Source organism: Thunnus albacares, chromosome 12 (genome assembly GCF_914725855.1).
Source record: "Thunnus albacares chromosome 12, fThuAlb1.1, whole genome shotgun sequence".
Taxonomy (NCBI): Eukaryota; Metazoa; Chordata; class Actinopteri; order Scombriformes; family Scombridae; genus Thunnus; species Thunnus albacares.
This window is the reverse complement of record NC_058117.1, coordinates 2,899,854-2,971,942: the sequence shown is the minus strand read 5'-3', so window position 1 is coordinate 2,971,942 and position 72,089 is coordinate 2,899,854. Positions and strand designations below refer to the sequence as shown.

Sequence of the window (72,089 nt, the reverse complement as noted above, 5' to 3'; positions counted from 1 at the left end):
ACCACAGTCTGTTTTTACCAGACCCTCACCTTCATTTAGAGTATTAGCATGGACAAATCCATCAACAATTAATCATCACATGAAGTCTTTATGAAGCTAAAAAAAAAAAAAGAATTATGACTTTTTAGAGTTGTAAGAATTTATTTGGCTCAAGAATAAACAAATAGATTAACTGGATGAACAATATTCATATTTCCTATGTATGACTTCAGTGTAACAACCACCTCTTAGACAGCAGTGGAATCAGTGCATGTCATGCTTCCTGCTGATCTGTGTCTACAATGACTCCTGAGTGGTCGAGGCTGGTACAGCAGACTGTAAACCAGGTTGATGTGGATCATCTGGCCTTCTGGATCAAAGCTGTGGCATCCTAAACCCTGATAACACTCATTTTATTACCATGGCCCTCTGAACTTTTGGGATAGAGCTGTAGCCTTTGGCCTCTTTCTGTATCTGAAATAGGATCTCATGTCTACTAGCAAATAAGTGTTATTATCAGGTCACACAAATGATATGTCTGCTAATACAGCACTGCTTCTCACTGATGTATTCAACAACTACACACAAAGTTAATTATTTTACTTATTGACACAAGAGAAGACTGGATATATTAAAAAGATCTTAGAAATAACGTTTCAACATCATCAATGGCAGAGCAACACATTATAGTCATACAGTAACGTCAACTACTGATCCATCTGGAGATACAACTAGGGGCAATTTTTCTCAGAAGCATGTTTTAATGGTTAGCCTAGCATTGCTTACATTATTTAATCAAACATGGTAATGCAGAGCAACAGTATGTAATACAGCCGAGTGATTGGTTTGCCTTCAGCTTGAAAGTTCTTGCTAGCTTTGGTAACGCTAGCAGACATTTGCTAACAGAAAGCTACATTATTGTTCTATTCTGGTTACATAAAGCAGCCTTCCTTAACTTTAAAATATGCATTTAGACAACTGTGTTGTCTTACAATAACAGTGAACTAACTACAAGCTAAATGTTAAATGTTTATCATTAATATCTACAGCATCCACAAGTACCATAAACCCACCTGGGTGTCAGGAGAGCCCGCACCATTGTCCATCTTAAAAATTAAGACCTGTAGGGGGGGTGAACCCAACGGAACAATCTGCCCTCTGATTGGACAGACTGACTCTGAGTTTGACCAATCAGATTCAGACATAAAAACAGGGTCAAATTCGTACTCCTAACTTGTAGTTTGTAGCTTGTAAATTCAGGTAGGAACAGGTAACAGGTAGGAAATCTGTGTGTCCGTCTATCAGACTCTGTGAAATCTCACAATTGAAAAAATTCCTGCACAAATTTTAATTTGACATGTACAAAATATTTCTGCAGCTACAAAAACTTTTTACACATGTGCAAATTATATGTGTGCACAAACCTTTTTCACACAAATTATTTCTACAGCTGCAAAACTTTGTTACACATTCACAAACCATTTCACAAGCTCAAAATATTAATGATCATTATTTGATTCCATGACTATATGTAGAAAGACAGAGCTGGCAGCTGTCTGTGTGGACGCTGCAAACATGCGAGACGCAGCAGTTCACACACGTAGTGCTGAGGTTCATGCAGGCTGTGTGCCCCAGGTCAACAGAAACATGACTCCAAATGAATGTTGCTCTGTAACTGCTGAATGTGTTACAGTTTACTATCACATTCACTGTAACAACTTTATAATATCATAATATGTCAGTGTTGTGGTTACAGCTTTTTTTGCTGCCTCCAAGTGGCCAAAAGAGTCCCTACACTATTATTATATTGATATTATATGAGAACAATACCATAAACTCACTGGTGAGTACAAAGGAAATTCTACACTACTATAACATGTAATATGATATAATATAAAGGTATAGCAGTTCATAGGTTTGATAAAGCCACTGGGTAAAAAAATATTTTGACATATAGCATCTGAACTTACCTTAGTAAGTGCATATTTAAATAGATTGCATTTGCATTGACTGGTAACAATACTGGGGAAACTTCAAAGAGGGAGCCAAATGGAATTTTATCGAAATAATCTTATGTCAACGTGACACTTTGTCTAAATTGCCGGTTTTTACACACACACAACACATTGCTCTCCTGCTATACTGACAGTGAACACCAGAGCAAGACAGACTTGTTTGTGTTTTGCATTTGACTGATGTGCTGTGAGCATTTCCTTTTCTTTGCTGTAAAAAACATCTATCCGTCTTGTACTGTATGTGTCTTTTTGCTTTCTGACTAGATCTTGCTAACCTGAATCTTGATAGCCTTTCCAGCATCAGAGCCCTCTTGTTTCTTTATCATTTCCAGATGAATCAGATTCATGGGCGTCTTTCACAGCAGGCAGGTAGAGCCAATAACACTAATGATGTTGCAATGCACCTAATAATGTTATTAGTTACACTTGTGCTTGACATGTACCGCTGTGAAAAAGCTCTATTCACTCCACCCCGGCCATTTTCATGACAATGTAAATTCATTATACATTAACAGACACTACTAGTACCTATAGGAATATTAGAATATATACATATTGTATATTACAGGGCATACAATACAGAATTCAATACAAGGATTCAAGTGAAATCGTAATGAAAGTGGTGTTTTGGAATAAAACTGTATTTTTCAAATCTAACAGTTGAAAGGCCACCAAAGGTTAGTTTATTCCTCAGCTGTATGATGTCTTTTGAAGCTCAGGAGGAGCTTGTTCAATTCTGACAAAATAACCCTAATGATGTCATAGTGAAGTCATCGGGGTTTTCACAGCTAGGACATGGAAACTTAATGTCTTTAACAAAAAGCCAGGATTACAAACTGGGGATGTGGAGTTTGAAAGATTAATGAAAAGACTATCAAGTTGCATTATTGGAAGTGTAGGATTTAGGGTTTTTTGGAGTTTGAACCATACTAGAGACCAAAAGGCCTCTGTTTCATCAACATCAAATGTGTCTCTTATGATTCCCCCGAGTATCCTTCAAACAATGTTTCCCCCGGCTTGATGCTTGGCACACAAAGTTTATCAAGTGAGACCCTTAAGACAGGTTACTAATGGTGGGTAAAATTACATGTTTTCATCAACAGTATGGTGACTGAATTGAGACCTTTATTTATCTGAAATGTTATCTTTGCTTATGAAAAAGTTTGACATCAGTGACTATTTTTAGTCAGTTAACTCCATCTTTACAGATCCTACTGCTGCAGGTGTCAAACTTATGTAAATTAACCTTTTTGTGCTGGAAATAAACATTAAGGTTTACTCTCCTCCAACTAGACCTCTGTGGTAGCTTATAGTTATTCTGAATTACATTAGTGAAAGAGAAAAGTATAGACAGTTTCCTTACATAACATGGCCAGGAAAAGTACAATACTGATACAAACTGATACATATCTACAAGCTTTTTATTTCATAGATGGCTATTAGATATCTTGTGGCATAAAATAGCCACACAACAGTCTACTTCACAGAAAATGGCAGGAAAGAGTTTGATTGCTGAAACAATCCTGACCCTGATCCTTAATGTCTAGAGTTGGTGGCATGATATCCAGCTCACTGTCTAGTGCCACTTCAGACTGCACAACCTCTCCAGTTATGGATTCACTACTCTCTTTCATTTCAGCTCTTTAACAACTGTCAGTGCCCCTGTGGCCTGAACACCCTCAGAATCAGTTCTCAGACGGTTCCTGCAGTTTGATGTTGATACTGCATTAACTGCACTGGTGAAAGGGTTTGTGTTGTTGTTGTGGTGGTTGTTAGGGTATTTTCTCTTTGTGTCTTTGTCTGGATGTTCATCTTTCCAAAGATAACAGCCTGCAGAGAGTTAGCACACAGCTATGAGTCTGCTGCTCTCCTAATGGATTGTACAGGTATCTGCTTATGCTATTGACAAAAAAATCCTGAGCACACATCCGATGGAAGAACAACACTGACTTGCAAATTCATAAGATTTCATGAGGGAATGAACAAATTTGTAAGTCAGATGTAGGATTTGCTTATTTCTCAACTTACATTTTCTTTTGAACAAATACAAGAGAGAAAACATCTGTGAATGAGGATGATTGCTTAGTTAAATCTTTATTAAATCCTGAGGGGCAGTTGTATTGAAAGCCATTGTACAGGGAACAAAAAATATCATCAGCAATATTGAACAAAGACAGGAAAAAAATTCTGTTGGAAAATAGATGGACAAGATCTTTGAATATATCACTTTAATAATTGAATATTTGTAGAAAAAAGTTTTGTAGAATTTGAGCATGGAAGTTCATTCTTGACCTTTCGGGGGAGTATATGTAACAAAATAACATAAGATCAAAGGTCTACTTGCTAGCAGCTTCATTCAGCTTTCATCCTCGGTTTTCATTTGCAGGATGAAAAGTGACATATGCTTGAATGCTCAGAAAGCTATTAAGTGGAACTTTTGAGCTTAGATGACTTTGTTACATATTTATGCTTCATTCACGTCATTTAATTCAGGCCATAATTATGAGCAGCCGAGTCAGAAAAACCGTTTAAGTCAGCCTCCTAGTTGTAATTGAAAGTAGGAGATATCAAGAATTTTTCACTTGGTGAAAAGAACTACAGGAGCAACAACAGCAGACTGCTGGCACTATGGCTGCAATGTCTTCTTCACTGACAGTTTCATCTAAGTAAAATCCAATATTAATGCTACAGTAATAATACATACGCTTGAGCTAATTAAAAAGGAGCTTTACACTGTCTGTCTGTTTGTTTGTGCTTTCACTGCCACAAATACTTAATACAAGAAAAACAGCTAATTCATGTCCATACTAAGCCAGGTAAATTGGTATAAACTGATTGTTTTTCTAGATAAAAACTGACCTTTTCCAAAAGTGTTTGGTGGGAAAACTGAGCTTTTGCATGGGGCTGTGTGGCAGTAAAGTTAAAGACTCTTGTTGCCTCAACCCTTCTATGTGAGTGTTCATTTTAAATGTCAGTATAGTCGAAAACACAGCACAACTTTTGTTATTAACCTGGATTTCTGCTGATTTTGTAAGACGACATGCGATTATACAACAATGATTTAATCACTGCAGTGCAGCAGCTTGAATATGACTTCTGGTTAACACCATTTATGAGACGTGATTAAATCACTATCTCACCGAGAAGAGTAACAGACTGTCTGTAGCTGCCCGGCACAGGTGGGGCTGTGTGGCAGCAAAGTTCAGAAGACAACTTTCTGTCATCTAATTTTCATGATCTCTCATTTTCAATGTAGATGTAGCTGATGATACAATGCAGCTGTTGTCGTTAACTTGTATTTATGTTGATTTTGTCACCAAGTTGTGAATATAACATCGAGAATTGGTCCAACTGTCCAACTGCTCACTAAATGTTGGCTTTGATGCAGTCATTGTTGTTCGCTAACTTAAAGAATGTGAAGAAGAAGAGATTTAGGCATCATATGTTGTTATGTAAGGTGTTTTACTGTGGGCAGAGCTCTCAACTGAAATGACTTGAAAAAAGTGTGGATGCAACCAAAAAGGCATTTTCAAAGTTAGATGCTGAAGTGTAAATGCTTTCTAAGGCTATTTAAATGGTGTGACTCAAGCACTCGGGTACTTTCTTGGAATAATGCGTGAAAACTCCAAAGTCAGAGTAACATAATACTTTCCTGTCCTTCCTGGTTTACTGACATTGAATGAGGAATAGTAGAATCTGGAGTATAATTGCTTAAGTGCTCTTTTTTGCACAACATTTTTTGTATTTACCATTTCTACCTTAAAAGTACATTAATCACAAGGTACACATCCGCTCTCACGAGGACCATTATGTGCGTGTACATCTGTGAAGAAATAGACTTTTCAGGACAAAACGGTACATCTGTTGCTCTAGTTTTGAGTGTATACTGAGTGTGTAAAGGAAGACCAACTAAAACTACAGTCTGAAATGATGGTAAGCCTCCTGTAAAACTGTCTAATACTTACATTCTTCTAACTCTTCCTGATGATGCAGTTGGCACTAATTACAAAAAAACTAACAAATCACAGAAAGAAACAATACTCTGGGTCACACCAGTCATATGTGTTATCTAAATTTTGATTAGAGTTCTATTTCTGCCATGCAGTCTTGCCAGTTGTCTCACTTGCTCTCTGAATAATGACATGGTTTGGCTCAACCACTGACATCACTTACTGCCGCATGACAAGCTCTGCCTCTGAGAAATATTCATAACCCTAAAACAACACTGATTCAAAGCAGTGCCTTCAGCATGATTTTTGCCATCATCACAGCCAAAAATGCTCAATTTTTTTGATGGATTTTGTAAATCATTTGCTTTTTCTTTGTATTTTCTTTCTGTGTTCTTTTCAGATGTTAATTTAAGGGCTTTGGTAAAAATACATGTATAATATAATAACATATAATTTTTTTCCAAACCAAATTCTCTTTTACTCATGTCTTTCCTTTGACTTTATATGCATTTACGCTGCTTCTAAAATTTGCGTTGTGTTCTGCTGAACACATAGTGAGAGTCTTGACAGCTGGGGATGGGGACTTACTACATTTGGTGTCCACACACTATATGTGGACACGTTTCATACATGTTCTCCAGAAATTGAAATGATGACTTACTTTTTTCTTGTATTTAGCAGAAGAAGTCTGTCTGTCTAATACACATCTACTAAATGGTCAATTGTCTTCTTCTGAGACTTCCTGTCCAGATGGAAGACAGACAACACTGGGTATACCACAGACCCAACAAACAATAAAATGGGATTTGATCTGTTTTCATATCTGAAAGGCTTATCTGAAAATAGTTATTATTATTATTTATTAGTTAATGCCAAATTGAAGGAAAAGCAGGAGCAAACCTACAGAGCAAGAACTTCAGGTTTGAGGAAAACAACCATGTTTTTTTGCCTTGTAAAGCCAACTATGTGTCTTTTTAAATTCTGTTTCTGTTAAAGCCACTGGAAACCCAAATCTACAACAGCCTTCTAACTGTGTCCTTTATGGTCTTATGTAAATAATAGTGAGCATCTAAAAAGTATTAGAGATTAGTTTCAATCCAAATTTGAAATATTATTTTGCTAATATAGTAATGTATTACTAAAATACGTTTTTGTAAACCTTCCTGATATTGGGTTTGAATTGGGCAGGGTTATGCTCGGACATTTATTATGAAAATTCCACAATAAATTCCACAAACCAATTATAAATGACGCAACGTGCTGATGTAAGCGTATTGTCTCATTTCCCGTTGCCGGAGTTTCTGTGTCATTGGTAGCATTTCTGCATCTCAACCCAGTTAATTTAGCTATATTCTTCATTACTGCAGGTAATTACCCGCTGTACATTTAAATGTACACTAGTTCTGCTCAAGCACTCTTAGCTCTCTCCCTCCTGTAGTGACTTTCTTGCTAATCACACAGTTGTTTACACACTTTTCAGATCGGCTAGTTACTTTAGCTTAGCAGTTAGCGATGGCGTCCCTCTCCTGCTCTCTCTTGCTTGGTGTGTCTTATGTTCAGCTACTCCTCTGCCTCATTTAGTGATATTGGTAATGTAAGAAATGTAGTATATTTTCTGTGTTGGAGGTGAGGCTCAATGAGTTCCGCACCATGGAAACCCAGTCATTAGCTACTGTTGTTAGCCAGCCCCAGCAGTCAATCAAAATGTGATCTGCCATGCCTACACAGTTTTGAGAAATGGTCTAAACAACAAAATTAGCTGTTTTTTTTAACTAGGTTTTCTAAAAGTTAATGTTTATTTTCACTCAGATTTGTATGGATGCTTAATCAGACATTCAACTTTCATGTCATATATGCATTTTTACTATTTCAAGCAAAATTTTCAGAGGCTTTAGAATATTATAAAGCAATGTCAGGCTTTGAGTGGCTTTAAAATTTAATCATGTCACATGTTTTTGTGAGTTAAAGCCAGCCACCTACAGTGGCTGCAAGTATCACAGGACGTAAACATTTTACATAAGATGCATTGAAAATGGCTATTGTTTCTTTCACTAATTCAGTCCGTCTGTGAATATTTGAGAGGATTCTCTCAGGCTTAGCGCAGGAATCTCTAATCCGCCTTAAATCAGTTACACCATATTGGCTGGCTGGCTCTGGCAGTGCTGTTTACTGTGGCTTGCCAAGACAAAGTGAAAAACTGGAGCTATGACTGCATAAGGATCTTGGGATTGAGGCAGGAAAATTTGCTGTTCAATTGAGCTCTTTCAGTGGATATATGAACATGGGGGTGGGCATTTTCCACAGCATGATGGCACACTTTCAGTAAATCTTTTCCTTAAAAATTAAATTGAGAATTGTGACACTGTTGGTATCCATTGATACCCATTCATTCTTTGTTTTTTTCATTTTATTCAGTCAGGAAAGTTGTTGAAGAACATCTTCTCCTCTGTGGGGACCACTATGTTCTGCAAGGTGGTGGTCATGTGACAGACGGCAACAGCTGAAGGCATCCTAAGACTACTTTTTGGTAGCCTTGCTAACTAGGCTTATGTTACTAACCGTGCACTCACACCCAAGATTCATAAGTGACAAAAACAGCCAGCAGTCATTCATTTCCAATGAAAGCTGGTGATCAAAGGCTTCAGATGCCTTGGTAGCAGCAAGCTGTGTAATGCCAGTGCCAGTGCCGACCAGTTGAAGTTGACCAGAATTTAACTTTATGCAAATTGGCAGCGACGCTGCTGAAGCAGCAACCAATTGCAGATCGGGATTTGATTTTCTTTCCACAGCAACTGCTGTACTAAAGTTCCTGGCAAACATCATGTCTCAACAGGCTTTACACGCCCACATTACAACACCCCCTGACCTAAACCTTCATAAAGATAACTCCCAATACAGAAAGAAAGAAAGGAAGAAAGAAAGAAAGAAAGAAAGTAAAAAAAATGGAAGAAATCTCAGAAGGGCAATAGAATAAACCTTAAATAATAATTGTAGAAATTGGCTTATATTAGGCCTAATACATATTAGAAACTGAATAGCCATAGGAATATGCTATTCTTTAATAATGTATGTATAGACAGCCTTTTATTATTATTATTACTAATGTATTAATATTAGGCTACTTCTACAATTATTGTTCTAGATGTATTCTATAAGTAGCCTATAATGCTTTATTCCATAGGCTACTGGGTCAACAACGTGATTTTTATTTTTATTTTTTAAATGATAGAAATATAGACTAGATACATTTTTCTTACTAAATACTACATAGTGGAAGCAAGAAAAATAGTAAATTTTATCATCCTTGTCAAGTTCACGGCCGGCCTGCCAAATAGCTCTACTACAAACTTGAACCCTGCCAGCGTCTGCTAGAGGGCTGGCAGCAAGCAGCCAGCGAGCAGAGCGCCTGCTGCTGCTCATGAAGCTCTTGGTGTGAGTGCCCAGTTAAAAGGAAATCAAAGCCAGTGGAGAAGCTTGCTAGCACTAGTGCTTGCTTGGCTACCTCCATCGGTCATGTGACTCCCATTGTACAAGTTATAATGGAGAGACTGACCAAGTAGTGCTGCCATATGGCCTCTACTTATTATTCATTTGCCAAGGAAGGGGTCATCTGTAACTTAAGGGACAACATGAGATAGCAGTAAGAGAGTTAGGTGACCAATCAAAATATTAATATTTATTTTTTTTGTTAAGCTTGCACTATTTGTTTATTGGTTAAAAAGTATAAAAAGTCAGAGTCAGACCACATCTTTGTCTTCTGCAGAGCAGAGACGAGCCCCCGCCACTGCCAAGAGGTTCTCGTCTTATGCAGCAAACAGCACCAGCGGGGGCACTGTGGCCTGTTTGTAGTGTTTGATTCCTCCCTCTTGGTACCCCCTTCATCGGGCCCCCGCCACCGAAAACAGCAAGCCAGCCACAAATGTCTGTCCCTGACTGACTGACTGACTCAATGAGTGATGAAGTTACACCATTGGTTGGTGAATGTCACGTGACTTATGTGTTTTTGTTTTTAATGTAGCTAGGCAGTAAAATGGAGAGAAAGTACAATTTGAGTGTCTGCAAGGATCGAGAGAATTAGAAAAGTTGAACTCCTTACATCTTCTTTTTGTGTCCTTTCAACACAACCGCGATGATGATGGAAAGGATAATAAAGCTAACATTACTCCTAGCACTACTAGCCTGACTGTGGTTAATAACGAGGCTAGCATCAACCAAAGCATAGCTTCCAAACCCTTTGCCATGAAAAGCACATATTTTGTTCTATGGAGGATGGTGAAATACACAAATGGACTACACTAAACTACCACAGGCTGAGAAGGGTTTACTGCCATTATAGTTTGGTGTGCAGGCCGGAGATGAGGAGGGGTGGGGGTGGGGGGTTTGTATGAGGTAGTAGGCTTATCTTGGACTTTCAGCTACTTGTCCTGACAGCTCTGATGGAGCTCAGGATTCATCCATAAACATATAACGTGTATAAATGTATAAACCTGAATCTGTGTGTAACAGCTGACCTGTAGATGTGTAGCAGAACATAGAACATTAATTACCATCAGATCCTGATCGATCCAGTGTAAATAAAGTTACTGCTGCTGTGCTGCATGTGTAAATGCACACAGCCTCTTTCTCAGTTTAGAGACGCACTTATTGTTTCAGCTGCTGTGTGATGCTGCAGCCAGCTGTGGGTAACAAACAGAACATCAGTACTGATGTTTCTGCAAAATCCAGGATGCATTCAGTGACACCTAAACAACAGAAGATTCAGACATTGAGAGAAGAAGATTCAGACATTAATCTAACACATTTCAGACCTGCCTGAGTCACATTAATAGCTGTAGCCTATTTTGATGGACATTTCAGTAGATTATGTTATAGATGCGAAATACTAGAAAAGTAAAAGAAGCAAAACTTATGAAAGTTGGTTTGTGATTGTGGACACCTGTGTGTGTGCACACCTCTGTTAATTAAAAACACAGAATTTGAGGCTTTTGTGCTCTCTGCAGTTCTCATTATGGACCAACCTGTGTGCTGAAATGTGGAGAAAAGCCTGAAACACTGGAAACCTCTCTGCTCACTCAAACAGACACAAAACAAAAGCAAATTGCACTCTTTACTTTACGGGTGTGTTTGTGCCGGCATATCATTAATGCAAAATCTTTTGTGAATAGGACCTTAAAACAGGGCAGATTACTGGTGCAAATTCATGGCAATTCATGGCAATATATGGTGCTATTAGTGAGCGCAAGCCATTCTTTGTGGATTTGGACCTTAGTCTTTATTAACTTACATTTTGGTTATGAAGAAATCAGTCAGACTATTAATCTGTTGTTTAACTCCATGCTTACTGTATCTTGACACCCGTCTGTGTCACTGCCTGTGTCCACTTTGTATTTGAATAGGCCTTGCAGTGTTGTAGACCGCCGTGTCTATTTTATGTTTAAGTTATTCCTGTGTAAGAAAGACATGGTACTGAGACAGATGCTGTCTATCAGCAGTGGTGCTGAACCATTTGTCAACCGATGCACATAGAGTGCTGCACGCTGTCCTCAGTGAAACATTTGAATGCGACTGGCAACCTGTTTTCTTTTTTTGTTCTTCAGAACAAGCTTGTCTGACAAAGTGGCTTCACTGTATGTTTTCTTAGACATAGGCTCGCTTGGCTCAATAAGTGACAATTTGTGATTATGGATAGGTTATATCAGCTATTTTACAGGTGTGAATTTTTAAATGACTTTACATGAAGTACTTGAGAATGCTTTGTGCTGAGAGTCTAGCTCCACCCCCGCCTAGTGTCTTTTATTCACTGTAGAAATTCATAATGTAAAATTGATGCCGGCAGATACACTCGCCAACATGTGAATAAAGGGAGTACTGGCATTTATTTTTTTTCCATTTCAAGCACTGCCTGACAGTGTTTCCCTGTTGAGCTGTGGTGGAAGTATAGTAACAAAAAGAGGGATTTTGGCACTAAAAAGACTGTGACGTTGAAAGATATCTACTTGATTTGAGTCATTTGGACGCTGAAGCTTCATATTAGCTTCAGATAAATTTTTAAATACATTTTTGCACAGAAGGAGGACTGTGGATTTTGTCCTCCATCACTTACATTGTAAGTGCATTATGAAGGGATCTTATAATGGTCAGTATGAATAGGACTTCACAGGAAAATTGTGAACTTGTGTTTTAATGTGTTGCCTATCTACACATCCAGCGGCCTTTAAGGCAACATTAGCATTCATTTTTAGTTGCATTTGTGTCCATCTGATAAAATAAGCGGTCAAAATACCTTGACTTTTTTGGGCCACTTAGGGGCAACAAAACAAGCTGTAAACACAACACTGACATATTATCACCTTATAAAGTTGTTATGGTGAATGTGTTTTACAAACTAAATATGTAACGGTTACACTTTCAGCAATGACAGGGCAACATTAGTATTCATTTGGAATCATGGTTCTGGCCGCTTATGGTAGGTACGAGCTGATGGAAAGCAAAACAGAACAAAAAGAAGAGTGAATATTGTGAGAGTTCCATTATGTTCACCAGCTAGTCGGTAGATTTGTCTGTATAATTTTTGGTGCTGAGCAGGTAGTGTACAGTGGGTTTATCTGAGATTTTGGAAACGGCAGCCTGCAGTGGCTGGACATTAGGTTGGTGAGAGCACTGACTGGACTAAAACAACAAACAACGAGCTGAAAGACACTAAAAAGCTCCGTAGCGCTGAGACAGTACAACTGCAGAGTTGGGTGATAATCCTCTATGGGTCACTCTGAGCGACACAATTCACATGACACGTGGTCATTTGATCCATTATTTTTATTATTTTATAAAAATATTGATTGATGCAGCTTTAATAATATATTCACACTTTACAGATGTCATTTATACCTGGCTGAGATCCAATCACAGTGTGAGCCAGATCACCTCAAGATGTGGTCTTGTATGATCTGAAATCATACCAATTGCTTATCCAGATAAGATATCTGACTACGAGCCACATATTAATACCAGATGGAAATGGGGTCATAATCTCTGCACTGATATTTCCACCACAGGGCCCTCTTAATATTGTTACATGCTCTATGGAGCTTTCATTGTGCTGTTCAAGATGGACTAAAGGCAGCAAGACTTCTTGCAATCAAATGACCAACAAGTATTCTTTTCTATTTCTCTCTCTTTTTTTCCAGGTTATTTTTGGCTCACCCACAGAATGTCAAATGCAAATTTGATGCTGATTTTCTGCTTCATTTAAATTATGGACATATCTAATTGCATACTACTTAATAAATATGTATCTGTATGACACTCTAGTCTAGTCTAGACTTTAAAACATTGTTGTGCACATATATTGAGATCATCTTTCTCACACTCACTGCTCATGCTGTTTATAGGCAGGAGTCACTTTACAGTCATCCATCTTTGTTTTCATACTGGACACACACAGTCACCTTGTGATCGAGAGTTTGATATTCAGGGACTGCTCCAAAGTCCTTAACAATAACAAAAGAATATCAGAATGTCTGTACAAACCGAACCACTCAAGCATTATTCACACTGCATACTCCAGCTTTCAGATTTGTGCTCATACATCATTCACCCTTGTATTCTGGGGAACAATATTGCTAAATTAACTCCCTCATTGCCACCTTTGGCTTCTTCATTGGCCAGGAGTCCTACTCCTGCAGGCTTGACTCTGACACTGGGATGGTTGCATGTCATGTTGGCATTCAGGTGCAGTAACTGTCAAAATAAACAAGAAGTCACTTTGAGAAAAGAAAAGAAAAAATATAGCTGCAAGCAGTAATGAATGGGGTCCACGTACAAAGAGCAGTTTTTTTTTGTCACGGTTGAACCTCTAAACATTTGAGATGTTTGATGCCCTGTCAAAGGAATTTAATGCAAAGATAGCTTTTAGTTTTATTGGCATTATTTTAATTAATTTTAATTGAATTAATAAAGTTGAAAGGCAAGCTAACTTGTTTTGTTATGGCAGATAAAGCATATTTTCAAAGTTAAATGTTTACATTTAGATGTTATTCGATATATTCTTTTATCACAAAATATATTCTAAACCAAACCATGTTTGCACAGTTAAATATTACGTTTCGTTGTTATATTTTTTATGTTAATAAACTGAAGTGAACTGAGACTCTGAAGTTCAAGTCATTCAGTCATTATCAGTCATTATCAGTATACTCTTCAAACTGGCAGCATTATCAGTTTATATATCATGATAAATATCAATATTGATCAATATGGAAAAAATGATTGTGATCATATTTTTTGCCATATCACCCAGCCCTAGTATACAGTGTCTCGCAGTGGAGTAAGTGATTTTAAAAACTTCACGAAGCTTTCAGATTTGTTGAAATGGTTCTGCTTTTGAAGCATTTGTGTGATTTCATAAAAGATGTGAGAAATGGTTGGACAGAGATATTGATTTCCTTTTTATTCAGGTTAGAATGAATCCAGTAAAGAATGAAATATAAATAATTTACCAGAAAGCACAGACATGTTGTGCTGTAGGTCCACATAGCACTTAACTTCTCAGAATAATTTGGTTATTGGGTGAGACTGATGATAAGAATCAACACAATTTATCACTTGGTAGAAGTGGCAACATGAGAAGTAGATGAATTGGTTGCTTACTGTCATGGGCAGAATATCTACTAAATTCATTTTTTGAATAAATGCTTAACAATAATCTTAGAGGTTACAGTTAACTACAACTGAAAATGGCAATGCTAACATGCTGAGTGTTGCCGGTATAATGTTTACGATGGTCACCATCTTAGTTGAGCATGCTAACATTTGCTAATTAGCACTAAAGACCATGGTTGCTGCATCCGTGTACATGGGCTTGCATGCAGACAGTGGACATGCTTCTATACATACTACAATCAGGGGTTTTCAGATGCATGTGCATTCCACGCATGTGCCCTAGAAAACAAGGTAGCTATCTCACGACAGCAAGATTATTGTATTTGGCAGACAAGAAAAATCGCAAAATGGAAAATGGTGTGTGTGACCACTTTATGAGAACAGGACCATAGATGGGGAATACACAAAACAAGCATTGAGATGGTTTTTCTAGTGCATGTGCAGTTGGCACACTTGCAGTGCAGACAATCCGCGCTGCCACAAATTCTTGGTTGCATGCAGGCCCTTGCAGATAAAGGCAAATGACAAAATTGACGTCACACAGACCAACGCTGCCATGTAGACCCACGCAGATGTGGAAACTATGAATGAACTTAAACTGTGTGAGTGTGAGTGTGATCAAGGAGTTCCTGCAAAAGAGAGCCTGGCTCTCAGTGAAACTTCCCTGAATAAATAAAGGTCAAAAAACACAAGTACATCTGAGGGAATATCATTAGTTCTGAAGGTATTTGATCACAAATTGATGTATTGGACAAATTGGAACTTCAGATCAGCAAAGTCATTAGGATTCATTTTATGACCACAGATGTCTGTACAGAACTTCATGGTAAATGATCCAGTAGTTGTTGAGATATATCACTCTAGATCAAAGTGGTGGACCAACTGACTAACATTGCCGTCCCAAATTTGTTCGTACAAAGTGTCAGTGTCGTGTTTATACCTGAGAAAAATGTATTTCTTGCCTTATTTTTTTTTCCTGGCTGTATGAAGTGGGCATGATTTTCTGATTGTCACTTTTGAAATGTTACATGCTAACCCCTGCACATTTCTCAATGCAGCCCCTCCAATTGGGAAGTGTGTAGGGAGATGGGGTTTCAGTTGCTGACAATTTGACAATTCAACAAGCACTTTGCTGGTAGCATACTAATGCATTAAAGCCCTGCCGCTACTGTGGTTAAAAATGACCCTTTTCAAAGGGACAGAGAAACTCAGAACTACCTCCCTTCTACAGCTAACGATCACTTAAATGAAACGGGCAAATGATAAGTTCATTGATACAAATGGACAAGTGTAGCATATCAGAAAAGGATGTGACAGTTTAAGTCAGCTTGAGTCATGTGAATAATAAGCAGAACTTGAGACTCTGAGGCTCTGACAGCTTGGTGGTAATGTTTTAAATACCTAAAGCTGCCTGCGGATGACGTGGTGTGTGAGCTGTGTGCAGTTAGTGATGTGGCCTGATTCATTGACGAGCTGAGAATATGTAAGTTTAATATCTTCTTGCAGGGATTTACGAGGGCCTTGTAAAGAGAGTAAGATGTCAACGTAAAGACTGATTTTATGTCGAATACTGGCAGTTTGAATTCCTTTGAAGCCATTCGACGAGTACTTTCAACTCGTCTGTTGAAAGTACAGAAAATACAGCAGCCAGGTTTTTGATGACGACTGCAACCTGGGAAGGATTCACCAGCACCAGCATGTTGCTGATAAATGTGCTGGGTGGTGGGGGAGTGGGGGGGCTACTCAAATCCTGCTTAGGTTCCCAAAAAGGCTTGTCGCAGCCCTGTGACAGGATATTTATGTTGAAAATGTTGGACTGTGATACTGAGACTTTCATCATGTCCCCAGTCTGCCTGTCAGCATCAGTCACCACCCTGAGATCCTGCTCAGGCTGCAGCTTAGTCAATGCCAGTCTCTAAACAAGCACGACCAGACCCCCGCTGTTCATGTCCACAGTCACAACGATGCATACAGTACATGCTATTATCCATGCAGTCAACGTGCACACACTGGCATTCAATATGTACACATGAATAAAAACAGACAGTACATAGATACACAAAATGCATCCACCCCTATTCATACACACAACAGACACACACACACACGCTTGTCAGTTCATCAGCTTAGCCAGTGACAAGTGGGCCTGCCAGTCTGTCTGTCTCTGTCAGCCTGACAAACTGTGTGTGTGCGTGCGTGTGTGTGTGTGTGTGAATGTGTGTGTGTTTGGGGGGGGGGCTGAGTGTGTCTGAGCTGCTCTCTATGGAGCTTGCTGAGCACAGCTAATCACTGAGTGGTGCATCTTGGAGCCTTCTGATATCCTGTGAGATTCCCAACAAACACACACACACACACACACACACACAGTGTCCAGGGGAGCTGAACTGCCTGAGGCCACGGGAGAAGAAGAAGAAGAAGAAGAAGAAAGAAACTCCTTTGTATTGTGCTTCTAACCCCCATCTCTATTTCTCCTGAGAGAAAACAGTTTAAATACAGGAGTGTTTACACACAGATGGTTGAATGATACAACAGGATTAATTTAATGTCTAACACTTTGAACTGTTTTCTCAATGGAGATGCATGCTAGTTTGGGGTTTGATGGAAAATAATGTCTTTGCAGCTTTCCATTTCCACCATATTTAAATGGTAATAATGTTTTTGCAGTATTAACTTCCCTTTATAACTTAAAGATCCCCTGCAGACATGTATTAAGACATTCAAAAATACTCTGCTTGGAACAATATAGTGTGTGTGATATGGTTTTTCCACAAAAAAAGTATAATTGCCATGTTAAAATCTTTAAAATTACACCTACTCCTTCTCCTTCATCAAAAAAAAAAAAAAAAATCTAGAATCTCTAAATATGTAAATATATTTCATGTCAGAAATGTAACTGTTGGACACAAGATGTCTCCTACTTCACTATTAAGTTCATTCTCAGTTTTTGTGCACTGGAGGCTTCAAGTTTCCTCATCACACCTGTGTAAATTGAATATTGTCACAAATCCTGCTCCTTAAGATGAATGTGAAAACAATCTTCTGGTGTCAAACTCCTGCACGGGGGGACTTTATATTACATGCTAATTTTGCAACTGTTTTTGATAAGTAATATTTCATTCCCCCTCATGCACATCTGGTCTCAACACGGGTCTTTAGCCCGAGGGTAGTAAACATTAGTCATACATTGTTTCATCCAGTTAAAACCCCTTTCACTCAGCAGTGCAGTGACCCGGGATAACCCATGTTAGCTGTTGGTCTGAATAGCTCAATAAGACCTGGCTTTGTGACCCTGCACCTGACCGGGGTTTAATGAGGCTCTGACACTGCTGTAGTATCAAAGGGTGAACACATGCTTCTGTAATAACTATAAGTTCATCAAAAGGTTATTAAAGAATTACTGTAAGACTACAGGAGATATTGTTGGTGACATGTAGCTCTCTCTGCCACAAATTCCACTACTTAAAGCAAGACTTTAGAACATCTAAATTAAAAAATTACATGTACTTTTTCTTGAAATGAATGAATAAAATTAAAAAAAAATCATAAACAATAAACATCTCCACCACCAGATTCTGGGATTTTGCTGGTACTTGGTCTGGTATGACGAGTAGCTTGTAGTGTATAATGTTAGCTACTTTAGATATTGCAGGGAAACTGACATTAACAAGACCATAATGTACAACTTAGCAAATTTTAGACATATTAGAAACTGTCTCTCTTTGGACGCAGCCAAGATATTTATGCATGCTATGATTCTTTCCCATACGTCTTATTGCATCACATGTTGGGGTCAGGCTGAAGAAACAGCCATAAAACCTCTTGAGTCCTTATACAAACAAACACTAAAAACTCTGGACAAAAAGCCAATGCATTTCCATCACTGTAGGGTACTGGAGAAATACAATTTACTGAGCTTTGAGAATTTTAGGTTATTCTCAAATTTGTGCCTAGTTTATAAAATTTTAAATGGTTTGGCCCCTCCTCCACTACGTGACTTTGTGTATACATGCTCAGTAAGTTCTATTAGATCCTCCAGAATATCTTTTATACAAGATTGTACCAGACCATTTCGTTACACTGCATTTGGACAGTCAGCTTTCTCTGTGAAAGCCACAACTCAGTGGAATGCCCTACCTGATGATATGAAGAACTGCAGTTCTATCAATGGATTCAAGACCAGACTGAAACATGTACTAAAGACCAATCAGCTGTGTGACCATTGAGTCAGTGCTAAGTCAATGCAATGATGTGTGTAGATGTGAATAGACTCATATTCGCTCCAGATGGCACGAAATAAAGCAAACATGCATCCACAAGAGAAATGTCCCACCCTGAACAAAACGTTTGTGCTTCTTCCTGTCAGATGAGTTCTGTCAAAGTCTGAGCTGTCAGTAAATCACACCGTACCTCAGTAGGAGACATTTTTGTTGTTTCCTGCTTGTGGTTCCATTCCACTTTCTCTCAGTGAGGACACCTTGGCCTTTTCATTTTGACATGTCACATGTTATGGTAATAGAAGTATAGGATTGCTGTAAATGAGACTTGTGCTGACTGTCATAACCTTACTATTTCTTCATGCAGATGGCTCATGCAAACTAGTATCGATAGGTGAAAAAACATTTTATTTGCAACCTCAATAAAATGCAAATGATAATACGTGTTAGGTGACTATTCCTCCTTGCAGGTATTACCAAGATGACAATGCACCTCAACATGTTTCATGCAAACTGTACAAAACAGAAGTGGGATGAGTGTGAGGTATGAGAATGGGGTTATGCCATTCAAATCTCTAGAGACTCGTTGTTGTATATGATGTAAAACAAGAGAAAAAAATAATACAAATTATTTTCTATTTAGATACTTATATTAGCTGGTGTAGTTACATCACATCTTTTGTAGCCTGTCAGTACATCTTGAATATATATTCTAGGTGAGCTCCATATGCCATTTCCATTTTCCCATCTCTGCACACCAGTCAGGCATCCAGAAACACACCCACCCTGATCCTTAAGCTCTGGTAATAACTCTGAGCCATCAAAACAGGCTCTCAGCTGGAGTATAATAGCCCCTCTCTTCTTCCCATTTTACAGTATTTCCTCTGTCCATCTCAGCTGTAGGTGGGTGGATGGGTGGGGGGTTCAGAGATGGAGATTAGAGACCCCCCTCTGACTCCACAGATGGACGCTGCCATCCCTCTGCCATTAAATTCCTCTCAGATCACACACTACTCTTTTTGTCCATAAAGCAGAGCTGTAAACCAGTCCGGGGGTGGCTAGTAGTGGAGCCATATTACAGCTGGAATCCAGTGAAAAAATACATGTTGGTGAATACGTGCTATTTTAAATTTAGAATTTAATGAAGACAATTCATTTTTGATAGATTGGTATTCTTGGATCCTACTATTTTAGTACAAAGTACTCACTTTGTGTTTCTCTGAACAGTGTTGTTTGGAGTGATCAGCACTCACAGAGAGCCATGTAGGTTTGCTGCTGGGACAAAACACCATCAACAAACCTACTCGCAACACCATGACAAAGATACCCAATCAATCTGGCTATGAGTCAAGCTACAAAAGTATGATTCACAGCCAGTCTAGAGAGGGGGAATAATTACAGAAAATAATAAATCTTTCAATTCACATATAACATGTGAGTATTATGCTAGACTTAACCTATCCTTCAAAGCAAACCACGATAATGTAAATTTCACTATGCAGCGGCTACTGTGGTCACAAGAGGTAATTAGAGGATAATGGGGAATGATAAAATGTAGCATAATGGTAGAACAAGTAGAGAAGAGTTGTTAAGTCAATAAATTGATCTGGAGATGGACAATTATATAGTAATATCTATAAATACCTAAAGTGTGAAAACATTAGCTAACATCAGCTAAAGCTACTGAGTTAGCCTGTAACAGTAAAACCACTGACCATACAGAACTGAGCAAGTGTTTTATTGCTTAGGAATTCAACTTTTCATTAACTTTTCAAAGTGACCTAATTGTACATTCCTGGGTATCCTAACTACAGGTGCTTTTAATATTTAATTTGTCTTATGTTGTGTTCTTTGTCTAAATAGCCACTAGCTAACTGCTGAATGTTTTTGCAATTCAACCTTTAGTTTTGAAAAACAGATTTTGAAATATGTAATATAATTTTTGATGTAACATTTTATAAATTGGGGATATGTTGAAACTGGAGATGTCTGCACCCTGTCCACACATTACAGTTATAGCAACATGACAGAAATAACATATTCACAAAGAAGCACCCGCTGTGTGGCCCCCAGTCTTTTATTGCATCATCAGGAAATTCTATTACATGTTATTGCTATTACAGTTACTTACATTTTGACCAATAATTAAATTATCCGGTATTTAATAGTTTTGGCATTGAATGACTGTTCAGTATCTGGGTTTCAGCCATTAATCTTTCAGCCCTGCCAGGCACAGATTACCTCTGAAAATTTTTTCCAAGAGAGGCCACACTGCAAGTCACTCATGGGGCATTTCTCAAAGAAAAAATAGAAAAAAAACAAAGACAGAAAATCCAGTCATGCTTTTCATCAAACATGATGCTGGCTGACACCATTTCCAAGACTGCCAAGTAATATTATTCCCAAGTTAATGGGGAATTTTCACAGTGGCAATGAGTAGAATCCTCTCTCTTTGTCTGCCTTGTCTATCTTTGGAAAATCCTCTGACCTGGACAAGTGTGACACGAGATTTGATTCATTACATGGAATAGAAAATGAATAGATCCCTGAAATTCCTGAGAATAGAGGAAGCATGAGAATATGTATATGACCGGTGTGTCGTTAAGAGTCTAGTGGGGCCCTTCAGGTGTACAACCTTAAGTGTGTGTATGTAGAGAGGGGGTTAATCCCCTATTCAGACCCCAGTATTAACCCCCTACCTTCTTTTCTCTTTTCCTCCAGCCGTCTTTTCCTTCCTCCCTCTATCTCCAGAGCTTTCCCCTCTTTCTCCCCCCTCTGTGATGCCCTCCAGTCGTCCCTCTCCCCAGTTGCCTTTCCCTCCTACCGCCTCCTTCGCTCCTTTTACCCCATTCTTTCCATTCTTTTGTCATTGTTTCATTAGACTGACAGGGGAGGGACAGCAATTTACAGACAGGAATGCTTCCTCTGTACTTTTTTCACACCTAACAGCAAAGCTCAGCAGACAAGAGAAACAATGAAGTTAATAGAAGGGTTACAAGGCAGAGGTTTCTTGGCTTCAGTGCTTACAAAAAACTTTTACACATAGTAAAAAGTGAAAAGTCATCATCCTACTATGACATACAACCAACACCAGGTCCAGTAAATGGGCAAAGAAATGTATTCAAAATGAGTCTGATTGATTTAAATCCACTTTCTGGTCACTTTGACATTCTCATCCACACTGATAGGGTTAGACAGTGTTAAAGCCCTTTCACACTAATCCGGGGAAGTCCAGTGATTCATCATCACTTGATTCCTGCCAGTTCAAGCACATATGCAATTCTTTAATCCATCCCATTAGTGACCCTAGCTGTATCGCCATTCCATACGACTTACTTATTAGGTATATGACTAAGTAGTGTTCAATGTCCTGTAAGCAATGCAATGCACAAATGACTTAAAAGAGCTACTCACAGTCTGCAAAGCACAACGGTGCTTTGAGCCAAATGCTAACATTAGCATACTTGCAATGAATGCTCATTTTTAGCAGGTATAATATTTATCATGGTCACATCATCTTAGTTGGGTAATTTGCTCATTAGCACTACACACAAAGAACAGCTGAGGTTGAAATTGACTGAGACAAAATTTTTCTGTTTTATAATCAAGGTCATTTCATTTTAAAAAGGTAGTTTTGCAGGTACTTGGTCATAAAAAATGTCGATATGTGGCAATTTTTAAATTATTCAAAATATTATTAACATGAAGAATTGGGACACGACCTCTGTCTTAATCACATTAGAATCACAACTGCACAGTGTGCTGTCCACCTTGTACTGATACTTCCCTGTCGTGCACTGCTATGGTGTCACCGCATGCCACACAATCACAGAACAGAAGGTGGCCGAGGCTTTTTATTAATTCTATTTATAAGCTTTTTTAATATAAAAGTTAAAAACAGGGCAAATACCACTAGGCATCAACCCAATAAACAAGTCAGTCAACAATGTACAGAATGGTTATAGTTGTAGATTTATTGGATATTTCTGTTTTTTCCCAAAGAATCAAGGAAAAGCCTTAATATTTTAAGGAATGCAGTATGTGTCCCTGCTAGGACTAAATGTGAGTAAATGTCTCCAGACAAAGACTAAGGGAATGGATTGCGCCTGCTAAAAGCACCCTGAATTACATAGCATTTGCACCCGCAATCTGCCCAATTTTAAGGTCCTATTCACAAAAGATTTTGCATTAATGATATGCCGGCACAAACACACCCGTAAAGTTTTGCAGCTGAGTGCAATTTGCTCTTGTTTTGTGTCTGTTTGAGTGAGCAGAGAGGTTTCCAGTGTTTCAGGCTTTTCTCCACATTTCAGCACACAGGTTGGTCCATAATGAGAACTGCAGAGAGCACAAAAGCCTCAAATTCTGTGTTTTTAATTAACAGAGGTGTGCACACACACAGGTGTCCACAATCACAAACCAACTTTCATAAGTTTTGCTTCTTTTACTTTTCTAGTGTTTCGCATCTATAACATAATCTACTGAAATGTCCATCAAAATGGGCTACAGCTATTAATGTGACTCAGGCAGGTCTGAAATGTGTTAGATTAATGTCTGAATCTCACAAAAATATTATTCAGGTGTCAGAGAATGTATCAAAAACATCAGTACTGATGTTCTGTTTGTTACCCACAGCTGGCTGCAGCATCACACAGCAGCTGAAACAATAAGTGCGTCTCTAAACTGAGAAAGAGGCTGTGTGCATTTACGCACGTGGTACAGCAGCAGCAACTTCATTAACATCAGATCGGTCAGGATCTGATGTTAATTAATGTTCTGTGTTTTGCTACACATCTACAGATCAGCTGTTACATCTACAGATTTCAGGTTTATACAGTGGAATTCTTTGTAGTAAAGCAGCACTTATGGATGAATCGTGAGCTCCATCAGAGCTGTCAGGATATTTTTATTTTTAAGTAGCTGAAAGTCTGAGATAAGCCTGCCACCCCATACTCACCTGATCCCCCCAATGTATGACTGAAGATTTTGCCCTTGATATCATTCAATATCAATTTATCAATTTGATATCATTCAAGCCTCAAGTAGATGTGAAGAGAGAGAAAGAGAGAGAGAGAGTGAGTGTGCTCACAGTTAACACCACTCTCTGAGGACGCTAATATCTATACCCTAACTGTATGAGGCAATTAGTCTTTGTGAATTATACTGTTCTTGCACTGAGGCTTATTTGCACAGAAAGGGGCCAATTATGCATCAAATGTATGATTATTACCTTATTACCATTCATGCAAATGGCACATGCCCACCATGACATTATTTGCTTGGCAGCGCAGGTTGCTTTGTGAACTACGTGCTATCTTTTTGTCTCATTTGCACATGTTTAGCGGACGCAAAAGCTACATAATCCTTTTGTGGATTTGGCCCTAAGTGTCTTCTCTCTACCTTCAACTTCAAAGATGATTTTATTGTCACATCCGTAGCTTGGAGAACATCCTAAAAAAAACCCCTTTCTGCTACATTTTTTTAGTCATCTGTCACGCACGTCTGACGGAGCAGTACGCTTCTATGTTAACCAATAAAACTGTCTACACCACCACACGCAAGTAACGACAACCTGAAGAGTCTTCAAGTCTATTTTCCTTTGTTATACATGTGTAACTACAGTCATTGTGTATTAGGCTCTACGGTTGACCTACGCACAGACGGAGCACTCGCTGCTGCTGCTGCTGCTATGCTAATGTGCTGCTCACGCTACGCTTTCTGTGTAGACAAGATGTTAGGCTGCCAATTCAGCAGCAGCTTTTACATTTCGATGTAATCATCTTGTTTACATGGAATTGCTTTTGATTGTGCTCACTTTCAATGTTTCACTTTTGATTTATTTCTGTAATTGAATTTGTGGGTTTAATTATTATTTTCAACCTTTGTTTCTTTTATCTTCTCAAAGTGTTAGTTTTTCTTTATTTAGCTGTAAAGCACTTTGTAAACTCTGCTCTTAGTTGTAAATTAAGTAGATTTTTAAAGATTAGATTATTCAATTTCTTTATCATAATTGTTTTTCTATGTATCATTTTCATACATTATTATTGTCATTAGTATTATTGTTATTATAATTATTATTATTATTAGTACTACTACTACTAGTAGTGGTGGTTCAACACAGTAACTGATGATTTTCTACTATTCTTTTGTTGCTTTTCTATTTTGGCATGTATCTAAGGCTTCTCATTTCTCAGACAGACCTAGACCCAACCAACACTGACTCAAGTGACATCACTTGAGGCAATTTATCAGATTTCACACAGCTCCGTCTGCAGACACAAAGGACTTTATGCTACTTTTTTACACATATGCAGTAGTGCTCCCCAACACCTGGAAACACACTGATGTGTAAAATCAGTGGAGTTCCCTTTTAATGAAGGACCACATTATATATGTCTGTATTGATTTTGATATTTTCTGTGTATGTTCATTGATTGAAGAGACAAACTGCACTGTGCTGCTGCTGTGTATTTTCTCAGCTTTACTCTCTCTTGAATCAGACATCTTGATCTCAGTGAGATGACCTAATTCAAATGAAATATATCCCATGTCCCATGACTGTGAGATGTGATTAAAGGCTCTGAAAAAGCTAATCCATGGATCTCACTCATGTCAAGGTCAAGGATGAACTTCTTGAAACGTCTCAGAAGAAATACAGGTTATAAAACTGTTAACACTAATGTTTTAACATGATTGTCTGTGAAAAGCAGCTGCGTTGCTGTGTCTACCAGCTAGCTAGTTGTCACAGCTCATTTGTTAAATACATTTACATTTAATGATGATAATGGTAATGATGATGATTATTGTTGTTATTTGAAGATGTTAAGTCATGGGCGCGTGTGCAAATAGTTTGAGCAGTCATAAAACTCTCCTATCAGTCCAAACCACCTGGATGTGCTTCCATCCTCCTGCTCTGCCAATCACCTTGAACCATGACCATTTCCTTTTCCTGTACCCAACATCCTGTCTGCTTGGATTTATTACCACACCCTGTCACTCATCCTTCCTGAAAACAGTGTTCTCTCAAAACAACACAGGACTGTTTGTCTCAGTACTAAAGACTTACTTCTTACTAAAGTGGAGGGTTTTTACGGTAATGTGTGCCTCGCCTAAGCGGTAAATACCTACGATGTTTGTCATACTCATACTCATACTTCTGCACACTGCCAGTACAGTAGAATGTTGATGAAAGCTGCTATGAAAAATATTCCTCTATGACCGTTTTCCACAATGTCGATGGAATACTGAAGAGATGAAACAAAAATGGACTAAATCTTCATATAATAGCATTCACAAAAAAGTTGACTTCAGTGGAATTTGAAAATAAAAACTTTGATAAAACTTAAATATACTGTATTTTAGAGATGTGTTATGTTTGATGTGATGTATGTGTGTTAAATGACAAAAAGGGAGAATCCAAATTCATACTTTCTTTATGTGGCCAATTATTTGTACCTGTTCTTTAGACCAAAATCAGTCAGATGGATTCTAACCTGGTAGCAGTTTGTTCAAGTTGTACTAAAACTAGACTAGTAAGTCAAGTGTTTTTATCTACTAAAAGTAAGCTAGATGTTTACTGTTTTCTTTGACTGAGAGAGGGCTAAAATGGTGAGTTTCGTAGATACGAAGTTGACTAAAAAGAAAGATAAGGTCAACCACATACTGTATGTCAAAAGGCTGAGGTATGCTAGTTAATGCAAGGTGTAAATGCACACAGTATGCATTGTGATTGGAATGCAATCAGATGAGCTAGACCACATCTGGAGGTGGTCTCAGCCAGGTGTTAATGCAGTATGTACAGCCTGACCACAATCATGAGAAGAAAATCCACCCAGTTGGTTGAAAGGTCACTTAACTCCATCTCTTCCTGCTATCTTAAGCAAGCCCGGCAAAAGCTACAAGTAATAGTGGCTGTAGCAAACAAGTCATAATAGTAATAGCTAGCAAGCCTCGCAATAAAGGAATGATGTCTGTCCACGGCATTGCTTCCCCTCTCCTGGGATGCGCCATGTTTGTTGACAAGTCTGCCCGTCCAGCTAATTTGCATATGGAAATCTCATAATAATGTAGGCAGAATGGTGATAACAAGAACTCTTATGAATAACAGATGTCAATGGGCTCATGGATTGGATGTCGTTATTCAGATAATGTATCCAGATACAGATCACATACCAATACCAGCTGTAAATTGGGTGAAGAATGAAAAAAGAGGGTTACTTTCACTTGTCCACACAACTGGCCAATCGCTGCCTGAAGTGGGCGTGGTTGTCGGGTTGTTAGTTTTTGAAGAGTTACAGAGATTGTCGGATGTGCCACCCACCCCTCCAATTCTGACACTGGAAAGGTGTGGGGGGGACTTTCAGATGTGGCTTGACCATCTGATAAGCCCCTCTGATGAAGCATACTGACACCTTAAAATTCACACAGACTTTTGGTCTCAGGACTTAGACCTAGACTGACAGACTACATTTAATATTAACTAACAATAATAACATGACATCAGTGTACAAGTTTTAAAATCTTTAAACTTTTTCTTTTAAAAGATTTCAAAAATGTGATCGACAAAGGCAAATGAGGTTTGCTAGTTCAGATCAGATGAATACTCAGATGTGTATGTGTGAGTGTGTTAACTGAAGCTATCAGTGGAGTTCTCAGAAAGCACAATAGGAAGGGGGAGCTCCCTGATGAAAGATGAAGAGACTGGTTTAATCTGTGGAACCAGTGGAACCGTCTGAAAAGCAGCAGCACTGTCAGCTACACTGTATGATAAACAGCAGGACATTCTACTTCAGACTCTGTATGTTGGCTTGTTTATGATGCCCTTTTACTCTGTTTTCTGACAGAGAGCATAAACAAAATACTATTCGGCTGATTGCATGTAAATGTAATGGACGGAGGCAAACTGAGGGAGATGTAGCTTCTCTGCAGGCAGCACCAAGTGAGGTGAAGAGGAGTCAGACAGTCAGCAGGGAGTTATCCAGGCCCTTTTAAATTTGTTCCCCACAGCTTTCACAGCAGCTCAAATGCTCACTGTGTATTTGTGAGCATCAACTCTGACCAGTGACATCTGACCAAAACACAGTTAGATTCCACAAAATAAACAATGATGGTGCTTCAAGGCTGATAAATATTAGATCACCCAGTCTCAATTTGTCACAGAAGTTTGAATGTTAAACTGAGCTTCTCAGTCTCCGGTACATTCAGTTTTAACCTGAACAGATTGCCAGTTAGAGTTACAAAACTTGTTGGATGAATGCTCCCCAAATTCCAATGTCAGAAATATGTAGGGGGAGGGGGTTTCATATGCTGTTCGATCATACACATCACACAACCACTTAGTTTGAAGCATACTGATACCTTTAGCCTTGTTAGCTGTGCTGGTGGTGTCACAGCATAGCAATGTTAGCAATGTTGGTCCACCAATTCAGTGCAGTCTGAAATATGTCAACTATCAGATGGATCACCATTAAATTTGATACAGACATTCATGATCCTTTTCCTGTAGTGTAATCAGCAGGTTGATATTTTTGTGAAATGTCATTGTCATTAGCACTTAGCTGGAAGCACAACTGTGCCTGAGCAAAGCATTTACAGAGCCATGCTTGCATGGCTGTAGTCCGTCCCAACACCCACACCTGCAGTCTTGAGCACTTAAATGCATGTTCATGCACCACCAGGTAGTAGACAAGCGTGTCCCATGTCTGAAATATACCAACACACACAGCACTTAACCCACACTTGACACACACCTCTAACAGTGCTTTGAGGTTATATTTAGAGCCAGGTGTATCCCACATTCACTGCGGTATATTGCGCTACACCAGTCCAGTTGTTATGCAACAGGCTGGGTTTAGGACTGACAATAATCAACAGACCATAAAAAGTTGAAGTTTATGAAAGTTAGATTCTGTGTAAAAAATATTATTAATATAATTAATATAATTAATATATAATTAATCTATTCTTCTTGTTCAGGCTCATAAGACTAATACTGCATATGTGACAGTGTCAAGATAAATATTAAATACCATCCATTATTAAAGATTTTGAGAAATATGTTCCATTGTTTATGTTAAAGACATTATCAGACAGAAATCATTCTAAATAATATTGTGTTTTGTGTCTTATTTTAATTGCTTTGTCCTCTCAGCTCCATCTAACTGTGACTGTTACACTGTCTGCTTGATCCAATTCATTTGTTCCAATAAATCATCTGAGCTCGATCGGGCCATGTACAGTATTTGTATTTGCGTGAGTGACGTGACGTCCTTATTTAAGTGTCCTAGACTGTGAGCTTTGATAAACCTCCACACACACGCAGTCTTATCAGGTACTTGTGCACTGTGACGGTAAATACGTCACACAAGTAGCCACTTCACTACTTGCAAATATTGCAAGTGTGGAGTATTGGGAAGGACACTTTTATTTAATTAAAATTAAACTTTATATTTGTGAGCTGTCTATAAAGATTTACGTCTTCAGTAGGAACCAATGGGCTGAGAGCCACAGACAGGGTAAGGAAGTCAGACAGTATTGAGAGAAAAGACTAACAATGCTTTAGTCCTTTCATGAGATTTTTTGTAAAGCAGAAAGATATGGAATAACAGCCTTACTCCTCAAGATTGTGTTGATTACTTAAAAAACATTAAATTGATTAGCACTAGGTTATATTTCCATATGTCCACTTGTTTATGTTTTATTATACAATTATCTTATTATACAATTAAGTCCTCCAGTCTTTTTTATTTCTTGTCCAAGCACCACTGTTTGTAACTTTGTTAAGAAAAGTTATCATTCTATTATTATTCATAATCAGGATAATATAAGCCATCTGGCCATTTTTAGTTGAACCAGTCAATGTCCATTTGAAAGTAAAAAATATGCAGCTTTTCTCTGTTTTAACAGTGTATTGATTAGAATAGCTCTGCTTTATCTCACCTACTTGGCCACAACAATGGAGCGCTGAGCAATCCACCTTTATTTAAACACACTTGTTGTGTTTTTTTGTATCCATGTCTGTGTGTGTGGGTGGATGGAGTGGGGGGGGGGGGGGGGGGTGGAGGATGAGGTCACAGATAAGAAGTAGAAAAGAAAATGTGAAAGATGTGTTGCTAGACTTGTGGTGGGTGGGCAGGAGGAGAGGAAAAAAAGGGAAAGAAAGATGGAGAGAGAGAGAGACGGAGAGTAAGTGAGAAAACATGGAGAGAAAAAGAAAGAAAGAGAGGTGTGTGATCATCCTTCTCACGGCTATTTTCAGTGTTTTTCTCCAGGAAAACTGTGAACTGACAGTGTTTTGTGTTCCTTGATGGCGGTCCATTTAACCTGTCCTCCCAAGAAAAATGGCATATTATATAGTTATGTTTGAGTGACAGACGCCATGTAGCGGCCATAGTAATTATGACCTGGAGAAGTGACGCAGTTCAGATGACGTCTATATTAGATGACAAACTTCTATATCGGAGGTGGTGGGTTGGGTGGATGGCTAGAGAAATAGATGGCAAAAAGTGGACTTAGCTGCAGGAGACTTCCCGTTTCCAACCATGAGGCGGGGCGAGGTGGTGTTTGCTGTTGCCATGATGACGAAGGTTGCCTAACTTTAAGGAAGTAGTAACTTTAACCCACACCACATTTCAAGTGATCATTTCAACCCAAACCATGATCTTTCCCCAACCCTAACCAAGTGGTTTTTGTGCCTGAACCTAATGAGACTTTAACCACACCACTTTATGATGTGTTGTCACATCATAAAACATCATTATTTTTAAATAGTGATTTGTAATGGTTTTGGAAAGCTGCCAATAGAGGTGGCATACTACACAACGCTCAACCTATTTGATTGTTTAATTATGAGGATGTGTTGGTTCCATTTCACCAAAATTCTCTTTTCTTTACTCTCTACAGTCGTGTCAAACATGTGAAGATGTCAACATGTCAAGAGTTGATCCTCTAGTCTGATCTATGACAGTCTTAAATGTCTAGAAATATTGTGTGATCTGATCCTGGCATAGATATTAAATCTCATGCTTCATTAGCTGTGTAAAATTACTCTGACTGATCATTAACCATGCCACAACACACAGTCTAATAAATTAAAGGTACAGCACCAAGGTTTTACTATATACATGTAGCATGAAAAGGCCATAATAAATAGTTGATAGAACAGAAAAGTAACAGGATGTGGATAGATGGGAGGATGAAGTGAGGACCCAAGTGCAGTGAGAGGCAGGAGACTGAAGACGCTTTTAAAGAATTTATTGTCTTGGCAAAACAAAAAATACCACAGCCAACAAGGCTATCTAACTAATCTCCCTTGGCGGCCGTCAATCTAAGGTGCAGAAAACAACAAAGAGAACTAAGATAAATCTTCTCTGATATATGCACGCATGAAAGGCAATCTCAAGAGTCAGCAAACAAAAACACTAACAGGAGATGTATATACAGTGTACACACACACACATATATATATATATATGTACATACATTACCACTTACCAGTTTGGACATACTTTCTCATTTAAATGAATGGAAATTTGTGTCCAAACTTTTGACTGGTACTGTATATATGTTAGGTGAAGTCAATGATGGTACCTTGGGGGGCAGCATGGCACACAGTCCTGACAACAGGTGTATAAAGTCATTGCCTGCAGGAACTTGCAAAGAAAAGTCATTTCAGGTGTTCAGGAATTACCAGCTCTGAACTGAATTTGATTTTGAGTCTAAAATCTGTGAGAATGGGTATATCAAACATACTTAATAGGTAGACTCTGGTCTGGATCCAAATAAATAACAATTTAATCCAAACTGGGAACAAAAGTTAAATGCAACCTGATCCGGTCTGCTTTTGAGAGACACATCCCTATCACATCACCTCAGCCATCATCATTCAGCTGCCACTAATCACCACATCTATATATATATATATATATATATATATATATATATGTATGTGTGTGTGTGTATATATATATATATACAGGTGCTCCTTCATTAGGAGCACCTGTGCAATCTAATGCAGTCCAATACAACAGCTCTGCACAAATTCTACATTTACAAAGCTTATACATTTTCAGTTTTTGTTGACATCGTTGGAAAGGTTATAATTCTACTTTATTATTGAGGTCCTAGTGTGTGGTGGTGGTGTACTGGAATGCATTTAATTGCATGATATTGCATTATGTACATGAGGAGGGAAAATATTACTTACACTTGAATGTCTGCTTGCTATTATTTTTCCTAGAATTCTGCTTTCAGAGCTAGTTATTATTAAGTTATTACTAAAACCAATAATAATTGAATTCAGAGGAAATTATGTAACATGATAACAAGTAGATACATTTATATAGTCTTACATTTACAACCGGCCCTTTGAGGGCCACCATAATGCTGATGTGTCCCTGGATGAAATTAAGTTTGAAACCCCTGTTTTAGATGATCAAATTGTCACTAGGTGACCCCTTTCACATTACACTTAGTACAGCTTTGACACTTTTATATTGGGCTATATGCTATTCCTTTTGCTAATTCTGTCTGATACATGAAGGAAGAGAACAACTGTCTATTATACCATGAGCTGCACCATGAGCTCCCAATGCTACCTCCTACTCAGATACTGAGGGCATTACCAACTGAAAAGTGATTTCGCTGATACATATGTCCGATATAAGCCTTCTGCCTGCAAACAAGCAGAATAGTTCAACATTAATTAATTTGTAGGCAGTCAGGTTGGCAAATCAAACAAAAGTGGTCACTCAAAAAAACTCTTACAACACTTCCTAAGTGTTGAACTTTAAACCTATCAAGTGCCTGCGTGATCTCTGGATTCTAACATCATGAGATATAAACCTCCATCTACCAAAGGCCATTGACTCCATTAAGTCCTCCAGAGATAAAACACCTACAGATTCTGAGGGCACCACAGGGCACTGGAGGACTGTAGAGCCACTGTTGTTAATGTTCACCGGTCATGTTTTTTCTTTATTTTATTTAAAATGATGGTTGAAATTTCAGTCCATAAAAGGGCTGTGGGCTTATTTCATGCAAATCATGAGGCATATGTGATGGTGGAATGAAAAGTTGGCTGTCTTAGAGAGGAACGAGACGTGATATTGATTAAACATGTGGATAACAGCGTACGGTCTTTCCTGGAAGGCATTCCTAGTGTTTAACACTGTTCTGGAAACTTGGGAGAGAAGTTTAAACACTGCTTACTTTCTCACCTCTGCACATCTGGTCAATCACTGCATGAAGTTGGCGTAATTTTAAAGTTATAGTGTTTGTTAGACTAAAATCAGTCAAGTGGATTCTAAACTGCTACTTGGTCGTGACTAAAACTTGACTGTCAAGCGTTATTGTCAACTGAAACTAGACTAAATATTCAGTATTCTTTTACTGAGATGAGACTGCAAAGTTCTCATTGATACAAAATTGAGTAAAGTTTGAGAAGTTTGAAGTTGACTAAAGGCTGAGCTACACTCAAAACGAATCAGTTCGTGTGTACGTCATCTGAACAGCTTTACACTTTTCCTTCAAATGTGGTCAATTACTGTTCAACTTTCAGACAGCCTCTCTTACGAGGTATTCATAGTGTTGAACTTGTTCTTACACATGAAAAGTGGCAGAAATAGTTGAGTAAATAATGAAAAAATAGAACTTCAGAGAGAAGTTCAAACCTTGCTTATTTTCTCACCTCTGCACAGCTGGTCACTGCATGAGGTGGGTGTGAATGTCGGATTGTTGATTTCAGAAAGTTAGTTCGGCAGATGCAACCCCCCCTAAATCTAATGTCCAAACTGTGTCTGTTGGAGCATACTGACACCTTAAGACTTCAAACAAATTGCCATCATTGTCAAAGGACACAAAGTATACCTATAGTAATTAGTCACATAAAATATGAATCTGTTTAAAGATCATCTAAAATCATCCCTCACTCAGGTGCTGGCATTTCTAGACTTCTGTTTTGGACTGAAAACTACAAATTGTAGAGAAATGTACATGACTGCCAGCCATCTTGAATTTTGAAAGCTCTTTTCTAATGCTGCCTTCAAGGACACTCCAACAGCTGAGCTTTCAGATGTGGCTCACAAACTCACATGAACCTTTCATACCATACTTTTTACAACATATTTGTATATTGTTTGTATTCTGGGTTTGATTTTCTGACATCACAGATCATAGAATGTAATCCTTTTTGCTGTCTAACTCTCAAATCTTGGACGTCAGAGCTGGTGGTGCCAGTTTTTCTATTACTTACTGATCACAGCCTGAGCTCCCACTGAGAGCATCATTAATGAACCTGAGCCTTTCATGGCAACTTCAGAGGTTGTTCAATAAAATGATGTCTTGTAGTAAACGCTAAGCAGAATACCCACCCAAAGTAAGCCAGTATATTTTATAGTCAATGTTTTAACTGGAGTTATGAAAGGATTAACTTTGCTGGCTTTAACTTTTACTGGTAGCTGAGAAGCAACTAAAGAAAGTTCCCACAGAGCAAATCACTGTCACATGAAAAACTAAATTTGTCAGGGGTTGTGAATGAGCCCCTCAGAACATGGTATTTGCACTTCCATCACATGGCCATGAACAGTGCACTCTGACAATGATGAATGAATTTTTTAGGTCAACAATCTGGACAAAACCTGCTTTAGTAATCTGGTGCAAAGTTGTTTTCAACTTTGGGGAAACGTCATGTAAAATCAATTTTAAAAACTGTCTTATTTAAACAAGTATTCAACTTACTGAGTAAATAGTTTTTAGAGGGACCTTTGTCAATGTTTCTAGCTTCCAGTTATTTAGGCTAAAGATTTAGCTGTGAGAGGAAACAGCTACATCAGCTAGAACCCCGCAAAGCTGAAAACATGCATCACTAATTTAGATGACAACTGTTAATGTCCACTTTTGTTTTTACTTTCAAATCACTGGTTTAGATCATTTGGTTGAACTGGGAACTTGGATTAAAACCAGTCTGATAGCTTGTGATAGCTGTTAAGTGCATTTTAAAGGTGTATATAAAAGTTGACTAATTTCCTCATCAGGAGGTTGTTTTGCCACAGGAGACTGCTGTTCATTTCCTGTTTCTAGCCGTGATCTCTCCCTGAACCTAACCAAGTGGTTTTTGTGCCTAAACCTAACCAGACCTTGACTACATCGCTGTCACATCATAAAATATCATTATTTTTTAATAGTGGGGTGACAGGTTAGAAAACACTATGTGTCAACGTACATTTGGTCGTTTAGCTTAGAGGACATGTTGCCATGCAGCTATGAGCATACATAAAGTACGATTTCAGCTACAATTTATGACCATATGGACTGTACACACATTTGTACACCAGTGTATTGTATAAAAACCGCATGTATGTCCTACGTCTTTGTTTGCCATCCACTACTCTAATGGTACAAAAAGAAGCCCAATCACAATTTGCTAAAAACAATTTTACCCTCCCAATTACATAAACAGTAACCCAACTGGATGGAAAACCACCAAAAAACCAAAGACATGCTGTAGTTGCGTGCGCACAGTTTTCCTATACAATGGAGGATTACAGTTTCAAGTGCAATTACATTCATCAGTTGACCTCTAACTAAAGTGTTTTCCATAAATTGACTGAGCTTTTATCTTGTTTCCAACCTGTGTGATCACGTGACGGCTAGAGGAGTGCCCTGCTGCCTAACGCTTAAGGCAGTGACCATTGACTGCAACGTTCCCTGTTTGTGTCCAGCCAGGAACTTTTTGTTTTTTACATATCATTCCCCTCATTTCCCGTCTCTCTCGCCCATCATTTCCTATCAGCTGTTAACTCTCAACTCAAGTGAATACAATATTATCACAACTAACATAAGTGATAGCCAGACATATAAAAATAAGACCCAAGTTATGATAAATCAGAGACATCCTGTTATGTTGGTTGTTCTGCTTTAGGAACCTGCTAGTGCATTAGCATTCTAAATAAAGAGTGTTTGGGATTAGACACTAGAGAAAACAGTTTACTGTGACCCAGTGACCTAAATGAACACATGAACATTTTCAGACTCTCTTTTACTGAGAACACATCCTCCAACCATGCCTGTGTGATACAGCCTAACTGCAGAGCCACTACAGATGTATATAATGCTTTCTGTTTGACACCATGGTGTGCTGAGTCCTTTTGGCAGTGGAAGCTGATGTTTTCCATCTGCACTCGACTCCGCCCTATGTCATCTGACCAGCTAATCCCTACAGATTCATTAGCAGCTCTTCACTCCTGACTCTTAAATGTCACACAGAGAACAGACAGACAGGAGGGAGGAAATGAAGCAGATAGAGAGACAAAGCAGAAAAATACTAGAAATAGAGCAGTAGAGTTCTTTCTATGTGTAATTAACTATTTCAGTCATGAAAAAATAGATAATATGGCAGATTAATTATATTCTCCTCCTCCTCTCTGGTTAATTAATTCGGTGATGGATATTGCACAGCTTGATTCTGGCCCAAATCCAACTCTGCTGGAAGCCAAATCCAACTTGAAGCACCACATACCACTGATCATGCACATTTTTTCACATTAACTACATGTTGCTTTGACTTTGCGTCAGTCCAATTGCAAAGGAATTCTGCTGTGGTTTTCATTGTTTGAATGTGGTAGCCCACTGCAGACCAATTTCCACTGAATTAGCACTGACAAATATAAAAGCACTGTGATGGTTTACTTTTATGATGAAAAATCAACAGCCGTCTGAAGGTAAAAAAAAACCCCAAAACAATTCTACAGCATTCTTGGAAAATGGTCTGCAGTAATAGTAGTACATACATTCCATCTAAATTCTTTTAAAATCTCTTTTGAGTCTTGATATGTTTTGCTTTCTCTGTACTCTAGCATTAAATAAGTGGTTCAGGATTATGGGAACCATCTGACAAATTCACCTAAATGTGAATAATATATATAGTGCAATATATAGTATATGTTTGTATGTTCTGACTGCATTTTGCTGTTGATATGAGATGAAATGCCATGGCAGCATTTCATTTAATTCATTGATAAAAACCTTGACATGCCATTGAAAGCTGTGAATAAAGCTTGTACTATCTGAGTCAATTGGGATTAGTTTGCCACACATACTGTTCTCAAGGTCAAAAAATACAAAAACTACTACTACTACTTCGTACTTACTTTTTTAGGAACAAAAATACAGAAGAAAATCTGTTCTGGAAACTGACAAAAAAGCAAAACACAGTAGACTTCAGTTACAGCAACATATGGTTATATAACTATGAACAGAGTTCACAAATATCATAAACAATGTGAGACATCATAAAATCCCTATAGGTACCAGTAGTGCTACTTTCAAAGTGATTCACAGTTTCATTCATTTATACTGTTTATACAGCATAATTATTTTAAAGGGACATTACGTATTCTCTAACAAGCTCTGCAGTAGAGTTCTGTTACCCAACTCCTGACAAAGTATCAGGTTTCAGTTGGGGTTGGGCCATTCTGTCTGACACTGACAATACTCACGTTTTGCAAGTGAAAATATGCAATATAGTAAAAGTCAGCAATGGATGAAATAACAAAAATACAGAGTTTGGTTTCAGGTCGGGTTCAGGTCTCAAATTCGGCAGTACTAGTCAGGTTTCGTTGTGTCTGGTCTTCGTTCCATGTTCTTTAGTCCATTCTTTAGTCCAGTTGAATAGGACTGGTTGGTTTTCCGCCTTGGTGTGACTTGTTTGGGCAGATATGAACACAGCAACCATACTTGGGTGCCAACCAAAACAACCACACCAAGATCCTTTAGAGGAAGTGGTTCTGGATCTGACCTGACTACAAAGTGTATTCTACAACAAAATCAACAGTTGCTAACCGCTAAATCAGCAGCTAACCGGAGAATGAATTATGATCCAACCTGGACTAATAAGGAAGTATGTTGCCATCTTCTTCAGGATCTTCTTCCTGTGTTTACACTCTTGCTCCTTCCCTAGACAAATCTGACCAATGAGGCGAGTGAATGTTCTCACATGGCTTTTTGTCATTTTAGTTTGCATTGATTGTTTTCAAACCAAACCAAGGGGAAAACATAAATGTACCAACACATCTATCAGACCAGAGCAAATCAATTATAGGTATGAAAACACTGTAAGATGAAGGTACGGGCTGGGTTAGGGTCTCTGACTCTATATCCACCCATCCTCTCAACCTAGCAATTTATCAACAACCACATCAACCCCATACAGATGTAACAGTTTCAGTTCATGCTATGAGAAAAAGAGAAACGAGTTGGCTTTGACACAAACCTATGCTGCGATGCTGCGGCGTGATTGTTGTTGAGATGCAGAAGGAGTGCCACATGTCCTCATTAAGATCACAGCTGAGGCAAAAAAATTCATGTGATACAGCATAATTGTGTCAGACAGGGAGGCTGGTGCAGTACATGAGGCGCTCCTTCTTTCCCAGCTGCTGACAGCTGCAGCCTCCTGACAGGACGGAGAACGTCAGCAGAGATGACAACAGCCACTGATCCTTCGCACAGAGGGACAACAGAGCAGAGGTGAAACCGTGATCTATTTCTCTTTTTGTCTGTCTCCTCTCTTTCTTTCTCTCTCTGTTTTACTCTTCCCCTGCACACAATCTAGGTCAGCCTGTCAGTGATCTGCCCTCCATCCATTCGTCCATCCATCTATCCATCCTGCAGAGGAATACAACACCCACCGCTCCTGTCAATCACACACTGATTAGTTTGGCATTGTCATAGCACCTGTCAATCACTTTGCCTGCATCTACCTACTTACCTGTCTGTCTGTCACTCAGTCAGTACATGTGTGAGTGAGTTAGGGTGAGGCATTGACTCCAACTGTTCTCACTCAGAAATCAACTCAATTAAGCAGTGGTTTATGTGGGGCCATTTCAATTACGCATGGTGGTCAAGAAACTAACTAATGACATTAATAAACTTAGTTTGTATTCAAAAAGCTTATGCTACTTCATTCAATTGATAACAATCACATCTGCAATGTTAAATCATGGCTGCAAAAATACAACTGATCTTCTTCAGCATCATTTTCACACAGTTGACTGTCTCTACAGTGATGTCAGGAGCTGCCATCAAAACACACTGGAGGGTGGAGCTAGTACAGTAAGTGATGTAGTTTACAGTCAGAGGCAGGGCTGCTGCTGGCCTTTTGAGTGCCCTAAATGGAATTGCTTTGTGGCCATTAATGCTAACTTTGCACCTCTGTTATAGGTATCTGGGAAATGTGGAAACAATTATATTGTATAGTGAAGTATACCCACACCTCCTAGATTTCCAGATAAAATTAAATTTTACACAAATGATGTGACACACGTATTAACTAGTCCAAACAAAACTAAACACTTAAATTAGACTCTGGATTAACTATTTTAACTAACCACATAGAGGTCGACAGCCAGTGTTTCCCGAAACTCTACAACGGAGGCGGCGAGTTCAAAGTTAGCATGACTCATAGTCAGACCATGACTCATAGACTGGACTTACGAGAATTACGAGAATTTCCCCAGAGTGGAAAAATACCAACATTTTCCTTTAACTACTCAAGACTTTTAGATTTAGTAGTTTATTTGAAGCTCAGGACACATGAACATTTATCAATGACTTACTTACATTTATAACAGCAGACTTAATGTCTTGTGTATTTTGAGAAGTCTATGTGTATTTATAAAAGATTTTGTACATCAGCCCTTGTCCATTTAGTTGTTGTCCAACCAAATAGATTTTTTTTTCACATCACACTGATTCAGCAGATGTTTTCTGTTTAGCAGATCAGGCAGGGACTACAGGGAAGAGGGAGTTGCAGCAGTCTAGGCAGGACATGACAAAGTCCTGGATGAACACCTAGGCCGTCTCCCTAGTGAGGTACGGGTATATCCTCTTGATGTTGTTCCAGGGAGGAATCTACAGGAGCAGACTACTGCTGCCATGTCTGCTGACAACAACAGTTTATCAACCAGGGTCACAGCCAGGTTCCATACTGTCCGAGTTTTCCCACAGTATCCTCAATGCTGATGGATCATGCTTTGCGTGGGCATCCTTTCCTCTACAGGAATATAAACGCAGTCCAGGTTTAGATTTTTCACAACCTGAAATGACGTACTTGTAAATGGCTCATCTATAAAAAGTAATAAATAATGCATTTACCATTACCTTAAAACTGGTTGCAAGGAGTTGAACCAAATCGTTTGTAGGTGTAGTAAACACTACCTAAATATCTAATCTAAAATATAATTGAGCCACAACACACAGTGGTTAATCTGCAGTCTGAATACCACAAGTTCAACTATATTTATTCTAATAAAAAAGAGTATGCTCTAATAATATTAATAAAATGTGTGTGTGTGTGTGTGTGTGTGTGTGTGTGTGTGTGTGTGTTGTCAAGCTCAGCCTTGTATTGTGTGGATGCCCTTGACTTATTTTGGCTGGTGATGGAAAAATCTGTGTTGCCTATTGCTCATCAGGAACCATCTGTGGTGATAACAGATTTACTGTGAAACATGGTTTCTATCTCTCTCTCTCTCTCACACACACACACACAAAAAAGGTTTCAAAACAAAAATTCCAAAAGATAAATCCTTCAACTTCCTGCATTCTCGGCCATCCTGGTAGGATCTTTGAATGGCTCGGCCCCTCCACGGCCTCTCCCGTTATTTCTCCCATTTTTGTTGAGAGTTTTCTAAGGCTCTATGGTTTATGTGGTAGCGGGTAACTATTGCCAGATTAGCAGGAGCAGACTTTGTGTAGTGATACAAGTGATACAATCAGATCACAGGTGTATTTTAACTTCATCACAACAGAGTCTACAGCCACACGAGCAGTTCTGTGAGGTTGCAGTGCTCATTCTGAAGAAACCAAAACTTAAGATCCAAGTTTTCCAGTTTTTCCAGTTTTCATACTAAAATCCCAGCAGAATAATGCTAAGATAAATTGTTCACATATTTTTAATTAGAAGTAAAATATATTTTCAACCATGCTGCAGCACCTTAAACAAACTCTTTCTGGGCCTATGCTATTGGACAAATGAAACCTGACCTGAATATGGTGTGAGATTAAAAGTCAGGGGATCACTAAAGTTATTCCACTTCATCTTGTGCAGAAAATAAATGCCATCCATTCTCTGTTGCTTTTCTGGGTCTGGGTCATGGTGGCAGCAGACTACATGAAAAAAAGGAGTAGCAATTCGCTAGCTTACGAGCACTGACACACCCACAGTGAGCAAGAAGTGACGGAGGTAATGTCATGTTATTTGTTCACTTCCAGTGACTGGGAGGAAACTAATTTTGCCTGCTTGTATCCGTGATCTTGTTCTTTGAGTCACTAAAACCTCATTAGGTGAGGTTTCTGTAAGAAATTTCATGACAATCCATCTAATAATCTATCAAATAATCTATCTAATAGCTGTTGAGACATTTCACTCTGTGCCCACACTTTAATTCTGGGGCTCTACTGGAATATCTTTGCATGATTTAAAATTAAAAAAAAACTCCTTATTTATATTATACTGGTCCTTTATGCAGCCCCTCAGTTCAGCCCCATGGAAACTCCCTCTTCAGGAAGCTATGTAAACAAACAGTTAGTAGGATTTCACTTCTTTTTCTGGTTCTTTACTCGAAATGGAAACTTCTGAAACTTCTGAAATACACCCTTACATCAGATCTGGAATATGAAAGTGAACAACACGAACAACTTCAGCAACAAAGATTACAGAACGGACGACAGAAGACAGCATTTTATGGACACGTGCGACAAGTTCATGTCATCTCGTAAAGAAAAAAAAAAAACATTGCAAAGCATTCAGAGCAGGCTGAAGCCCTGGTTTTTGTCTCACAGGGAGTATTTGCACATATGTTCACAAGTTTTGGAACTTTGACCATGTTTAACGTGGGCATCTGACATCATAACAGTATACTAATGACAGGAAATTACAAATTTCCTATCTTAGTTTGGAGTGTTAACATGCTAACATTTGCTAGTTAGTACTAAACGCAAAGTATTGGATAAACAGAAATCTTGTATCAACCTTAGCGCTAGATGACAGTTCAGGGTCAAAAGTTTTTACAAATCATACCATGGTGACTATAAATATCTGTGCCAAATTTTGTAACAATCCATCCAATGGCTGTAGAGATATTTCAATGGAAACCAAGGTTCCGATTTTTGTGTGTGTTCTGCAGAGTAATGATGATGTACTTCCTTGTGGTCTTCATTTCGTTAACTGGCTAACCAATCTAACTTAAGAATATTGTCATTTACAAAATGCCATGACTTATGTTTGTTTGTTTGGAGTTAGTGTGTGTCTAACTATGGAGAATTTATCCATCTTTCAGGTTCTAGCATACATCCATGCTGCACTGCTGAAATGCTTTGGGTGGAACTTTAGAATTATTGTTGTGCATGTCAGAGTAAGTGGATTATTAAACTATTTTGACAGTAATCATTTGGGTCATAGCATATCCTTCGTACGACTGCATGCACTGAACCGTGAGGTCCATACCATGACAGTTTGGGATGAGTACATGGTTCTAGGAGAGACTCTTAATCAGGATATATTGTATTGAGAGACAGTTGGTAGGAGATTTGAATGCTGGAGACACAATTTAAGTTTCCTCTGTCAAGACAGGGCAAACCACTGGTTTGTCAAAGTTTTGCAGCATTTTTGCCTTACTGAAATTCATTTGTGGGTTGTACATGGAATTTGTTGTTGTACTTTTTCTAATAAATAATAGAGCAGCCCATGTCCCAGACTGCAGCAGAACATTTATGCCCAGCACAGAATTAAATAAAGAATTTAAAAAATAAAAAATCATGTGTACAGATGGGTCACTGTCTATATTAAATATATTAAACATTAAAAATCTACATTAAGAATATCTATCTGGTATTGTATTATTAAAATATCTATAGAAGGATGTATATTTTAGATGCAAATATTAACATTGATATTTGCATTTATGCACAACACACACACACACACACACACATAGTGGTGCATTTAAATTATTTCCTCAGCTGCGCCAGTGTGGTATCTTGGTGACTTGCCATGCACCTCAGGGAGAGAAGAGGCGCAGTAGAGGGTGTGGTGATGTGTGCTGTAATGTTGGTGCCAAGAATGAGTCTGCTCTTGCCTGCTCCGAGCAGGTTGACGTCTCTGCACGTGTGTTCCGTGATTCTTACCAGTTGCTAGCATCCTGCATGGACGACCTTTTCTTCACCCTGGTGACTGTCTGTAAAGCCATCTGAAAGTGGCAGGAATCTCTTCTACCTGCAGTCTCTAATTGGAATGATCTTTTATGCACGCATCCTCTGCTTAAACTGTGTGCAACCAGCGGCAGAATGTTGCAAAATAACCACAGAAACCTCTGTGCTCATATGCACATCACATATCAGTTATGAATAATTATTCTGTACAGTTTTTAATGCAAATCAACAGGTCTGACCAAAGCGTCGCCTGGAGCTCCACATTTTTATTTATGATACAGGTAGACATGTGGCTGTGATGAACAACATGTGATATTGTTCAATTTAATATAAAAGTGTGTAACTTTAAAAATCCCAATCATTACTAGGATCACATGCATGTCACAACATGAAGATTTAATAAGCAACTATTTCCTTTCCAAACTGTCAGCAGTTATTTTTGCATGTTAAACAGTAAATCAAACAGATTAAAACTTTCAGAAATTAAAAATACAACATGTAAAATACAAGACCACATTTTAAAGTCTACTTTCATTTTATATATGGCACTATGAAGGTACTTAACTGCAGATGGTTACTATATGGATCACTGTGATTCATTGTGTGTGTGCTGAGTAAAATCACAAGCTATTATGCACAGAAAACATGCTGATTACTGAATCATCAGCATGTCCAGAGAAGTGAATTCAACTTAAAAGAGTCATCATCTGCTCTTGGAAGTATATTTACGTTACGTCCTGGGCAGCAACAAGTTTCCTCTGAGGAACTGCCAGTTCATCATGACGGGGAAAGCCTGGTATAGCAAACGTGATTGGCCATGATTGTCACAGCCTCTAACACACCAACCTGTAATGTATGATAATGAATTCTTTCTGATCCCACCCCGTATCCAAGTGTGCCATGGCTGCGTCTTGCACACCTGGCCAAGAAAATACCAAGAGTGCACTGGGAATGCCTCTGGCGCATTTTACAGGGCACACACTTTGTGGTAGTGCTAGAGGAAAAGTCAGAGGATCAGCAAAATTACTGGCAAAATTTCATGGCAAAGTGCTGAACCATACCATTAGCGTGTCTTGAACAAATAAAGAGATAAGTAGTGTTAATAGTTACAGGTATAATTAAAGAGACATTCCTGCTTTAGTAGTACAGCAGTTTAACTGTTTTTACTATTCTGTCCTCCATAAAGTTTTGCAGTTAACCTTTAACATTTGACACCCAGCACCTTGAAGATCTGCTGTCGATGCCAGCCCTCAGGATTCTCCCAGCTCTTGATATTTGTCAAATGGCAATGTCATGTTCAGTGATGTTCATGTTCATCTGCCCAAGGTAGCAGAATAATACATTAGTTACAGAGGTTTAATTCTGCCCATCCAGCTTCTTCAGTGACTAGTGGCTAAGCTTGTTCGACATTTCTAGTAGTTGGAGCTCAGCTGCAAGAAAGCTCCGAAGCAGCCTGCAGGTCGATCTGTTGGCTGGGGAAAAGAGGGTCTGACTAGTGAGGAGTGCTGACCCCCCTTGGTTTAACACCAGGTGTTGTCAGCACAGCCTCTGCATCTCCCAACCTTCTTACCAACTGTGCTTTTAACTGTGGCCCATTTAATAAAAGGTATTCCCACTGCTACTTATTAGATAAAAGAGCAGATTCTCCCTCTGCAGAAAGCCATTCTTCATCATCATGTGCTTTGGAAAAAAGTAACAGTAAATGTTAATAGGTTGTCAAATACAGGTTACAAAATACAAGGTTTGTAGTAAATGGGCTAAAACATGCAAAATCATTCCTGTATGGCCCTTTGATGTAAGTAGATACTTTGTAAGACAGCTGATGGCTAGACAGCCTTCAGCAGAAATGTTGCCATCCTGCTGCTTTTTCCTTTTTCAAAGCTCCCTCCCTCGCTCAGTGATGTTTAAAAAATGTTTACCCATGTTTACTCATGTACTCAACCACACTCACATATATAGAGGTTATAAGGGGGATGAAAAGCAGCAAAGGCATTTGAAAAGCAAGTAGGCAAGAGTTTCTCCAGATGGGTAAAGGTTTAGAGTTGTACCCATTAAGGATATGCAGAGAGTCCAGTATTTGTATTTGTATTTGTATTTGTATTTGTATTTGTATTTGTATTTGTATTTGAATAAAAGTGGAAAAATCCTGTTTTTGTTACGCTTTTAATTTTAGAAAATCAAAGTGTTACAATAAGTGTTCATGAATAAACTACCTTACGAAGAAGGTGTTCACACCGGGTCTCAAACTGGAGTCTCCCAGATCATAGATGACTGCGCTGACTATTGAGCTAAAACTTTACTCATCACCTCATTGCAGACAGACCTTTACCTTTTTATCCACCCATAACACAGAGACAGCACAGCATGTAATGTTTAAGGAGGAATTTCAAAGGCGATTCTTGCTTTGCACTTTTCATTTATTGCCTAACCTATTGATGGAAAGGAGAAGCGGAACAGCAGGTTATGGAGAGTCCCTTGGGAGCACATCGCATGTGTCAATAGCTCAGCTCTGTCTCTGGGGAACACCCCCAACTCCAGGAGTGATGTGCGTCATGTAGCAGGTGGATGTGACTCCCTTTGTTGAGACCTGCTGATAGACAGGGGAGCAGAGGATAGAGACTGAGATAGCAATGTAACTGACCTGCGCACTGGTGTTTGACATGTTTTTTTTTCTTCCCGAAAACAAATAATTTTTAAAATATTTGTATGAAACAAATATTTGTAAAAAAAACCCCCACTATTTGTGCTTTGCCGAATAATGTATTTGTATTCGGGCACACCCCTAGTACCTGGTCAATCAAGTCTTGTTACATTTGACTTTGCTCTCTGTATGATTGTCCTGGCTTGTTGCTGGTATTTTTGCCAGGAAGGTTCTGATTAGTCATCAGACTAGATAACATCAGATGAAACAGCCCCAATCCAGCAGACACGGGGCACCAAGAACAAAAATGAATGTCAGCAAAACATTTTCCCCTGTTGCGTGTCTCACAAGGCCCTGATGAAAAGACGAGCATGTTAGAAATTTTCTCCCCTCTCTTGCCTAGATTGATGCTGTGGACACCATGGTTGTTGACATTCCTGATTCCCGAGGTCTGTCTCTGGTCCCTTCTGCTGGTCCTGAAATCCACAATTGTTGATTGGTCATGGCCTCTCAGCCAAGTCATGGCGGGACCACAATCACTTTAAGTCCAACTGAAATCACATATAGTCATCCCTTTTTGCAATCAAAATATATTTTTTTAAAAATACAATAAAGCTGAAATGTGTTGGTGTCAGCCATGTAATAAAGGCTTTTTACTATACACTCAAGACTCACAGTGCCTTTGATTTTCTCCTCCTGTTTGCAGTCATTGTGGGCCTTGACTCAGAAGAGCACCTTTGTTCACTGAATTTGATTTTTAGAAAAAACGCTTTCATTTTTTTGTTTACTAAGCAAAGACGTATTCCAGATCTTGACTGCCAGAGTGCCGGTGTTACACCGTATGGAATAAAGACAAAGTAAACAAACTTGCACCATTTCTTACAGGCCATGGGCAGACAGTGTGTTATTAGCAATGGTATTGAAGCACAATGACTACACTAGCATTTAATACTGAATACTCTTTTCCTGCCCTGTCGGATCAAGCAATGTGGCAGTTTTGCTAGATTTCACAAGCAGCACTAGTTTAGCTACATTTCTCAGTAGTGTAGTTGTGAATCAAATAGTTTTTCAGTAGCAAAGCTCTCTTATTGATCAAATAGTGTGGTAGCGTCCACACAAGCTACATCCAAAGCATTTAGTGGTGTAACGGAACATAGTTGATCCTTGATCTGTACGGATTGCCCCCCACGGTATGTTTACATGCTGTTTAATGTGCTGCAGCTGAGCAGCTAATTAGCTACGTAGCTGCTAACTGACGTTAGTGGTGCACTTTTTCCCAGTGACTGTTTGTTTGATGGCTCGTTCAACAAGCTGCAGGACAAGACGTGTTTTCATGTTTGTAGGTTATCATCAAGTTTTGATGATGTGGACACAGGCTGTTGTTTCATTCACTACCATGTTTAAAGGAGGAAGGTATCATGCCTCATACTGCAATTCAATTTAACAACTGAGTATTAAATATTTGGTCGCAAAAACAAAAACAAATATAATTCCACAAATACATAGAGGAGGGAAGAGATGAGGAAAAATGAGGGAACAGAAGAAAGGTTCAGAAAAGGTGTAAAAGTATGATGATTAGTCAAAATGATTTGCTTGAACTTTATGTAGATATAGCTACTAGTACAGACTGGGCCTAAGAAAAATACTACTTCTTCAACTGTCAATCTTATAAAATATAATAATATTATAAAGCTTGCCCACCACTGTTTACAAGCTACTTTGATGACAAGTTATCATAGCTGATTGATGATGGACAAGACTATTAAAATAAGACATGAGATGTAAAAAAGGAGAATCATTCTTGAATCTCAAAAGACATTGACATGTCTAGTCTGATCCCTGTATTACAGCCTCTGATAATATCCACCTGCACTAAGCAACACATTACTGCTGAAAATTCTATTGATCACTTTAAAGACGCCATATGGCTGGTGGTAAATATACAAAACCTGAGTGCAACAAGTGCTGGGGTTAATCTGGACCAAGAGCATTGGTTAAAATGTAGCCTGTTCTATAAGGGAGTTCTGATTTCAGCTATTTCTTCATTTTCTTTCATTAGTAAATGAACAATCATGCAGTACATTTGAAAGGAATACTACTTGTTCTCCCTGCTTCTTGAATGAATAGTAGCACACTTTCACTCCCATTAGAGCCACTATTATCCATTATGTATTAGCAATGGTTTCCATCAGATGGTGTTCAGATGGCCACAAAACGCTGTATAACCAGAAACACACATCCTGACAATACAGTTGAGGGAGTCCAGATGTGATTCAGGCTACTGTGATGCAGGGAAGAGAAAGAGTGAGAAAGAGGTGTGGGGTTGGAGGCAAAATTGAGCATTCATGCCTCACAAATCATCTTTCCCAGGACTCACCCAGTCAAACAGTCAAAGATAATAATGCAAATATGCTTTTCCCCAGCTTATCCACAGCCCTCTTCACTACATTAATATTTTCCTAATCTTTTGCAAACAACTCATCTCCTGTGAAAAGCCGAGCCTCTCCAAATGTGTGGATGCTAGTTACTTCAGACTCAGCACAGGACAAGAATGGGAAAACTGCTGATGCAGTCAAGGGCTTCCGCTCGGGAGACTGAAATTAAAATGAATTTTTTAAGGAAGTTAAAAAAACTTAAGCACAGCTGGTTTCAGGGTAAATGCTGGTGAAATAAGGCTCTTGTGTAATGATCCAGCTGTTTGTTCATCTTAAACCATGGAAAGGTACAGCATCAGTGAAGATTTATTCCAGTATCCAAGGAATTACTTTCATATTGAATATGGCCCTAAACGAAGGTTACGATATTATAACCGTAGTTCTATAAGCACAGGCGGAACCCTCTACTGGACTCCATGGGTAATACTGTCCTCCAATCACATGCTCGCAATCACCCACTGAAATGTGCATGTACATAGCCGGCCAATAAGGTTACAACTACCGATTATGTGTGTCTCACACCAGCATCTCGCTGCCACTCACTATCCAGAAACCACTTCAACAGACAGCGTAGGAGCGGCAGGGTCCATAGGTAGAGGGCTCCGCCTGTGCTTGTAGAACTAGAGTTACAATATCATAGCCTTTGTTCTATCTCACACAGGCTCCACCTTCTACTGGACTCTATGGTCAGAGTAGGTGGAGCCAGATGACCACTCCGTGGTCGCTGGAGGGCCGGTGCTCTGGTTTGTGCACGCAAGACGGTGACTGCATCATGCCACTCTCTGCGTGGTCCTGTCCAGGGCACTCGAAGCAGAAGAGATGCCTGTCAGCAGTGGCAATAAGACCGGGGCATGACGAGCAGGAATGACCTTGTAGCAGCGACTCCATCCACAGAGAGGCAAGATCAGTGAGCTGATTTCACCATCGCTGAAGAGAAAAGTGAGTGAGTGACAGTGAGTGGCAGTGAGATGCTACTTTATATACGGTGTGAGACACTCATAATAGGTAGTCATGTTCTGCTTGTTTGTAAGATTTGGTTATTAGTAGTGCTGTCAATCTTCCTCTTTAATCCCATTCGAATTTCATTCCTTTTTTAATTTTTTAATTCCATTTATTGCTCTAATTTAGCCTATTATTAATATTTACTATCTATCAACTATGTACTGTGTATCTTATCCATTCCTTCATTTATCTTGATGGACAACGTTACTATGGTCTATCTACACTTTAACACTATAATGTCCCTATGGGTGCCTAAGCACCCTTAGAATCAGCACCAATGCCCATCCCAATCTGACAATTAATGTATACCCTAACCTTAGCCAAATGTTTAAATTGCTAACCCATATCCATGTCTGAAACTTAAAACTACTTTAGTTGCGTGACCTTAAAGGTGACTTTAGGAGTTTTTTATGGACGGCACATCCTGCCATTGGTTTCATACACTTCAGCTGGCTGACAATAACGTGCCAGTAAAGCAATGCACGATTTAAAATACTAAGAAAATAGGCATATTTTTATAGGAAGGAAATTAATTCATTGGTTAGACCTCAAGGATACACACAATGTATTTTGGTGAGAAACACTGAAAGTAAACTCCTCAGATCACCTTTAACCATACCATAACCACTGTTTATTCTCCATAGCCATGATCTTTACCTAGCTGTAGCATAGTTCTCATACAGAGATACTGAAGAAAGAACACATTTAAAAATGTTGAACACACTGTATGTTACTAAATGTTGTCTTTGAATATAATCTGATTGATCAATATGATTGTTCTGTCTGGCCATAGGGTTGGGAGATCAGAAAAATCACACTAATTGAGACACTGAGTTCATTATTTTGGCTGTGTAATACTTGCATATTGCATAATTAAGTTTTTTGGCTGGACCACAACAGCAGTGAAAACCCTGCCAACCCGATTGTCCGTCATTTAGTCACTAACTGACTGACTGAGTGATGAAGTTACACCATTGGTCAGCTGAAGGCAGCTGAAGCCAGTTGGTGGTGGCCAAAGCTAAGTATCTCAGAATGCATTTTGCACCAAGTGACAGCAATAGCAAGCTTAAGCTGTATTCAGGTGAGAATAGTGCCACGTTTACCTACCAAAGGAGACTGTTGCATGACATTTACGTGCTGTTGCCAGGCTTAGCTACTGTCAATTTCTGCATGTTACATGCATCTAGTGTCTTTTCAAAATAAAGCACTTCCATGTTAATGGTGAATAAAATAAAAACAACATCACAAATACATTTATGAATGCAAACTTTACACACCTGAAACACACTGTGTTGGGGTCATTTACACTCAGCATTAATGATAAACTTGATAGTTACTGCATTAAAACTATTCAACTCGGGTTGTGGGTGAGTGAAATTACTGTATGAAAAGTACAAATAAATAAACAGAATCACTAAGCAGCTGTGTTCTTTTGTTTGTACAGAGGTCTAGCAGTTTTGTGACCATGAGAATTCAGCTCTGATAGTGGTGAGAGGTCACTGGAGAACTCACATTATTCACTGAATACACCTGTACAAGCTAATATGCTGCAGTACAACAGCTCTGCAATAATAATGTGTTTTTTTGACATGTCAGAGAGTGTTTGAACTCCATATCTGAGAGTTACTGCAGCTTTTTACTATGAGTGATGGGGTCCTACATTCCATTTTGTATGGGTCCATTCTGACTCTTGCCTGTTATGTCCAAAGGTGGAAGTAATGTGACATTATTCACACCGGATTGATTGTTCAACAAAATGAGTGACTTGGGCATTTGTTCATTTCCCTTTTCCTACAAACAGTAGCAGCCACTTTTTCTTTTAACCATAACCACAATCATTCCCCAATGTAAGAAAAAAAAGATTTTTTTAAACCCAAACCTTAAAGCAGCATTAATTGATTTTTATTTTGCTGTGTGGGGAAAAAACACACAGTCTCACACATTATCATCTTATAGCTTAACATTGCTGGCAAACTTGTTAGCAAACATTTACCTACTTACACATCCAGCAGAGACAGAGTAACATTACCTTTCATTTAGAGTTGTGTTTCTGTCCACCTGAAAGTCTAATATTCACCATCCTGTTACCTATGGTTGGGCTCTTTGGCTGCTAAATGCTCCATTCTTCACCATCTAACTACTGACTTTGTGTGCTGTTTGGTGGTGAACACGTAGTGTACAGGAAGGACAGTAGAGTGTTTTTGCTGAAACTAACGACATCTATGAGATAGGGAAGAACCAAAACAGTAAAATTGTGGGCTGTAAAACCAAAACAATGAGCTGAAAGAGGCTTAAACGTTCACGATCTGAGATGAACTGCAGAGTTGGTGATAATTCACTAATGATTTGTCACAATGCTATACATCGTTCATTCAGTTATTCGATTCATTGTAAAAATACTGATTAGTGTAGCTAATCGTAGGTTTTTTGTCTAAAGCTAGCTAAACCTTAACCATAGCGGTGGCATGTCATTTTAATCATCATCATTTTGGTCATATGGAACATTTTGGTAAGCACTGATAAACAACCAGAAAATGCACAGATGGGACGTTTTTGAAGGCAAGAACAAAGGATGCATCTTGTTATTTAGTTTGCTGGCTGATTTTTGTCTGTGCTCATCTGCTGTAGTCTTTATTAAACAACTTAGTGCGGTGGTTTATGGTCTGTGTTTGAATGTTTAGTCTATAGGTTAAATAGTAACAATCTTAGGATCACTGAGGTTGCAGAGATTTATCTTGCTAATATAAAAAAGATACTAAATTGGTTTTCTAAAATCCATTGCATTGTTGATTTTGCTTGTGAATCCACTTTGCTTTGAAAAGCTTTTACCAACCCTGTTAAAGCTATGAGTCAGCTCAAACCAAGGGTACTGTTGTCAGACTTTGGGGAGTACATGAGTGTTCAGTTAGTGATGAATCTGTCCAGAACAATCTGATTATTTGTACCGGCTCCTGTTATGAACAAAGGAAACTAATACTCGCGGGATGAAAGCTGTTTTTCATGTTCTCCGCATATTTTCTCCTTACAAAGGGAGGTTGTCATGTTGGGTTCATTGTGTGTTACGTCTCCTCCTCCTCAGCATTCGATTAGCGGCTGACTGGCAAACCAGTAGAGACGCAGTGATTCTAGCGGTTGCTGACATGTTTGTCGACATTGCACAGGTATTATAAGACATTGGGGTTGTTCAAGTAACAAGCATCTGATATACTTGAGATAAAGCAAGATGCTATATCATCTTTTTTTCTCTGATGCATGCAATTGGTAAATTAAAATGAAATTAATTTATAGATTATAATAATTATATTAAGTATTTATGGGCAAATGATTGCAGACAACTGGGGCTTTACGGTCATACACAAACCCAAGGTTGAAAGCATGAAAGTGAAAAGTATGAAAGCATCTGCATTTGTTTTTTGTTTCTTCAGTCTTTTATTCTGGTTTTAACTTTAACAATCAAAACTAACCATTATTCTGTATTTTTCTTTTTGTCAACACAACCCAAACCAACAACGTGTTAGTCCGTCTCTCAGTACTTTCTGACTTCCCTACCCTGTCTGTGGCACTGTGGCAACAAGCCCATTCATTCTCCCTGAAGATTTAAATGTTAAAAAAAAAGTTTCAATAATTTCCTAAAACATCTGGTCACTGTAGTTTTTTTTAACAAACGTGACTCAAACAGGAGGAAATAGTGCATTTGTTGGGACTATTTTCAGCAGCAGATGAATTCAAATTATTTCTGGCAGCGGGACGGTGTGTGTGGGATTGAGTCAAAATAAACTACAGTGTGTGTTCATGGTGATGAAGGAACACGTCATCCGGTGTAACAGTGTGGCTCATTGATGTGTTTTTAATATTTTTTGCACAACAATGGAGCTCTATGATACAGAGGAATACGATATATCAGGCTTTGATACACACAATACTATAGGAACATGTAATAACACAACAAAAGTGAGAAGTGTTAATCACAGGAGATGCAAAAGACGCAGGTAGTAGATTGTGAATATGGGCTTCAAATAGACTACATGCTGTTTCATTATACTTTACTGTGCAAACCAAAATTGTAACTTTTAAATATTAACCTAGTAACATCAATTGAGAGGGAGGGAGGTGAAGCTGACACGGAGGAGAAAGGAGGAGACACAGGGTGCCTTTCATTTAGCTAATGTGTCTCCTCGCTTCCCTCACTCGCGTCTCTTCCTCGCATCTTTACTCCTCCCAGCGAGGATGTGAGAGAGAGATGTGAGGATGGAGGAATTTAATTAACCAAACGGGACATCCTTGCTCACTCCAGCATCATTTTGAGGAGACGGCATATACCCATGATGCACAGCACCTCAGCTGTTAAATATGCAGAAGTCAGCTATCGATATGTAGAAATTATTAACAGTTTAAACTCTGAAGTTTAAACTCAAAATTAATTTACTTACTTGTTACTTAATAATTTCTACATATTGATAGCTGGAAGGAAAACACAAATAGACAGTTTAAATCTCTTAATTACTGAAAGAACAGAACCGATGTGAAGGAGCAATAAAAACAGCTGTAGCCTGCAGAATATTTTAAAATAAAACATAGTTTATTTAATATGCGAAAGGCTGATGTGCTTTGCAGGCTCAGGATGATTTTATGGGAGACACGCAGCTGTGCCGCATCATATTTTCCTGAAGGTGCTGAGATGTACTTGAAATGGCTCATGAAGAAAATCATAAAGTTACAAGAGTGTTTTTTGTGATTGATTCAGTCATTTTTATTTTATGAATAAATATGAAAAGCTGCTGATGGTGCCGTCAGTTCCTGTTCCACAGGTAGTTTTCCTGATCTGCTGTATTACAACAACAGCCCGACTGTTTACTGTCCAGTCAGATCAGCTGACCAATCAATAAACTTCCACAGAGGATACACATGGGATTCCTTCGCTCTTAACTCCTCCTGGAGCCTCCTCTCTCCTCGTCTCCTCTGAGGTACATTTAAGGGATTGGAAGATTCTTGATGATGGAGGAGGGAGATCAGTTTCCGGGTCACGGCCTGAGGACAGAGAACGCGAGAAAGCATAAATTATCTAAATGAAAAGCACCCAGTGTTGGGTGAGGTGAGGCTGGTGTAATGAGGGAGGGAGGGGGGGGGGTAGAGTTATCAGGTTAGACAGGCACACAGAGCTGTGCTGTAATTACTGAGTCCCTTCTCACCAACTTATCTGGTTTCATTAAACAGACCACAGGACTTGCCTGGGTGTTCCTGACTATGTGCGTGCTTGTGTACGTCTCCTCATTTGCTCTTTTTCTTCTTCCTCTACTTTCATCCTCTACTTTCTCTGCTCACCAGCCGGTGTCAAATCTCCATGAGTTAAACTGGTACTCGCACCAAATTAGGTTCATGAGCAGCAAGAGGTACTGTGCTCTTTGTCAGTGACCTGGGCACTCAGCCAGTGCTGCCCAGTGCCAAGGTTGTAGTAGTACAGTTCACTATCCTGGTAACCTACAAACATGTTCATTTTCTTCTCCTCACTCTGGCTCTTGACCCCTCCTCTTGTAATTGGATGTTCAGTGTCCCAGTACAAACCTTGGCTCAGTGAAGTGACAGTTTAGTTCTCCAGCTCTGCTTTCAAACACAGATTTTTCAGCACTTGACACCGAGGGTTACACATAACCATTTTAGAGTGGCTCAGAGAAAAAAAGGCCTAACAGTAGTAAGCAGCGATGCAAGGAAAAGAACACACTTGGCCATCTGCTTGCTTGCCCTCATGTTGTGCATTCACATTTCACTGATGGGGAGTCAGTCGGTAGGAAACACCCAGGGCCAGATTTATTAAGAAAATCATTGAGCATTCAGCTCCTGGACTTCAACTGGTACTGACCTCAGACACATTCTGCCAGTGAAGGAGAGCTCATAGAGCAATGGAAGGCAAATAGCAACCTATGGATCAAATCTGGCCCTCTGAAAGCTGAAGTTTTCCCTTTTTATAGATAGCATCAAATCTTATACATGACTCTTCATAAATCTACAGCAGACAGAAATGTAAACACAATGCTCATGTAAATCCCTATAAATATGACCTTGTAACACTGTATAAAGTTAAGATTAATAACACAGTTACAGATCATAAACGACACTTTGCTTCAACCATAAATGAAGCAAGCCACTGTGTTATTAACACGCAATAAACTCAAAACTGAATGTTAGCTATTCTCATTGTGTATGTATGTCGACTACAACAAATAAACCCAATAAGCAGTACTGAGAAAAACTGTCCCATGGTTGAACCTAATTGCTGACCCGTGTCATGCACACAGTTCTGAGTAGGTGGAGGTAGAGATAGTGTTGATATGGATGTTAAAACAACAAAAGTGCAGTGGCAGCTGGTAGTGATTTCACAGTTAATGGTTTAATGGTTAAATTCAAATTCAAGTTTTGATGAACTCAAACCAAAACTAGCAAACATTTTCACTGTCTACACCTGGTCTTCAGAAAAGGCAGAGAGTTTGCAAAATTGCTTCATGTTAGTAGTAGTTCACATGTTTCCTCTTTTTAATTATCACGATCCTCCCTCAACGGCCCATGAAATGAGGAGAGAGATGCACCTTATAGACACTCACACAAGTGACAAACTGTGACTCCAGCTGGCACGCTGTTTGATAAATACACCACCTGTGTTAGGGGCAGAACAGGTCAAATGATGCCTGAAAAGCAGACGCAAAAGCCGCAGTAAGTCTGGTCCAAAGTGTCATCTGCTGGCTGACAATGATGGATGACAAAGGTCTGCGCAGGCTAATCAGCACATACGACTCTAGACCCTCATGTGATGTTACGATGACTCTAATTTACATTAAGCAATTCTTAACCAAAAGTTAACACTGCTTGATGATACTCGATGAGTGTCACTTGTGGCCTTGTGGCAACTCATTGGCCTTACAAACATTTGCAACACGAACACACTGCAAGTTCAAGTAATTATGCTGCTTTGAAGGTGTGATTGACTAGTCACGTTTTTGCAGTACAACACTAAAAACCACGAGGCAAAGCAACGCACCTAGTGTGTCTTTAGGTATAAATGACAGCTCTGATGTTTAGTTTTCAATGTGTTTCAGCTACAATGTCAGCATGAAGGCTGACTATAAGGGTGTGATCTCACCTAGATTGTTATTTTGGTCTGAACCACAGTGGAAAAGTCGACAAAATTCAACACGTCCCTGTAACTGTGACATGAAATTTATGCTTTGTTTCTTCACGTCACCTTCTGTAGTGTTCCTAGCAGTGAAACACTCAATTCATTCAAAGTTCTAATTCTGTCTTAATTGTTGTGTGTATGTCAAACATATGTTACTGCTGCCTCCACTGTTGTTGGCCCCAGCTCCCTCGTTGCACTATGTGAGTCCACGATTTCTAAGTCATGTCCACTTTTGAAAGCGAATCAAATTCCTGAACAAACTGAATAACTTGTGCGCACACATCAGATTAGACTATCTGCTGGGAGATGACGAAGCCGCCCAAGGATTGTATTGTTCTCACCGATCTAATTAGCAAAGCTAAAGTTTCTTTTTGGGTTTCCTGGTTTCATGGTGACGCCTGTTATATACAACATTATTGCTACATTTTGCAGGGTTGCCAACTCTCATGCTTTGGGTGTGAGGCACCCAAATACATAATGCTAGCCTTATATCAAATGACTTTTCAAACACTTTCACTACCACAGACAAATTTCATGAGAGTTTTGCTAGAACTGTGGTGCGCTCCCGTCATCTTGATCGTTTGGTGTAAGGTTGTCAAAAACTCAGTCCGAACTGTCCTAAGTCTTTTTCTCGTCTTGACGTTCCGATAGAAACAAATATGTTTATTGTTATCATAAGTCTTCAGTCTTGGCTCATGCAAACAGTGAAGTTCAATGGTGTGAACATAGTCAACAGCCAGGTGCGCTCTCTCCAGCACCAAACAGGAAGCGGCAAACTGGGTAGTTACTGTAACAGTTAAAAAAACTCTCAAAATACCGTCACACACACACGATAGACGGTGAATTAACAATATTATGAATCTGTGTTCAATTCAGCGTGTATCTGATCCACCAACTAGCATATATTTTGTGAGAAATTTAATTTTTGTAACTTTCCTCCTCTCATTCCCACCTTCTTCTCCCACTTGAATAGCACAGCTAACCAACGGAGGCTGGTAGTGTGTTGAGGAGACAAAATCCAATATGTAAACTTTGTACTCAAATACAGTTTATCTCTATGGATTATATTGATGCCAAATTGAAAAGAAGACTGTTGAGATATGGCGCCTTTTATCTTGTATTTCTAGAGTTATGTGTTTTTCTGGACACGTAAGAAATTATTAATATCTCATATTTCTTAAAGGGAGTTTGGCGTAATATTTCCCCCAGAGAGCAAAAGGAGCTTCAGTCTAATTCAAACTGCTAATATGTATTTCGTTTATAACGTTTTGTCACCAGTACAGTCTGATGTTGACTGCTGTTATTTATTGGTTTGATTAATGGTTTACAATGTGTTTGTGTTGATTACTGACAGTGGCTGATTGTACCCAGTTTCTAACAGCAGTATACATTAAATGGTCGCCCTTTGTGTGCGTGTTTTTAAACTACTTTCCTAATTAAACATGATGTGCTTGATGGTTTTATTAATGACTCCTGATAAAATGAAAGCTCAGCATTCTTGTCACCCTTTAGGTTCCCTCTTTATAAGTCACATTAACATTTATTCACCCAGAAAAAGCTAATATTTCTCTGTATAATATGTCTTCCTTTTTCGGTCAGCTGCTGTGTGTCTGCAATGTATTTATTGGTTTTTCATACATGATTTCAGGCCAGTTGGAGGAGTTAAACCTGTGACTTTCTGCCTTTGTATAATTATCCGGGCTACTGCTATTTCTACTGTAGTTCATGCAGTTTGCAGGGTTTAAAAACAGAAATACTCCAACATCCAGCAGCTGAAATTGCTGTGTTCGCATAGTTAATGGTTGAAGGTGGTTTCTGTGGGCAGCTGTATAAACTGTGTAGCTTTTTTAAAGTTGCAAAAATACAAGTACAGGATGACGCCTTTTGAAATGTGATTGTCTTAGCTGATATGATCTAAGACATGTTAACACAAATACATTTTTATTTGTAAAAAAAAAAGAAAATTGTTAAATGAAAATTACTTAATAACAGGAAGAATCAGTGTGTAGTGTCTGTTGGTTCTCTTCACAGTTGTTGTTGTTATTTTGCAGTTATATTACTGTAATGAATGTAATGTAATGAATTAATTGATTTACATTTTTTTTTGGCTGTTTTTTTCAGAACAATCCACTGCACACACAAAGGCAGCTGTGGCCAAAAGCTGCTTCTGTTTCTGCTCCATTGTTCAACAGTTTTTTGTCTTGTAAATTTCCGCCAGGAGCAGGATGGGAAATAATCTCAAAAGGAATCTAGTTGTAGTCTTGCAAATAGCGACCCTGCAAGATCCCCAGTCTTTGCAAAATCTATAGTCTATGACTAAAAACTCAGTGACTTATGACACACTGTCTTTAGATGTGAGAGACTGTCAAACTTTTGTCTTTTAGAAGTCGTAAAAATCTTTTCAAAGTCTTCTAGTGTATAGTAGGCATAAGTCTCATGCCAAATAGCCACCAAGCCAGTAGGGGTGTGCCCGAATCCAAATATGTTATTGGGCAAAGCACTAATAGTGGGTTTTTTATGAAGATTTATTTTGTGCAAATATTTGAAAAAATATTTGTTTTTGGGAAGAAAAGAAAACATGTCAAATACCAGCATTCGGGTCAGTTACATTGCTATCTCAGTCTCTCTCTGCTTCGTTGTCACGTCTGTCAGCAGGTCTCAATGAGGGGAGTCACATCCACCCGCTACATGACGCACATTTCCTTATTTGGACATCACTCTCGGAGTTGGGGGTGTTCCCCAGAGATAAAGTTGAGCTACTGACACAAGCGAAGTGCTTGCGTACAAGGGACTCTCCATAACCTGTTGTTCCCCTTCTCCTTTCCACAAAGTTAGATTGTAAAAAATAGGCGATAAATGAAAAGTGCAAAGCAAGAATTGCCTTTGAAGTTCTCTACACTGTGCTGTGTCATGTCTGTTTGTAAACCACAAATGTTTTATGTAATATTCTATACTTTGAGTTTATTAAATACCTGCAGCCCTCACACAGCAGCAGGATGTATATGGGCTTCTCCAAATTGAGAGAAGCACTGTGCGGAACAGCATTGTTAACTTCATTAATTAGGCTATTTAAATCTCCTGTCATGGCGACAGTATCGGTCAGGATCTAATGTTAACTGTTGGTGATGGTAATGTTCTGTTTTTCTGCACAAAAGCAAGAAATATTACACACAGATTCCAAGTTTAACAGTGAAATTATTTGGAACAAAGCAGCTGTCCTCAGGATGAATCCTGAGCTCCATCAGAGCTGTCAGGACATTTTTATTGTAAAGGTCACATATTATACTCCTTTTCAACAAATTAATATAGGTCTCTCAAGTCCCCAAAACATGTCTTTGAAGTTTATTGCTGAAAATACCACAGAGATTATGCATTCTAGCATGCCTCCATATCCCTCTGTTTCTGTCCTGTTCTCCATGGGCTGTTACTGTGTCTATGCAAATGAGATGCTGCTCCCCACGCCCCACTCTAGAACTTCTTGTAGCTTGCCGGCCATGACACAATGTGAGATTATATGACTGCAACAGCGAGGGATGTCGTCAGTATCCATATTCATACTGGAACTACAACGGAGCTGCAGTAGTGTCACTAATACTGGTACTACAGTAATGCAAAGTGTACCTGTGGCTTTTATTCTACACACACTGCCCAGCGGGCCACTACAGCTTTATGGTCTGAGCAAGTTAGCTTCTGGGTGCTAATCAAAGTTACACAGTGTTGCTGAGCAAAGGAATACCTGCAGCTTGATCATTTCTTTTTCACACGTGTATTGTTACCTTCATGGCATATCTATCAAGGACATTTACATAACGTTACAGCAGTGACACACACATACTGACGAGGATCACAGAGCAGAATGGGCTAATGTGTAACAACAGCTAGCAGAGCTAGCTATACAGTTCAAAGTTCCAGAGAAAACAACATGGAAAAACAGTTACCACTACTGTCATTATTTAGTTGGCTTCAAATGAGGCTTAACATTCACACAGTTTCTCTTAACTGTCCCTCAACAACTTTACTCCAACATTGCTAGCCATGTTAGCCACGCAACATGCTAACATCAAGTTCAACAGGCTGCTAAATAAACAGCAAAACAGCATAAAACATGGCAAAACTGACAGTTTCCAAGTGTGAGGTTGGGTCACAGACAGCTGGTATTGATCCATCACACACACATGCAACAGTTTTCCTAGGGCTGCCAGCTTTTGACTTCAGCTTGGAGTGGGATTGGTTCCCATGGGGGAGGTATTTTAGTAGTACTTGTTTTGTTCATAATAAAATGAGCGTTATTTGTGGTGAAGTGACCTTCTCGACCTCTCACTGGCCTTGCTTAGTGCTGCATTGCTGCAATAACTTTACTAACCTTTCTCTATGTAGGCCAGCTCTACAACTTTACACTGACAGATCCTGAGTAACACCTGACGAATTCATAAAATTAGACAAATGACCATTGCATAACTGTCAAGTTAACGTGATTGCAATACATGAGGTCTGTGAGCTACCAGTAAAGTTATGGGTTAAACAATACAGAGAGTAGGACAGTAGGACACTTTTTCTTACACATATTTAGTACTATTCTGGCAGAATTTAGCATGACCATTCCTGGATTTTGTATTGGTTATCGTAGTTCCGAAATGTATTTGGAAATGCAGGAAATGGGATTCAAATAGCAAATTTTTTTCTGGGGGAGGACCCCCAGACCTTTGGTAACCAGATGTCCTGGTTTGTCCGAGATTGTCCTGATATCAAGCAGGGTGTCCCGAGTCCTGCCAAATATCTGTAAAATACTAAAATGTCCTGGTTGTCAACATTCACTACAAAATTGTCCTTGTTTTCATCACAGTTAAAATGATAATTATAATATTATACTTGTTTTACAGCACTTACATAGACGTTTCATGTTCTGTCCCACTCATTATTACCTAACCCAATATAAAAACATAAACAATGCACCAATGTGTCTGAATTCAACACTGATTTGTCTATATGTGTGTCAATCAATCAGTGTGTCGTTGTCAAGGCTGTTGCTAGCCTATGATGCTTGCAGCTCCTTCTGACAGAACCTGTCAGTATGCTAACGGTCAGCTGTCATGCTGAAGAGAGAGAGGGTCTTTTCTAAAGAGCTCCAAGAGTCTTACTCCTTCCTTTGTAAAGTACCCGGCAACAAAAATTCTGCGTTCTGCCCACACTGAAAGAGTACATTTTCAGTCGAGCATTTTGGAAATGCTGATATAAAAAGATCACATTAAGATGGCCAAACATAAGTGGTGGTTTCCCTGAGAGCTGAGAGCTCCAGAAAAGAAACTCTAACTAAGAAGAAAGACTGAAAAACATGAAGTACCCGGCAATCTTCTTAAAGGTAACTTTCTTGGCTCTTTCTCGGTTTTTGTTATTAACAAGTTGCAATTGTGATTTAATGTTTTGATGTTTTAATCTTTGTAAACTCGCAATCAGCTGGTGGCATAAGGTTGTGAAAATGTAAGTTAAGGACATTTTTATGGCCACAAGATGTGTACCTTGTTTCGTTTAAAAAAAAAAAAAAAAAAGCTTGCAGAGAATATGTCACAGTTGGCCATTTAGCCAGCAGCCTGCACTTGTGCCCACTGACAAATACCTTGGTGGATTTTAGGAGACAAAACATAATTTGCTGTCCATGGTGTTTTGTGTACTCGGCAGGTGTGCGCGGTAGGTGTGCTAAGCCCTGAAATAATTGTCCCCTATCATGGTGAAAATGCCTTTGGTGTGTGCATAAGCGCATACATTTGCGCTTGCATAAATGTGCGGTACACTTAAGGGTCCCAGTTTGGAGGTTTGAGTGCCCCCTAACCCCCCACTTCTCAAACCAAAGTTACACCCTTGAGGATATAATTAGAAGAATGGCTATTTCATATTTGAAATCATATTCATAAAAACATTATATAGCCTAAAATGCTAGTAGGTTAGCTAAAAGCCTATTATTGGGAATTGCAAAAAAGTTTTAGAGCGACAGACACAGAGCGTCCCTGTAACCACAGTAATTCACTCTCACTCCTGACTTCATGCACACAGTGCGAAAGGAGAGAGAAAGACACTGTGCTACTGCCAGAAGAGCTGCTGACTGAGATTACTCTGAGCAGCATGCATGGGAATACATGACAATATAATAGATTTGTGTATATTTGTGGCTTTCCTCCTGATGGTCTGAATAACTTGCTGCTGCACTGTGCTGCTCTGTCTTATCTGTCCGTGCGCTGTCAAAAGTGTCAGTTGCGTGAGTCTCACGGTCAATGCGTGAGAGTTAGCAGGCCTTGTTTTTTTGAGTCGTTGTGGGGACATTTCCATCAATAATATAGTGAATCCAATGGGTCTTCACTTCCTTGCATGATGGGAGGACATGAAGACTGTTGTGTTGGTTCTTCTGGAAAACAACAGAACTTTGATTCAGTTCAAAAGTTTATTCAGTAGATTTCAGTGGGCGGGGACTGTCAGCCTGCTGGGGGAGGTATGCATCATAAAGGGAGCCAAAATCTAAATGGTGTTTTTGCACACACATTTACTGAAAGATGGAGCAGGAGAAAAAGAGAGAGGATGGTCTTTTCTCATAGTTTGGGGGTCTTTTGACACACCGGGGACACATATTTATGTTCAAAAGACATGAAAAAGTGCATTTTGCATAATATGTGACCTTTAAGTAAAAGTTCAAATTCTGTTTCCTCTGGATAATCAAAATATTTCTTTTTCTGTTAAGGTTATTATTATGGGGAGTTTTAAAGCACTAGTTTGTAAGATTTGGTGGCATCTTGCAGTGAGGTTGCAGATTGCAACCAAATGAATACCCCTCCCTTTCCAAGTGTGTAGGAGAACCTACGGTGGCTGCGAAACTCATGAAAAACTCACATGGCCCTCTCAAGAGCCAATGTTTGGTTTGTCTGTTCTGGGCTACTGTAGAAACATGGCGGTGCAACATGGCGGCCTCCGCTGAAGGCGACCCTCTCCCTATGTAGATATGAAGGGCTCATTCTAAGGTAACGAAAACACAGCAGTTCTTATTTTCATGGGCTTATACACTAATTAAAACAAACTTATGAATATTATATTCCATTTCTGCTCCGCTAAATGCCACTAAATTCTACACACTGCACCTTTAAGTCTTGCTGCTTTAATGCAATATCTCACAGTTCTTGCAGGAATTGCATCACTGTACACATGGAAGCTTAACCATAAACTGAACACATCTCTCTAACGATTAAAGTAAATGTTATATATGGCAACAGACAGTAATAATGCAAATGTATTTTACTGTCGTGTATCGAACATTACTGGAATTGTCTCATTGCACAGACCATTATGTATTGACAGGAATTTCAGTTTTTCATATGCTAAATCATAAATTCGTTGAATAAAGAGATGTTGCCCGCCATTGCAAGCATTTTTAAACAAATGGTTGCAACCCTGCAGTATGTTTGGTCTTAATCTTTTCTTGATGTTGCCAGGCCTTGGTAAATGCATACTGGCCATAACTTTAGCCATTACTGGATTCTACTTCCACTGTTTGACTCTCAGTTGGATTTTCAAACCTTAGAAATGTGCTGACTTGAAAATGTGTTCCCGTATGTAAGTATTCAGCTTAATTAGCATCAGCCAAAGTCGGTCACCATTGTTGGCTTCCTTGGCTTTGTAGACGGTTTGTTAGCCAAGTCATTGAAAGCCAGTAAACACGGATCTCGTCTTATCTTCCTGCCTTCATCTCTGCCCCCATTTGCCTTTCTTTCTCTGCCGTCCTCCCACTCGAAGGTTTAATCCCCCTTCCCTCGCCCCGAGTCCTGCAGCTCATTCAGCTCACAGCTTGTGTGTTAGTCTGTCGGGGAGGGTGAAAATTGGAATGAGGTAAATGGGGAGAGGAGAGAGGTCAGTGGAGCTGGATGAGCAGCTGAGGAGAAACTAAGACTCCCACTGCTTCCCTCTATTCTGCTAACAGCCAGACACCAATGCAAATGGCAGTTACTGACTGGCTGATACAAATCCCTCTCGTTTCTGGTAAGAGACACAAATGAACTCCAGGCTATAGCCAGAAAACATTGTGAGAGAAACAAAGAATATATATATGTGTGTGATGTCATACTTCTTTTGAAAACCATTTTGAGCTTTAGGCTCTCAGCATGAAGACGTGACTAGCCCTAATTTTCATCAAGGGAATAGTTTAGGATTAACACCTGGGTCCAGGGTTAAAATGAGAATTAGAACTACATTTGTGTTAGGCCAAGCATGAAATAAAGCAGTAACTTCATGCAACTTCTACAAATAGAATTTTTAGCAACTGATTACATCAGGAACTATTTGAAATGCATCCATATTGTATGCATTGTATGGTATGGATCCGCTCAATATTCAGCCATGACTTTGAAAATCTTTTAGATAACACTAAGCTATGCTTTCTGAACTTCAACACAACCAGCACTCCTCTCTCCATCTCTGTTATGGCTGAATATTTAGCTGATTTCAATAACAACTCAACTCTCACAAGATTTCACAATAAGACTTCTCCTTGAGACTTGGTTAGACACAATAACAAACAGACTGGATCAAATGAAAGATAAAGAATAATATTGTATTTCTCTGTGTGGTCCTTTCCATAATGTTGTCAGATACTTATTATAACAATCTGAGCGTGTCAGTGGCACAAAATAAGCACTTTTCGAGGATGTACACTGATGGGGCGCTATGACCCCGTTGGATTACATTGCAAGCTGCTTCGTGGTTGCCAGCTGCAGCATGCTCGCTCAATACTGGACCAATTTCAAAAATTGTTGTCCCCATCAGTGACTTAGACACAAAAAGATGGGAAAATAGGGTCCAGGTTGAAAAATACCAAAGTTTCCCTTTAAAATTCTGTTACATGCACTGCTACCATCAGGTGGAAAAAAAACAATGTGCACCAACAAAGCGCTTGGAATTCGCTTCTTGTCCGATTTGCGCCACTGACTGGCTTCTTGTCCATGGCAAGTTAAGCTAAGTTTGAAATGTATTGTATTATTAGGACTCGTCTCCTAAAGTGAGTGACAAAACACGATTTCTTAGAAAAGAAGTTGAAATAACTGAAACTGTTGGATTGTCCCATCATCCAGGAAAGTCCTTTGTTTCTATGTTAAGTAACATTGTAGATATTTCAACCAACTGAGGAAACAGCCAACCAATTTGAGGTTTGTAGGCAGGATTAAGAATGGGTGCATTACGTTCCTACATACCTAGCTGCCTAGCTACATCCATGTAGAATAGCAACAGAATAATGGCTAGATGGCTGTTAAAACAAGTTACAGAAATAACAATTCTTACCACAGTTTCCGTGTTGACTGAAAGTTATGTTGGCAGAACGAATACATCACTCTTTTTTGACTGGTTAGGACAAAAAATTTAAAATCTAAATATCTCTTTCTCTCAACTAGAAATCAGCTAATATTTACAGAATAAAGCGAAACAAATAGTGATCATTAGGCTATATTAAGGTTAGGACTGGATTAGTTAAAAGTTAGTATTACATAAGGTTTACTGGAGTTTAAAGTTAAATTTAACATTAGCTAAGTGGTTATATTTGGGTTTAGTTTAAGATTGGAATTTGGCGTCAGAAAAGGCTGGAGTAAAGTTTAGAATCAGATTCAGGTTTAAATTCAGGATTAGAATCAGGTGTAAAGTTGGAGTCGAGTTTGACATCAGATCAAAGTTTGAGAAATAACTGGAGTGAAGACATGTATGGCCTGTGAGTCCTGTGAATATAGGTGCAAGGAGTCCAGTGCTTCTGTAAGGTTTTTGTCAGTTTCAAGACTTTACACACAAATATGCAGAATATTTTATATGTATATCACCACTTTCAATTACTGTGCACTGCTGCAGTTGAAAGGTGAGTATGTGCAAATACCCAGGAAGTTTCTGAAGATGTGATGATTTTCTGAGGCTATTAAAAGTTGCTTTTGTCAGAGGAAGCAGGATTTTATATAACATGCTACCCTGCTGCTGCCGTCTGGGATGGAGGGGAGAGTTGCTCCAGTTTTCACTGACAGAAAAAAGGGACACACACACACTCACGCACATGCATATCAGCACACAAACAGCCTTATATAACTATTTACTAAGTCATTCTATTGACGGGTTAGGTCTATTGATAGGGTCTATTGATGTCTTAGAGATTCCTGCAGGTCCACAATAGCAGTGACACAAAAATAATCCCACAGACACACAAAAGACACACAAAGTGGATTACGAGTTAATGAACTTCTGTTGTGGTAACACTGGATACACACACACACACACACACACACACACACACACACACACACAGAATTGAAACGACCCGTCTGTCTTCACCTCTTCTTTTTTCTTAGTGGCGCTGGTAGTTTATCGGTTTCAGTGCTCATTAATCAGTTGTCTTCAACTCAATGTATTAATGGCGGAGGACCTGTCTGGCGGCATGAAAACACAACAAATTATTGTAACACAGCAACAAACACAGGTCACTGCCAAATCCTCTGCAAGCCTGTAGGCCCTGTTCCATTGTGTCATTAAGCCAGCCATAAATCAATACTATTATCCTGCCTGTGTTTATTAGCTGATATAAATCCATACTCATTTCTCTCTGCTGCTAGCAGCTCCATCATTATTCAGACAGTGACACAGTGGATTGTGACTCCATGCTCACACTGTAACTTCAGTACAATGTTCAGATGAAATTTTAAATAGGAAGGTGAGGAACTGCAGCCTCTTCATCAACCCCTTGTCTCAGGTTGTCACATATTTTGATTCATAAATATGAGACAACTGTCTGCCACATCAAACAAAGCAAATTAACAAACTAACTTTATTTTAACTGAATGGTTACAATCTCTTAAAACCTTTAGAAGAAATGTAATTACTCATCACAACAATGAGCAAGCTGAATCAGATGAGTTATTTTTTGTATAGATTTTGTTATTAAAACATTTGGATATTGTTGGGCTCTTGTGCCCATTTTTCAATGATTTTCTGTCATTTATATACGTTATAATGTCGGATGTCCTTGTTAAACATGGTAAAAGATCCAAAACATGAAGTGAACATATGCTAAAATATACATTACAGCCTCTGAGATGGTAGAAGCTTCAGAACGGGGGGTGGGGGGGGCAACGTGCTTATGAAACAGCAGGGAAATTGGAGGGGAGGGGTCTTTAGAGTTTACCCATCCAGCCTACATGTGCTTTAAGCTTATGACTTCATCCCCCAGGGTGTCTTGTGGAGGGTTCTTTACAAGTACGGGTTCTGGGGCAGTTGCTACATCCTATGTGGTCCTTGCATAACCAAAGTGAGGATGATACTTGTTTAAAACTTACTTACTTGTTTACTTACTTACTTGTTTCAACAAGAAGGTGTTGCTTTGCGGGTGTTGAGCTTCACCAGGGGACTTCATTTCATCTATTCTGTTTATGATTTTCCTGGACAGAATCTCAAGGTGAGGGATTGAAAGTTTTCAGTATGGTGACCTCAGGGTGGGATGTCTGGTTTTTACAGATGATGTAATTCTGCTTTTTTTCAGCAGCATACAACCTCTGAAGCATAATGGGATGGTTTCTCTGCTCATTGTGAAGTGGCAGGGCACTTTGGGCAATGACATAAAGAATGCAATCATGGATAAATGGAAGGCCTCAAACATGCTCCACGAGTATGCAAAGGTACCCAAGATTGATTTCACACGTTGTTGTGTTCAAGTGCCTTTATACGCTTTTTTAATTTAATTTTTATTCTTAATGCAACACGAGTGCTAGCTGCAGTCTAAGCTAGGGTCACTATAATATGAAACAACAAGAGAAAGCTAATGCCTTTCATTTGCATTCACTTCTTGCTTATCCCTTTTTCCATTTCAGAGCAATAAGTAGCTTTGCTTGTAATCAGGGCTGTAGTGAGGCTAAACGCACATAAATGCCATTTACCCACCTCTCAAATTCTGAAATAGTATTTACTCAGCGCCTCTGATTTAGACTGGCTTCCTAACACAGTTACTGTTGTATCTTCTAGGAGCGCTTGTTTTGTTTTCCGTTTGAATGCTGTATCCTTGTATGAGACACTGACACAGCTGTTACTGTTAAACAGAGCAACCAACAAACCACCACACATCTGTGCTAAGTGGCTGTTAAAACAAAAGAACCCTCTGTACTAAAGCTAGCAGGCTAGCATTTATGACATTAACTGACATGTGCACCATCAAATAATGTCAGAGAAAAGACAACACACTAAATAGCTAGCAAAAACTTTTAAGTGGAGCAGAAGTTTTTTAAAAAGATATTGGTATTGTTTAAACTGTCCAATTTATCTGGTGTTGCTGCTTTACATCAGAGTAATGTTCATGTAGCTTGATAGTTCGGATAGCTTGACTCCCCACTGTGTTGTTTGTCCACGATTGCTGTAATTAACAATGTACAAGTTAAAGTTCTGTTTCATGCTCTGTCAGACTTTTAAAAGGAATGCCTTTTACATTTTCAGAGTGAGTGAAGGAATTAGGAGAGAGGAGACATAAGTGAGGAAGAATTGCAGGATATAATGGTGTTGAAAGAAAAACAAGGAGATAGTAAAGAACTGATTCAAGATCGAAAGGAAAAGTTTAAGGAGGTGTGCCCAGGTGTCAGGTGATGGACAGTCATGAACAAATTCAAAGCAGAAAAATTGGTAAAGAACTTACAGATGTATCTACATATTAAATCTATATTTTTAAAGGCACAATCGGTTATCCAAATGTAAACTAAAGGACATCCCCAAAAATAAAAGTTAAAGATTAAAACCCGCTGAAGAAAAATTGACGAGATCACAGGTACTAATACTAACATGACACAACAACTCTGTTAACATGATGTCCTCTTCAGCTGTTGAAAGGTTGTTGACCTCAGCAACTGTTGTAACACAGCACAAAAATTGACAGATAGTTTCAGTTATTATGAATCACAAAATGCTGATTTTTGAGCAAAGTTTGAGCAAATGGATTCCCCATGAGTCAGTTTTGTTATTTTGTTATATTCCAAGCATTGGTCTATATTAAGGTTCAAGGTTCAAGGTTAATTTATTGTCATTTGCATGCTTACACATGAAACAAAATTTGTACTCAGGTCCAACAATGTACAATACAAGTCTAAAAATAATCTATAATAATTAGTCCTATACTAAGAATAAATAACAATAATAAGCATATCTAATAAATACCGTAGTACAGCGGATTAAAAAAACTGAGCAGCATGTTAAAAACAGCAGCGTTAAAAAACAGAGCAGCATGTTAAGTTAAGATAACATGGTAGCATGACAGATAGCAGCACAGCAGGCAGAACGGTGAAAGTGCGTTCAATGATGCATGGAGTTCACCAGTCTAACAGCCTCTGGGTAGAAGCTGCGTTTGAGCCTAGTTGTTCTGATCTTAATGCTCCACAGCCTCTTGCCCAAGGGGAGGGGGTCAAACAGTCCATGGGCCGGGTGGGTAGGGTCCCCCATGATGTGGGCCACACTGCTCCTGCACCTGCTGATATAGATGTCTACAATGTCAGCAGCAGAGCAGTTCCCATACCAGGTGGTGATGAAGAGGGTGAGTGTACTCTCCACCACACAACTGTAGAAAGCTGCCAGCACTGAGGTATTGAGGCCGGCCTCCCTCAGCCTCCTAAGAAAATAAAGGTGTTGGTGGGCCTTCTTTAAGATTTTGGAGGTGTTTATGGTCCACTTCAAGTCCCTGGAAATGTGGACTCCAAGGTACTCCAAGGGCTGTGGACCATTTCCACAGCTGCTCCACTGATGAACAGGGGGGAGGGGATGTGGTTTCTCCTCCTAAAATCCACAACCAGCTCCTTCACCTTCCCCACATTGATGCAGAGGTTATTCTCCCTGCGCAAGTCCACCAGATCTTTCATCTCCTGCTGGTATGATGAGTCGTCATTGTGGGATATCAGTCCCACTACTGCTGTGTCGTCTGCAAATTTCACAATACGGCTGCCTGGGTGTTTGGCTGAGCAGTTGTATGTGAATAGCATGTACAGCAGGGGGCTCAGGACACATCTTTGGGGGGAGCCGGTGTTGAGGATGATGGGAGAGGACAAGATGCCGTGGATTTTGACAGTCTGTGGCCGATGTGTCAAAAAGTCCAGGACCTAGTTCCAAAGGGAAGGTGTTAATCCGAACAGCAGTAGTTTATTGGCAAGAGTCTGTGAGATGATTGTATTAAACGCAGAACTGAAGTCCAGAAAAAGCAGCCTACCATAAGAATCCCCACTCTCCAGGTGGGTGAGAGCAGTGTGGATAACTGACGACACTGCGTCTGATGTAGAGCAGTTCTTCCTGTAGGCGTACTGGTGTGGATCTATATTGAAGTCAATGTTGTTCCTTATGTGGACCATGACTAGCTGCTCCAAGCATTTCATGAGTATCGGGGTCAGAGCCACCGGCCGATAGTGTAACGGCTGAGGCTGTTTTTTGGACCCAAAAGCAGGCATGGAAAACAAATGGATGGATGAGAAAAAGATGATTTAATGAGCAACCTTTGGTTATGGAGAGTAGAAGGGAGGGAGGCTGGCACTGGCAAGGGGCAGGCAGGCTGGAGAGGGGTTGTGTGGCAGAGAGAGGCAGTTGGCTTGGTGTGCTTAGTGTGGTGTGGCTGAAAAATGGGCTTGCAGCTGAAGAACAACAGATGAGCGGGTTGACACTGGAGACCTGGGCACAGGAGAAGTTGTATTAGTGAAAGCACCAAAAAGAGAGCACATGAAAGTAACTCTACTATCGCTAATACTGAGTGGCCGAGAGTGTAGGTACCACTAAGGTGACAAGGAGAAAAACTAGAGACCCAGCCTGACAGAGGTTGGCTTGGACAGAGGGGACAACAACCTTGTCCTCCTGAACAGGGAAAAGGGGAGGTTGATAGCCCAGAGATGCCATGAAAGGGGATATATCTGTAGCAGAGCTCGTTAGGGTGTTGTGGGCATATTCCACCCAGGGCAACTGTTTGCTCCAGGACAATGGGTGGCGAGCAGTGACACAATGCAGAGCTGCCTCGAGATCTTGATTTGCTCGTTCCATCTGCCCATTTGACTGAGGGTGGTACCCAGAGGAAAGGCTGAGAGTGGCCCCCAGAGCCCAACAGAAGGCCTTCAAGGCCTGAGAGGAGAACTGTGGGCCCCGGTCAGACACAATGTCCTGGGGTATGCCATGGAGCTTGAACACATGGAGCACAAGCAGGTTGGCAGTCTCTGTGGCTGATGGCAATTTAGAGAGAGGGACGAAATGGACAGCCTTGGAAAAACTGCCAACAATAGTCAATATTGTAGTGTTACCTTCTGAAGGGGGCAGGCTGGTGACGAAATTCAGTGCAATGTGGGACCAGGGACGGCTTGGAACCTGCAATGGGTGCAGCAGATCAGCAGGGGACTGGTGGGATGTTTTGCTGTAGGCACAGACGGAGCAGGCACACATGGAGGCTCTGGTGTCTGGGGACATGGAGGGCCACCAAAAGTGTTCCTTAATGAAGGCAAGGGTGCGACGGAAACCAGGATGGTAGGTAAGTTTAGATGAGTGCTCCCACTGTAGCACTTGGGACCTAATGGGATCAGGCACAAACAAACGGTTAGGAGGTCCATTACCTGGATCTGGATGGGAGCACTGTGCCTCTCAGACAAGGGTCTCAATCTCCCATGTTGCTGCTGTGACCACACATGAGGAAGGCAGTATGGTCTCTGACTGGGAGTCGGGTCTTTCTGGATCAACCTGATGGGAGAGGGTATCTGGCTTAGTATTACGGGATCCAGGTCGATAGGTGAGGGTGAAGTTGAATCTTCCCAGGAATAATGCCCACCAGGCT

General features: G+C 39.3%; 1 long non-coding RNA gene across 2 annotated transcripts; it reads left to right on the top strand.

The window, feature by feature from the left end:
- The first annotated feature begins 43,345 nt into the window (after positions 1-43,345).
- Positions 43,346-63,114, top strand: LOC122994275. 2 transcript variants are annotated; one of them, XR_006406548.1, is made up of 3 exons: positions 43,346-43,356; positions 57,393-57,398; positions 63,008-63,114. It is a non-coding gene; the product is annotated as an uncharacterized LOC122994275 (long non-coding RNA). The 2 variants fall into 2 exon arrangements; XR_006406549.1 differs by lacking the exons at positions 43,346-43,356; positions 57,393-57,398 and adding exons at positions 45,962-45,971; positions 61,772-61,775.
- The last annotated feature ends 8,975 nt before the right edge of the window (positions 63,115-72,089 follow it).